Source organism: Mesocricetus auratus, unplaced genomic scaffold, assembly GCF_017639785.1.
Source record: "Mesocricetus auratus isolate SY011 unplaced genomic scaffold, BCM_Maur_2.0 Super-Scaffold_100691, whole genome shotgun sequence".
Taxonomy (NCBI): domain Eukaryota; kingdom Metazoa; phylum Chordata; class Mammalia; order Rodentia; family Cricetidae; genus Mesocricetus; species Mesocricetus auratus.
This window is the reverse complement of record NW_024429267.1, coordinates 57470752-57542491: the sequence shown is the minus strand read 5'-3', so window position 1 is coordinate 57542491 and position 71740 is coordinate 57470752. Positions and strand designations below refer to the sequence as shown.

Below are 71740 nucleotides of genomic sequence, written 5' to 3'. Positions count from 1 at the left end.
CCAGCTCACAATCTCTGCTCCAAGCTTGCTCGCCGTTGAAAAAGTGGTCCATCGGCTTCCTGTTCCAGCCCCCCCATCACTGGGCCTTCCAGCTGTTACAGACCCTTCTCCCTCAGGAACCGCAAGTCTAAATACACCCTTTCTTCTTCAAGTTGCCTTTGGCCACAGTGTCTGTCACAGCAACAGAGAAATTACTAAGACACCCGCCAGGCAAGATGAAAGAAAGGAGGATTTGTTTGTTTGTTTGACCTGAGTTTTGTTGTCTGTTTCGTTTTTGGGTGTTTTTGTTTTTGTTTTATCATCCAAACTCATTAGGAGCACAGAAGAAGGTGAGAACAGAAGAAATCAGCTGAAATCACCCTATGAGGTCTGGCGTAGGAGCCTCCATGCCCTGTGTCTGTCTGTAGTTTCTCCTCTCCTGGTTGAGGAGCAGGAAGTGGTGCCGGCTGGTGTTTTCCTATCTTGAGCAAGAGCGAGGGCCATGAGGTTAAACACTTCGTGCTGCTTGGTCCTCAAACAGGTTTAGATTCCATGGAGTCCAAAGTTCAGAAAGTGGCTGCTTAGCAACAGCACACCTCTCATCCCCCCCCACACACATGCACCACACACACACACACACACACACACACACATGCACCACACACACACACACACACACACACACACACACACACACAAAAAACACACACACACACACAGACACATACACACACAGCAAGACTCTGGCCTCCTGATCAGAAAACATGATCAGCCTTTGAGAAAAATCACCCATGATGTAGAAAGACAGTTTCTCAAGAACCAAAACTGGAAGAAGCTGTAGCGGCATCTTGCCAGTGAACCTGTAACAGTGGCCACGCCCAAAGCAGGGACGCTGTGACAGTCACTTACTGTTACCTGTGTAAGTTCATCCCAATAAAACACCTATTTATCATTTATCTTGGGTCTGATGAACTCATTTAAACCTCGCCTTCAAGGAGCTTCCCCAAGTGGGAACAGGCGTTGGGGAACATCTCTTAATGTTTCAGTACTCACTAAGGCTCGGGGGCCAAACATTAGGGGAAAAAAAAACCTGATTGATCCATGGAGAGACGGAGCAAAGATCACTTCTCCCTCTTCTCTACTGCCCCAGCTGAAAAGACCGCTCATCTTTTAGTCCCTGCTTATTCTCCATGTCCTTCTACCTCCTCTGAGTCCTCCAGAAAACTCTATGGTCCACTCCTTGGGAGGTCTCAGAGTGAAAACACAAACAAATGCCCCGAAACAAACAAGTGTGCCCCACCCCACCAGCGGCACCTCCCTTCCGTTCCCAGGAACTATTCGTAGCCAAATTGTTCCGATAGCTCTTCTCCTCTGGTCCCCCAAAGCCACACTCTGACATACAGCCAGTAAACCCAGGTACTGGTGGCCATCCCTGGATGATTGGATGGCTGAGTCACGGCGACTCATGGGCACAGTGCCCTTTATGGTCTTGAACTGGAAGTGAATTCAGCTGGTGTTTATTTAGCCTGGTTCTCTGAACACCCAGTTATTGAACTCAACTCGGTCTCCACCCTGGCGTCCTGTGCAAGACTTTACAGAAGGGAAGGAGCACGCTCTGTCCCTTCAAAGAGTGTGCTGGGGAAAACAGACCTTAAACAAATAAAGAAATATGTGCGAGCCCATGCCTTCTACAGCTCTCTGCCAAGGTACCGGTGGCAGGGAAACAAACATGGGAAACAGGAAGGAGGCCCAGAAAGCTCCTGGGAGATGGCCCTTGAGCCAGGAGACTGACTGCAAGGACGGGCCATGCCAAGCGGGGGAGAAACCACCACTGGCGAGGCGTGAAAGCTGGTTCCCGGGAGAGGAGAGCCTGTGGGATGTGCTGAGGTTCGCCTGCTGTCTGCTGGCACAGCCGGCTGTCTCCAATGCTTAGCCTGTTCTCAGGCATTTGCAGGGACCCTACAGGCTGAGCTGTACTTTTTGGGGGGTACAGGATAATATATGAGCCCTGCCCTTAGGGAATTCTCAAAGCACACACGAAAAGCACTGTTTTCAGTCTCTGGAATGGGAGCTGCCACCCATCACCGCTGGGCTGATCAGTGGCGGCAGCTGCTGGGCGTCACTCGGTTCTAGGGTTCTAGCCCTGAGCGTCTCCTCTTACCCTCTTGCTCTTCCTTCCCCTACTTTAAAACGGAAGAGAAAGGCACACACACCAAACACCTCTAGAAACAGTCCTGTTTGCTCTCTGAGACTGAGGAGCTTCCCCGGCTACCTTGGAGAGCATAAGCAGATCCTGTAAATGTGTTAGGGGTGGACAGAGCGCCTCTACTTGCTCAACTCTGAGGCAGGGGTCTCTGAGCTTCTGCGCAGGCGTGTGCTGCCCGCGTTTACCTGTTCGTTCTCCTCGGTAGAGGTCAGGAGCTAAAGCAGATTTTACTTCTGAAGCTGTGGATTAACACACATTCCTGATCCATGCCTACCATACAGCGGTCTTAACCCTCCTCCCTGGAGCAGGCTAAGTCCAGGGCCCAACAGCATCTTTGCTGGAGCACGCTGCACAGGGGGCATCTGGCGACAGGGGAACACAAATGGGGGGGGGCAAGCTGGAGCCTCTTCCTTTCATTGATCTTTCTTTTGCATGTGTGTGCATGTGCTTAAGTGCATGTGTATGGGCGTGCACACATGTGTCTGCATGTGCACATGGAAACCAGATGTCAGCATCCCGTGTCATTCTCTGGGGTGATATCCTGCTTGTACCCTAGCAAATAAAGCTTGCCTGAAGACCACAGGGCGGAGCTGGCCACTAGCTAACCACAGAGGTCTGGAGGTCTGTCCAGGCAGACAGGAAGTGAGATGCCTGGGTGGAGACAGGAGTATTAGGCGGGAGGAGGCAGGAGCTCTGTCTCTTTCCAGTCTGAGGATTTTGTAGCAGTAAGAACTCCATGGCTGGCTGCTCTGCTTTTCTGATCTTTAGGCTTTTACTCCCTAAAATCTGACTCCCGGTTTTTTATTATTAAGACCAATTAGAACTCGTGCTACAATTCTCCATTGTGCCCTGTTTTTTAGGGGGGGGTTGGGATGAGGGGTAGACACAGTCTCATCAGTTTTGTCTGTGGACGTGTCTACGAGGAACTGTATTGATAGTTAATGGCTGCGGGAGGGCCCAGCCCACTGTGGGTGGTTCCATCCCCTGAGCAGGTGGTGCTGGACTAGATAAGAAACTGCACAGTCTGAGCCCGAGGCCGAGCCCGAGGCTCCAGTGAGCACAGCTCCTTCATGGTCTCTGCTTCAAGTTCCCACCTTGGGTTCCTGCCCTGACGCTGTGTGGCAGGCTGTGACCTGGAAGTGTAAGCCAAGTCACCCTTTCCCTCCCCTCATTGCTTTCGGTTGGCGGCGCTCATCACGCAATGGAAAGGAAACTGGGGGACCACGTGGTCCAAGAATCGCCAATGAGAAGCCTTTAAAAACAAGACTATGTAGACACAGTTTGCACCCACGTAAAGGTCATGAGACACAAATGCACTCAACAGCAAGTAGTGGGTAAGTGTTAGTACCCGTTATGCTCATCCCAACATGCACCCGGAAAACACGAGCAGTGGAAAACAGAGAAAGATGAAGAATCCCCACAGAACTGAACTCAGGACCGAGCCAGGCACGGCCGAGGCCATTGTCATGACAGGCGATGAGCAACCGTCGTCCTTGGGTGTTAAGATGCGCGCACACCCCAGGGCTGAATGGAGAACGCTCAAATCCCAGCAACGGTGGGTTTCTGTCTCACCCTCTCATCATCGGATGCCACTAAGGAGCTGGAAATATTCCACAGTGAGCCCTCACGGCCCCCACTGTGGGGCCACACTCAGGTGGGCTTCGTTCTTGCCCATCCCCTTTCCGAGAATGAGGGAATGGGGCTTGACGCACTTGGAAGACAAAAGAAGGGGCAAACAGAGGAAGCTGTTGTTACAGGGTGTCCACGTTCCGGAAGCTTTCGTGTGCTAGTTTTCTCAACTGTGATGGGCACAGCCCCGGGCAGAGGTGGTCCTATCCCACTGGGTAAGGACACGGCGTCCTTATTAATCTGTCCCTGGACTTTGAGTTTCCCATCCGCTCCAGCAAACCCCACTCCTGCTACCCCAGGAAGGAACTCTACCTGCTTCCCTCAGGTCCAAGGCCAAACTCCACCTCTGGAAGGCTCTCACCCACAGGGGTGGTGACAGGAGGCCGCCACGCTGACCCACTTCCCAGCAGCGCTGTGAGATGGGGGTGACTAATTACAGAGGCTAATAAAATATTTACAGAGCTTACAGCACACTTTGGAAGTGTGAGGGCTCACTTAATGAAAGTAACGGCCGTGTTAGATCAACACGGCTCGGGAGCCCAGCGCCGCTCCGGAGAAGAGTAAACAGCCGCCAGGGCAATTTCAAGCTCTATTAGACGCCTGCAGCCAATACCGCCGTTCTCCAAGAGGAGACAAAATGTGTCATGTAGGAAACCCTTATGGAGGCCACGGCCCAGCCATGCACGGGACGCCATTTGATTAAGATGACTGGTGACCTTTCGCGCGGGTGTCCCTCTAGGCTGGTCAAATTCAGTAAGCTAGATGTGACTTGGCATCGAGTGACCTTGGGTTCAAAACTTGGAGACACTGCTCCATTTGTCAGAGTCTCCCCTCTCTAGGAGTCTGCAGTTCAATCCCACTTGGGCTGGCCAGACCCAAGGGAGGGAAGCCTTGGAGACAATCGTGCGGTCATTTGAACCCTTTGGCGACCACAGAGTAAGTAGCACAATCGGTCGTGGTAACAAAAGAGGTCCAAAACGTGTGAGAAATTCAGATGGGGGTGGAATCCATGCTGGCTGTTGAGGGCAGAGCTAGGATGCAGTAGAATCCTGAGCTGGCGCGTAGCAGTCAGCAAGGGACCCCACGACTGTCCAGCTACGGCTGGATGAGCAAAGGTGAGGGAGACACACCCCTCTACCAACGGGGTACAGAGAGCAGAGGGTGAAAAAAGCGGGGCTCCCAGCCCTTCCCGGGGTTCCGTCTGCCTTGCCCTCCATTCGCCTAAGCAGAAGTTAGCAGAGCAGGAGCCCTGGAAGCGCAGTGTGTGCAGCGGCCCCCACCTGAGACCCAGGCAGAGCAGGAAGACCGGAGGGCTACAGCCAGAATGCTCCGCCCACAGCACGGGAAGGCGGGGCCACGTAAGCTCAGATGTCGAGGGAGGGGGTGGATAGATTCTTCTCGAGCACGCAATGGGACAGAATGCCAGGGCTTTAAGCTAAGCAGACTTCCCCCTTTCCTACGTTCTGGAGAAACAGCAGAGCACAGCAAGCTGGAGCTCTGCAAGCCTGGATCCCAGTCCGTTTATGACCACTCCTCCTCCAAGGAGCCTGGTCCCTGCTGCATGCCCTCCCCAAGAGAGCAAGCATCAGAGAATACAGTTCTAAGACTAGGAAACCCTAGTGCTGGCCATACCTAGGGGTTGTATTAACTTTTCCTGCCACTTAGAATGCTGGCCTTTTAAATGCCTCAAAAGCTCCGCGAGGTGGGCTACCCAACTTAGGCGTGGGCTACCCAGCTTAGACAGACTCTTTGTAGCACATAGACACGGAACTCTAGTCAGAGAAATTCACCTTCCCATCTACCCCAAATAAGCAACACTAGAGGTACCCAGTGGGTTGAAAACATCAAAGCGTGTCAATCAGTAGGACCACCCTACAGTGCTACTTAGTTTTCTTTCTCCAGAGGAGTGTTCTAAGATGTAAACTCTTAACAATCAAGTGGGAAGCCTGAAGCTCATGGGGTGTCGCCGGTTATGGGGAGCTGAAGACATTGCTTGCCTGAAGATTCCATGATTTGTTAATATCGAAACCAGGGACCAGAATCAAGGACCCCAGGCCCGCGTGACACAGGACGAGCTATGGAGTTAGCAGTGCCTTCTTCCCTCTGTCAGCTGCACAAGGTCCTGTTCTTTGCCGGTAACCAAAAAAAGTGAGACCCTGTCCCAAGGACTGCACCCCAGCGGGGACATAAGTAAGGCCACCCCTGTAGTTGTTTTTGTTTTTTACTTTTTTTGGGGACCCACCACCCACCTCAAATAAATACACAGAGACTTGTTCTTACTTATGAATGCCCGACCTTAGCTTGGCTTGTTTCTAGGCAGCCTTTCTAACTTAGGTTATCCCGTTTCTCTTTACATTTTGCCTCTGGGCTTTTTACCTTTCTTCATGCTATGCGTCTTTCTTTTCTTCTTACTCCGTGGCTGGCTGGGCGGCTGGGTGGCTGGGTGGCTGGGTGGCTGGGTGGGTGGCCCCTGGCGTCCTCCTCTCCTCCTTTTCTCGCTCCCTGCTCCCGTCTCTAGATTTCTCCTCCTATTTATTCTCTCCACCTGGCAGCCCTGCCTATCCCTCTCCTGCCTCGCTATTGGCCGTTCAGCTCTCTCTTAGACCAATCAGGTGTTTTAGGCAGGCAAAGTAACACAGCTTCACAGAGTTAAACAGATGCAACATAAAAGGATGCAGCACATCTTGGCATCATTAAACAAATGTTCCACAGCATGAGCAAAGGTAACACATCCTCAACTAATATTCCACAGCACAGCCCCTCCTTACACGACCCCAACAAATCAAGGTTCCACAAAGTTCACCCTGGGAACCAATGAGTCTACTGGACTTACCTACAGAGCACGGGCGCAGGGCTGCTCACAGGAGTGTGACCTTACAGCAGCCATGCTGGAAAGGCTCCGTCCAGCACGAAAGACGGCTTCCCCATAGCCCTGTAGATGGATGGAGGCCCTTCAGTTCCCAAGCCGATACACTCTTGCGTCTCCTGAGACCACGTGCAATTAGGGCAGAACTACATACAGCTGGGTAGAAGGGATGGCTGGAGCCTCAGGTGGGGGTTCCCTGGCCGCCTCCCCCCCACTCCCCTCTCACTCTGAGGGAATATTCGTAGTTCACAAGCCCAGCGGTGGTGACCTGCTTGTGGGCACAGCTAATCTGGCAAAGGTGGTGGCAGTTTGGCTTGGAGGATAGTCCTATACAACAGGTGTGAATATAAGCCACACATGATCTGTAAAGATGTCCCAAGGAAGCCATGCGTGCCCAGTGTGGGCACTGGGGACTGAACTCAGGCCCTCTGCAAATGTAAGTGCCCTTAACTTCTGAGCTGTGTCTCTAGTCCCCCCTTGTGTTTGCCTCTTCTCCCTTCAAGCAAGTGACTGACACCAGCCGTCAGTTTACCGTGACTGGCAGCGCCCTGGACGTACATGCCCCCTCCTCTGTGTCCTCACGTCCCCACACTCTCCTCTCCTGGGAACGGGTGGCCAAGCCGTCTGAGAGATGAGGCTGAGACCACGGCTGTCCTTTTCTGGCTTTTCAGTACGGGTGGGGTTTTTGTTTTGTTTTTGTTTTGCTTAGTGACTTATTTGTTTTATTTTATGCATTTTGTTTTCTGTTGATTGATGTTTTGCCTGCATGTATGTCTGTGTGAGGGTGTCAGATCCCCTGGAACTGGAGTTATAGACAGTTGTGAGCTGCCATGTGGGTGCTGGGAATTGAACCAGGGTCCTCTGGAAAAACAGCCAGTACTCTTAACCAGTGAGCCGTCTCTCCAACCCCTTGTTTTGGTTTGTTTATTGTTTTTGTTTTTCTGAGACAGGGTCTCTCATGTAGCTCTGACTGTTCTAGAACTCACTATGTAGACCAGGCTGACCTCGAACTCACAGAGATCCACCTGCTTCTGCCTCCCCTTGGTGCTGAGGTTAAAGGTGTGAGCTACCATATCTGGCCATAAAGATGTAGGCTTTTAAATAAAGCCCATCACACAATCCAACCCATAATATTCATATGTGGTAATTCTGATTTCTCACTTGTTTGTTTTTGGAGAGTTTTCCTAAATGGCACAGGTTGGCCTTGAACTGGCAATCATTCTGCTTTAGTCTCCTGAGCGCTGGAGACACAGGCGTAGCCCAGCATGCCTAGCTCTAGGTTTTTCTTTTTCAGTGTTGATTTTATTTTTAAGTTTTAGGATGCTTCAAATCAGTGTCATTTTATCAAATGCAATTCATATTAATTTTTTTTTGGTTTTCCGAGACAGGGTTTCTCTGTATTATTTTGGAGGCTGTCCTGGAACTCCCTTGGTAGTCCAGGCTGGTCTCGAACTTACAGAGATCCGCCTGCCTCTGCCTCCCGAGTGCTGGGATTAAAGGTGTGCGCCACCAACACCCGGCCCATATTAATTTTTACATGTTTGCTTTTCTTAATAAAATGAGGGCTTTGGTTCAATAATGTAAAAACAAAGCAATTAATACAGACACTTATGCAATGACTGATTGAAACAGAGTATTGTAGCTTTTGTTTTGTTAGATACTATTGTGACATGTGACATTAAAATTTAAAGTCTTCAATGACGTTGTTGTAAATGCCATCATTTTTTAATGACAAGCTCTCTCTGTCTTGTTGCATTGTATAATTATCTGTAAACAGGCCGAGTTTAAATTAAATATTTAAGAATGATGTGGGTTGGTAACTATGGAGTCGGTGGTTATTACTCATGAAACCTTAATAACCATCTCCTAACTCAGACGTGTTTGTCTTTAAGTAAAAATCTACACTAAAATGTACATAATACTGAAAAATATACAAATCTTAGTGGTTTATTTCAATAAATTTTGGTGTTTGAAATTTAATTTAAATGATATGTGGTTGTGCATTATCCTAGATACCAGTAAAATCAGACCCCACTCTGCGTATTCAAAAAATAGGCAGCTGTTTCTAGCAAACTGTGTTATTATCTGTTATTTGTGTAGCTTGAGTTTTAGTGGCCATGAGTTAGAAATCACTCATCCCAAAGCTTGAGTACATGGGGGTAAACGACCAGGACTCTGGGAACTGTGAACACAAATACTTCCTTCACTAACTGCTTCTTGTTGCATGTTTGTTGCATGTTTGTTGCATGTTTGTTGTATGCCCTAGCAAAAGGGACTAATGTAGAGAACGCACCTCCCCTCGTTTCTCCTCTTCTGCTCTGATAGACACCAGGAACAAAGGCAACTTGGGAGGAAAGGGTTTATTTCCTCACAGCTCACAGCTCATCATAGAGGGACACCAAAGCAGAGGCCGGACACGAGGGACCGCTGCTTACTGCTTTCCCTCCGCAGCTTGTTTGCTCAAAGACCTTTCCTGTACAGCCCGAGCCCAACTGACTAGGGATTGCTCCACCCACAGTGGGCTGAGCCCACCTACATCAACTGGATGCTCCCACAGGCCAGTCTGATGGAGGCCCTTCCTCAACAGAGATTCCTTCATCCCAGGAGTGTCCAGGTTTGTGTCAAGCTGTCAAAAACAAAACCACTACCTCTTCAAGTTCACACACCTGGGGAGTGACCCAGACGGAATTAGACTGTGAATTACCAGACTGCCAGGACCCTGTCCTTAACTGTGTGTGCCTCCCGCTCCTTCCTTGGGGAGACCCATCTTGCTTTGCCACTGTGTGTGGCTGGCAGGCTAAGCACACTGCAGCACACACACACACACACACACGCACACACACACAAACAACTACCAGGGAGGTAGGAGCTCTTTCTCATTATCCTTCCTCCTTGGCTGCCATCTAAATCCCTTCTAAACAAGCTCCTCTGGCAGACCAGGCCTGGTGTGCCACCGTGAGCAGCTGCCTCTTCCGTGCTGGCCAGCAGGAAGTGTGCCCACAGCGCTGAGCAGCAAACACTGTGGAGCTGAACCATGCGGCCCGGGCTGGGCACCAAAGCCGACTGTGGTCGCCCGTTACCTCCACGGCAGAAATCCCTCCAGTTCCAAGGTGTGTTATCCTGTGAGCTGCCTGCCAGTCTCTCTGTGCCCGCACAAACCTTCCCCCTCATTTCAAGTTGCACAATAGGTGGGATCCAGCTACAAGAATGGCAGATTTAAATGCGCAGATTTGGATGCCGACCCCTTCCTGAATGGGAAAGATATGATGGTACGTGCTACTTGGGGGACTTCCAGCGTATTGCTCTGAGGCCTCATCAAAATGAACAAAACAAAACAAAACAAAACAAAAAACCTAGATCCAACTGCCTTTTCCACAGACGTGGGGGTGGAGAGAATTTGACTGGTAAGTCTTGACAGCCATTTTAAAAAATGGTGGATCTTAACAAAATGGCTGCATGAGGGTGAGCTCCAGTAAGGGCCAGATTTTCACAATGGTTTATGAAGTGACAATTTGGGCATGCATTTGGGGATGAGACAGAGATTCAGAGGTAACATGCTCACCCACGTTCGTGTGCTGGAGGGTCACAACATCCACACGACTCCAAGATGTATGTCGCTTGCCCCACACAGGGAAGATCTTTTACTGGCGGCCAGGGAGATGGCTGGGTAGGGAAAGTGCTTGCTGGGCAAGCGGTGATGACCTGACTCTGAGTCCTTGACTCCCTCATAGTCTGGGAAGCAGGGATCGGGTTTGGGAGTAGAGAGACAGAGGGTCCCTGAGGCTCTCTGGCCAGCCAGTCTAACTGCACAGGCAATCCCCAGGTTCTGGGCTGACCCCATCCCATGTGGTTACCTGTCTAAGGTCTGTGCAAGATCAAGCCAGTTAAAAATCCATCATGGAGTCAGGAGACAAGGCACCCCAGAGGCCTCTCCTCTGGCTGACGGCAACTGGCGGCTGTGACAGCAGGAAGGGTCCCTGTTCTTTAAGTGTTGGCCCCTGGCAAGCCCCACATGACCCAGTGGATACCCCCACAGCCATGCACTGTGGGAAACATCAATTGGATGGGCTCTGTGGGTCATCAAAAGAACAAAAAGAGAGCCTGAAACTGGAACAGAGATATGGCAGGCAGCTGGGTGGAGAGGTGTTGAGGGAGGGAGTGGGAGGCATATACAATTGAGCCGCAATGTACGCATCTATGAAATTGTCAAAGAATAAAAGTAAACAGTAATAATAAGGCGAAGAAAGAATAAAAATAAACCGTAATAAAAAGGTGAAGAAGTGATTGAGAAAGTCAACCTCTGGCCTCTACATGTTTGAACGGGCATGCATGCGCACGCGCCCCCCCCCACACACACACGCATGCACGCACTCATGCATGCACGCACACTCTTGAAAAAGGTCCTTACTAAGTGACCTACAAAGAATGGTTTTCCAAATTATTACAATAGATGTCTCTAGCTTTCAGAAATACCAAGTGAGTGTGTGTGTGTGTTTCCACTCCTATTTTGAACACTCATCATGTGACCAGAGTTGGAGATAGCGAATCGTGTGTTAGTAAGCTTTAAGCTTTGTTTTTAACACATCCTATCTTTAGGGAGCCATGGTCACCTAACTTAATGGAAACAAGCTGCAGCAAATGAAGTTGAACAAGGTAATACTCTGCTGTTCTGTTTAGGGTGAAATGTTTTTCTGACCAAAGCCTACAAGCAATAAGGTCGCGGAGGAGACTAAATTACCCATTAACTCGGCACGAAAGTCAATAAGAACACGCTCTTTGTATCACCCTACCCACACTCTAGCAAATATTAGCAAATACAGGCCTGGACACACACATCCCTGTGGTTTTAACAAGTGTGTTTTCTTTTCTTCTTTCTTGTTTGTCTGGTCCCTCCCCCACCTTGTTTGTTTAAGGAGGTGTTTCTCTATGTATCCCTGGCTGTCCTGGAACTCACTATATAGGCCAGGCTGGCCCCAAACTCACAGAGATCTACCTGCCTCTGCCTCTGCCTCTGCCTCTGCCTCTGCCTCTGCCTCTGCCTCTGCCTCTGCCTCCCCAGTCCTGGGACTAAAGGCATGTGCCGCCATGGCTGGCCTACAAATGTGTTATTAGAACAGGGGCTCCCATGGGGAATGGTCCCCGGAACCTTCATCCTTTCATCCTGGGTGAACGTTGGTCTTGGTTGGGTAGACCAGTAGTATGCACAATGTGGCTGCTTCTACTGATAAGAGTGATGAACACATGACCTTGGTTTGGGTTTGTGATCATCGTGATGTGGTTGAGAGATAATGGAACAGATAATGGAGCTAGATAAGTGAGCTCTTCCAGGGGACAGTCCCCTCCTGAGCCTCACTGATGATGTAGAAATAACTGATATCCAGCAACCCCTGTGTGTGACTCACCACTCAGATTCTGGGTGACTGACTAGTCCCACCCCCCTCCTTCCCCCTGCCCCTCTGTCCCTCTCTCTCTCTCTCTCTCTCTCTCTCCCTCCCTCCCTCCTCCCCCCACTTTAGGATTTCACATGCAGCTCTGGCTGGTTTGGAACTCTCTCTATAGACCAGGCTGACCTTGAACGCAGAGACCCACCCGAGTGCCAGGATTAACCCTGAGGAGACGGTTGTCCATGTCACTGGATTTAGAATCACCTGGGAGACACACTTGTGGGCATTACTAGAGTTGCTCCGCCGAGGGGGAAGACCCGTCCTGAGTGTGGGCAGCACTGACCCTGGGGCTGGGGTCCTGGACAGGGTAAAGTGGACTGAGCTCCAGCGTCCACTGCTCTCTGCTTCCCAACGGCAGGATACGGCCTGCAGAGAAGGCCGATGTGTGACTGCGCAAATCTGCAAAGATGCCCACGAGAGTAGGTGTTCTGTTGTCACAAACGGACAACGAGGTCATCCGGGGTACGAAAGGAGACGGGGCAGAATGACAGACCTCACTCGTCTGGTGCTGTCCCGGTGAGCGGGAGCGAGTGACGGATAGATACGGGTGGGCGGGACCAAGCAAGGCTGTGTGTGGCTTTGAGTGGCTGTGGCTGACTGCTACCTCAGATAGGAAGCGGTGTGGACTTCTGCATGATGTGTGTGGATGGTAACCCAAAAGGGTCAAACAACTGAACTCCCTGGGGTTGGGATGACCTTCCACACAGGAAAGGCTGCATGCTAGCTGTGGTGGTTCCAATGTAATGGCCCCCATAAACTCACTGGGAGGGACACTACTGGGAGCTGTGGCCTTGTTGGAGGAAGTGTGTCACTGTAAGGTTGGGCTTTGAGGTCTCCTGTGCTCAAGCCACGCCCAGTATCTCAGTTCACTTCCTGGTGCCCACCAGATCAAAGATGTAGAACTCTGAGCTACTTCTTCACACCACATCTGCCAGCCTGTTGCCGTGCTCCCTGCCACGGTGACATGGACTGAACCTCTCGACGGTAAGACACCCCAATTAAATGTTCTCCTTTGTAAGAGTTGCTGTGGTCATGGTGTCTCTTCACAGTGGTGGAAACCCTAAGACATCAGTCTGGTAGCAGCTCCTGATGCTTTCTATAAGGGCAGGTCTTGGGGGGCCGGGGCGTCATGTGCTGCTGGGCAGCAGTCTCCTGGGGAGCGAATCTCCCTTTTGCTGTCTAAGTGCTGGGCAGAAAGCGATAGAGTCCAGTTGGGGAGTTTGTGGGGAGGGGGAGGGAAGGGTGTGAGAATTGTGAATTAATCTATAGCTCTTAGTTGCTGGGACCTTCATTCCAGCTGGTGTTACCTATTAAAAACTCTCTCTCTCTCTCTCTCTCTCTCTCTCTCTCTCTCTCTCTCTCTCTCTCTCTCTCTCTGTGTGTGTGTGTGTGTGTGTGTGTGTGTGTGTGTGTATATAAAGAGACTTTAAAGACAAGCTCCAGCAACTCATTTCATCATGTTCCATTCCTGTCCAACACTGTCCTGGCTGTGTGTCATCAAGGGGCATTCTGGGCGTGGTCCCATTCCTGTTAGCAGATACTTGATGAGCTTCCCCAAGCCGGTCCCCGGGTGAGGTGGCCTCTGCATGTTCACTGAATTCTTTGAAGCTCCCAAGGGTCATTTGCCTGAACCTAGGAGGGGACCCCTGTCACACCTGCTGTGCAGCCGAGAATGTAGCGAGGTGATCGGGATAGATGACACAGAGACCGGTCGGTTGCTTTAAGAAAACTTTATGCTCCCCAAGTCGGCTTAGGAGAGCTCCCCAAGAAAAAACGCTTCCCTTTTTTAAAGACTTCTGCCATCCATCCACACACAATTCTCCAACCGAGCTCTGACACACTTCTCACAGCTCTCCCAGACTTCTCACCCTCTTGGCTGGTGGTTTAATCTCCAGCCCCAGAATCGGGGAGAAACTGCAGGGAGCAGGAAGAAGCATCTAGCCTTAGGGGGATCAAAGTCATGGTGTTTCAGTGAGCCCTTATCGGAGCCCTACCAAGAGCTTTATAGCACTGAATTGTTTTCAGTAAACATTATCTCACAGCTGCCTGCTCCCAGGCTGATGGAGGGGTGGGTTTCCGGCCAGGGTCTGTGATCCCCACAGACCCCATCCCATCCAAACCCACCCCACCCCACTCCACCCCATCCTACCCAACTCCACTCCACCCCACCCCACCCCATCTTACCTGACTCCACCCCACCCCACTTCACCCTACCCCACCCCACCCCACCCCACCCCACCCCACCCCATTCCACCTCACCCCACCCCACTCCACCCCACCCCACTCCACCCCACCCCACTCCACCCCATCCTACCCGACTCCACCCCACCCCACCCCATCCCACCCCACCCCACCCCACCCCATTCCACCTCACCCCACCCCACTCCACCCCACCCCACCCCACTCCACCCCATCCCACCCCACCCCACCTCATTCCACCTCACCCCACCCCACTCTACCCCACCCCACCCCACTCCACCCCATCCTACCCGACTCCACCCCACCACACCCCACCCCATTCCACCTCACCCCACCCCACCCCACCCCATCCCACCCCACCCCACCCCATCCTACCCGACTCCACCCCACCCCACCCCACCCCACTCCACTCCACCCCACCCCATCCCACCCCACCCCACTCCACCCCATCCTACCCGACTCCACCCCACCCCACCCCATCTCATCCGACCTCACCCCACCCCAACCCATCCCACTCCACCCCATCCTACCCGACTCCACCCCACCCCATCCCATCCCACCCCACCCCATCCCACCCCACCCCACCCCACCCCATCTCATCTGACCTCACCCCACCCCACCCCATCCCACTCCACCCCATCCTACCCGACTCCACCCCACCCCACCCCATCTCATCCGACCCCACTCCATCCAACCCCAACCCACGCAACATCATCCTGCCCCCTGTAATCTGATCTCATCGCATCCAACTCTGTCCTCCCTCACCCCATCTCTTCCCACCCGTGCAGTCCCTTCCTCTCCCTCCCATCCCTGAGGGCATCACGGTAGTGGCTCTCCACAGAGGAGCTTCAGTTGGAGCCAATCATCAGCGAGGTGTGAGCATCTCACAACACACAGCAGCCCCCAGAGGCTCTGGGCTGCTTGACCAGTTGTCCCTCTGTCTGTCTGTACTGGCTGCCTTCTCTCCTCGTTCTACACCCAGACTTCCTTGGATGACCCCACAGAAGGCAACTGGTCCTGAGATCTTTGTTTCTGATCTCACCTGGGGGACCAGAACCCTCCGCACTTTTCCTTCTTTCTCTCACTTCCAAAAACGTTCATTCACACCACCACCACCTCCGGGTGCCTAGAATTCTCAATCTGCTTTGAATTGGCAGATGTGGGCTATTTGCTTAGAGATGAATGAGAGATCGGGTGGGGGGGGGTATCAAGATGATCTGCCCTAAGTTTGGAAGCCCACGGTGATAGCAGATCCTTGAACAGTGGTGGCCCATCTTCAGCAAGTCCAGGGCTAGGCGTTGGCTTGGCGTTCAGCTACGGGAGCAAAGCTGTTGTGCACTTGAGCACTGGAAGCTTTAGATCATCCCAGCTCAGCACAGAACAGAGCCCCACTCTGAGCAAGGGTTTATTACAGAACCTGGGTTCTGTTCCTGAAGCTGCTGGGAACTGTGGGCCCACAGCCATTTCCAGTGCAGTCCAGACAGGTTACACTCCAAAATTAAACACACCCAACCCTTCACCTGAAGCCTGGAATTATTCATAGCCTTACTTCTGTGTAGCAGAAGTGGGACTTTCATTTAAATGTAAATGGGTTTTGGGAGTAGAGTTTTGTTGGTGCTTTGTTTTGAGATGGGATCTCGTAGCACAGGCAGTCTCCAAACGTACTATGTGCTAGGAACAATGTGGCAAGGGCTGGGATGGCAGGTGGAGGGTCCCCCAACCTGCACTGGGACCCCCAGGATTGAAGTTCTGTGGTGGGTGATGGGTAGCCGGCAGATGGGGAGACAGAGACCTGTAGACGTGACTCATGTTGAAAGTTGTATTGAGGGGGAGGTAAGAAAATAAGGGAAAGAGACACAGAGACAGAGAGAGGACAGAAGAGAAGAGGGAGACAGGAAATGTCCAGTCTGCCCCAGGGGAACAACAGGAAAGAGTTGGCAGGGGTCTTTTTTTAAAAAGGGTCCTTTGCACCTGCGTGCAGACTATGCAACCATGGAACCCCAGGCTGACCACGGTACTGCCTGAGTGCATTCTGCCAGGCGACAGGGACAGGCCAGCATAATGCCTGACTCCTTACAATATGTAGCTTTGCCGCGCTAGTGATGGAAGCCATCACTGCTTCTAGGCAGGAGCTCTAGCAGCCAAACTGCTTCCCCGGCCCTTGGTGTGCCTGGCTGGCATGTTTGCATGAGAGAGAAGGGAAGCAGGAAGGAAAGGGTAACAGGAAGCTGGGGGTCAGAAAAGAGGACGGGACTGAAGTGTAGGGAAGAGGTTTATGGATGGACCAGCATATCATCACCCAGCGGAACTCCCTGAGATGAAAATGTTCTCTGTTCTGTTCAAGGGACACTGCTGAACAGTTAGAATACACTCGCCAGAAACTGGGTTTTCCTGTTATTAGACTGTAATTAGTTTTCGTTTAAATGACTATCTAAGCCTAGAGGCGGTATTGGGCGGTGTGGGCTGAGAAGCAGGCTGTTTGGGGAGTTCGGAAACACATCTTAGGACTGAGCCATGGGCGGGGGACCCACACACTGTCTAAAAATTGCCTCCTTCTACTGTGGGAGAAGGCGGTGTGGTTTCTACGAGAATTTTTTAATGCGTTGGGTCTTTTGCCTGTGTGTGTACACCATGTTCAAGCCTGGTACCCACGGAGGCCAGAAGAGGGCATCGGATCCCCTGAAACTGGGGTGAAAGATAGTTGTGAGCCACCTTGTGGCTGTAAGAACTGCGCCAGGTCGTCTGGAAGAGCAGTCTTAACCCCAAGCCGTCTCTCCAGCCCCTGATGGTTCATTTTCGTAGGCGCCTTGAGCCAGCCTTTGGTCCAGATGCGGGTGAACAAGGAACTGTGCACGCCCGCTAACAGCCTTTGGTCCAGATGCGGGTGAACAAGGAACCGTGCACACCCGATAACAGCGTGCTTGCTGAGCCGCTTACCGCAACCCAAACCAAAAGCTTAGAGAGGGAAATTGCTCACAGTCAAGCTTGCCACAAGGTCATGCTCCTTATAACAGGGTGCAAAATGCAGATGAACCCATGCGCAGCCTTGATGAGAAAAAGACCAATCTAAGCTGGAGGGGGAAGCTAAGGCCTAGAAACCAGGTCAATGAGGGATCCTGGGAGGGCACTCTGGGCTAGCAACCAGCTTTGCAAAGGTCATAAAATAAATGGCCTCCCTTTGCTACTCTGAGTTCCTCGCGCTCCTATTATGAAGTGAGGATCGGCGCTCCTCACCGGACCGTCCAACTCAGCTGTGAGCCACCATCCCTGAAGACAGGGTGCATGTGCCCCGAGAATGGTAAAAGAGACTGATGAGCCCCGGCTTTGTGGACAGGGAAAGGGGCACTTTCTGCTCCTCACGTCTCACCCCAGGTCTGGGACGAACAGCTTTATTTAGAGTTGATTTCAGTGTGGGCTAAAGACCGTAAGAGTCCGAGAATCACTGAAGAAAGACCCCAGACTCAAATAGTGTGCAAACACTCAGAGCATTTATTTATTCCGCACAAACAGCCAGCGTGCAGGGGTCGATCATTCGCACAAAATGGCGATGACAACCCAGGGCAAAAGCATGCAGGCGCTTTAACAAGGAACTTGGGCGGTCCTAAGTGCGGGGAGCTAACTCTCTTCTAATTGGTCGGTCAACGAGCAGTTTCCATGGGGCGCGTGTTGATTGGATAGGACTAGTAACCGGTCCACCTATCGCAGGTCCCCCTGGCCTTATAAGGCCAGATTTGAAACTGGCTGATTGGCTAAGCTTAGCTGGGGGCCTTCCTGGACTCAGGCTTAGGTCATTTTCTACAATGGAGATTCTCTGTATCTAAGAAGGAGTCACATTCCAGCCCTTTCAACACCGTTTCATTCTCTGAAGACAGATGGGGACGGCCTTCTATCCATCCTCCCTCAATGAGAAGCTCCTCTCTGTGCTAGGCACGGGATCAATCATGGAAAATAGGGGGAAGACAGGGATCCCTCTGCCCTGGCCTCTCACGCATGACCAGATGTACAGATGGTCCCAACTTATAAGGGCTCAGCTCAGGGATGGGGTGGCAGTCGTATGCTTCTGTGTCCAGAGTCAACCCTGTGGCATTTCCCAGGCTAACAGAGTGTGACGCTGATTCGTAGTGAAGGAACAGCCCCCTGCTTTAGTAGCCATGACAGGCTGCAGGAAAGACATGTAGGCCTCTGAACCAGCACATGTCTGACCTTGCCGGGCCGGCTTCAGTCACTAGGAAGCTAGATGCCCTCCTGGTGGCAAGGAACCAATCAGAAGTTAGCTGGCGGGACTCTGGATGTGCACAACAGTGGCATGCAGAGCATAGCAACCACCATGGGAGGGTCTACAGGCCATAACAACCAGTTGACCAATCAACACAAGACAGGTTGTCCAAGCCCTGCAGCTCATAGATCCTGAGACTGTTGCATACCCCTAGACACTCCCCTTTCCAAAAATTTCCCAGCCTCACTGTTTCTCTGGGTCCTTCTCCAACCATCCACCATGATGAACAGATGAAGGGCCTGAGTTAATGCAGTTAGCTCATTAAACAACAATAAAAGACTCTGCTTTTGCATTGGAATGGGTCTCTTTGGTGATTTGGGGCACAACAGTTGGGAGTTACAACTCCCAATCAGTCATGTGACCATGGGAGGACTATATCAGTGCTCTACAGTGCTCTCTCTGTGTGTGTGTGTGTGTGTGTGTGTGTGTGTACGTGCCTGTGGAGGCCAGCACTCAACATTAAGTGTCTTCATCAATCACTTTCCACGTGACTTTTTGTGACAGGCTCTCACCAAGTAGCCTAGGCTGACTAGGCATGAGTGCCCGAAACCCTCCCCTCTCCAGCTCCCTGTGGTTGGGATTCCTGGCATCACCACATCCAACACAGCAAGCAGCTTTACCAGCTAAGTCATCTACCTTGTCTCAATGAGTAGCTTTTGACTTATGAGCTCTACAAATTAAAGTGAGTTAATTAGAAAATAACTCATCAAAAGCCAAGGAATATCTGCCACATGTATGTTGTACACACGCATACATATGCATGCCTACGCGTGTAACACTGGGTAAGTCCTCTTATGTGTTAATGTGAGTTCTGCTGGGGATGGCGCATTTCCATCGCTGTTATTTTTAGACTAGCATACCCTGGAATTAAGTGTTGGGGAGCCTCAATTGGACCTTTCTTTGGTCCTGGCCTGATTCAGCTCATCTCGGCTTTCATGAGTTTGTGGTCAGCTAGAAGTCTGATTACAGCTGGCTTTGCCCATCTTAGCTGGGGCCCCCGCTGGGGTAACTGTACCGACTCTGCCCCATCTTTGGCTCGGTGTCGGTCACATTTTTCTGGACTTGTTGACACAGCGGAGACACGAGTATCAATGATCAAAGCACACAGGGCTTGGGGAGGGTGCACACTGACGTAGCAGCCTGTTCTTACTGCTATTGTTATTGCGACGCATCTGAAGCTGGTTACGCAGAGAGAACCAAGATTTATTTAGCCAGCAGATCTGGAGGCTGAAAGTCCAAGAGGGGAGGAGGCTCTACCGACCCTGACGCTAGTGAGGGTCTCATGGCTGATGACACTGTGGCAGGAATGTGGGCAGGGCCAAGGGATCAGAAGTCAAGACACAAGCTAAGTTATACTTACTCTAGTATAACAGTCCTGGCGCCCAGAAGCCTCTCGCCAGGCCGTAAGTCTTTCTTTTAAAAATTTTAGCATGCTCCCAAGCTACAGAGAAACCCCATCTGGAAAACCAAAAGAGAAAATCATGAACACATACTAATCACGCAAAACAAGAGGCACCTACATATGACACACATTGATCATGTTTACGCCCCACCATGCCCCTCGTCTTCCTCTCCTCCTCCCCGCTTCTGTTTTTGTGTCTGGTTTCTAAAATCTAGGTTCTGTGTATGAAAGAAGCGTGTGCGGTGTTAATCTTTCTGAGAACGGCTTGTCTCGCTCAGTGTTTTCGTCACCAGTTCATCCATTCTCCAGCCCAGCTTCTGTAGGACTGAGTTATGCTTCCACCGTGGAGACACACCGTACTTAGGAATCCAGCCGCCGCTGGGCACCCAGCCGACTCCACGAGTGGGCTACTGTGACGGGCAGGTTGCTTTTGTCTGAGCGTTTCGTAACAGTGGACAAAGTCACTAAGTCACCCGGGCGTTGGTGGCGCACGCCTTTAATCCCAGCACTCGGGAGGTAGAGGCAGGTGGATCTCTGTGAGTTTGAGGCCAGGCTGGACCAACAGCCTCCAAAACAATACAGAGAAACCCTGTCTCGTAAAACCAAAAAAAAAAAAAAAGAGCACTGGCTGCTCTCCCAGGGTCCTGAGTTCAATTCCCAGCAGCCACATGGTGGTCCACAGCCACCTATAGTGGGATCTCATGCTGTCTTCTGGCCGGCAGGCATACACACAGATAGAGTACTCATATACATAAATAACGTCGAGATGGCATTGCGTAGAATTTCACAAGAGATGGCCGGCTCTCTATGATCAGCACAGGAAATGCTTGTCCAGGGCTGTCCTGCCCTCTGGTTGCCTTCCTAGCATGGGGTGGTGGTCATTCACTGGATTGGCTCATGATCACTGTCGCTTTAAACTCTTCCTCAGAAACACCTGCAAGGCACAGATTCTTTGACTGAGGTGCCTTAACAGAAGCAGAAGGAGGTGGCCCCAAGTGACCTCTGGGTTTTGAATGATGTCAGTCTCTACCAAAATTACCCAGGACTAAGCCAAAGCATTTCCTCGGAGGACTTAATAGGAACTTATCTAGACAGATCCAGGAAACACAATTTGAAAACTCAGGATTTATCTCATCTGCTACTGTCAAAACGGAGTCTTTCGTAGCGTGAGAAACGAAGTCAAGAATCGGGGTTGCGAACTCACGCATAAACTGTTCTGGGAGCAGGTTCTCCGAGGCTGGGGAAGAAAAGAGGCAACTCTGGGGACAAGGGCTCAGTCTGCAAAGTGCTAACCACGGGAGACCTTGGGAAAGCGGGTCACTGTGGCAGGTGACTGTAATTCCAGTGCGGCAGAGGTGGGGACAGGCAGGTCCCTGGGCCTCGCCGGCCAGCCTAGCCTACTTGGTGTCGGAAGAAGAATACTCCAGATTGAACTCTGACCTCCTCGCTCAAGCACACGCATATACACGTGCACCCACACCCACCCAAACAGAAACAGGATGATGGCGGGGTCAGAGGAACAGCTCTCTGCAGACCTTCTCATGTTATCTTTGGACCTGAGCTTACACGGGGCCACGGGGAAGCTTTCTTGCCCCACCACAATGTCTGAGACTGTTTTGTTATATGGGTTAGACGTCTGCTTTTTTACTGTGGGCCGTGGAGTGAAGACATTGGTATCCCCCGGGCGAAGACCCTGCTAGAAAAGAGGATCTCACTTCTACTCAGACTCTGTCTTTCACTGAGGCCTCGGCCATGAACAGACACACTGAAGACCACAAGCTACAACTGCCAGTTGACCAAATCGTAGAGCGGTGGTTCTCAGCCTGTGGGTCGCCACCCCTACACACTCCAGTATCGAGTACTCTGCAAATCAGAGACTTACATTACAATTCGTAACAGTAGCAAAAGTACAGTTATGTGTAACAACGGAATAATTTTATGGTTGGCAGCTAGCAAACACGAGGAACTGTATCAAAGGGTCGCAGCATTAGGAAGGGTGAGAGCCGCTGTCTAGAGTCGCCTGAGATGGCGTCTCCATTGACAGGGGCCCGTCGGCATGTCTGTGAGGGATTGTCTTGATATAGGAGGTTCAGCCCACTGTAGGCAGCACCAAATCCGCCCCCCCCGCCCCCGCAGGTGGTCCTGTGCTGAATAAGGAAGCTAGCTGAGCATAAGCCTGAGAGGAAGCCAATTGGACACCTTAGGGTACAGAGAGTAGCCCTTCTCTTTAAAGAACTTATATTTCATGTGTATACGTGTTTTGCCCGCATGTGTATCTATACCACATAAATACCTGGTTCCGACGGAGGCTGGAAGATGACATTGGACCCCCTGGAACTGGAGTTAAAGATGGTTGTGAGCCACCACATCGGTGCTGGGAACAGAACCTGAGCCCTCTACAAGAGCAACCATGCTCTTAACTTCTGAGTCGTGTGTCCAGAAGCGCAAGGAAACAGGTCATTGAAAATCAACTCAGTACACTCTACGAGGGTGAATCGGCTCAGGGTTAGAGCACTTTCTGTTCCTCCAGCGTCCAGGTAGCTCACAACTGCCTGTAACTTTAATTATGAGCACACTCACGTGCACAGAAATTCTTTTAGGCATACACACAAATAAAATAAATAGCCAATCTTTAAAAGCTGTGGGCAACAGGAACGCAGATTTGGCACACTACCCAACCTTTGCCAGCAGGAAACAGTTTAGGTTCCTGACCAGAGACTATTTCCCGAGTGGTCTCACCCTTACTCCTCCTAAGCTGTTTCCATGGCCTCCTAATAACCCACCTGGTGTTCGGGTAGACACTGTGAGCCATTCGGACGCCATGCCGGGAGGATGATTCTGGGTGGCACTGAACTTCTACTTGGAGAAAAAAATAAAGTTGACAACCAGAAATAGCACTCACCCATGAATTCACTGTGAATTTGTGTCAGGCCGCCGGAACTGGGGTTGTTCACCTTTGTGATGGCTATAAGGGGAAAACTCGTCAGCTAAATGAGGAGATTGAACATAAAAGCAGAGGGAACGTGTAGCCATTCCGGGGTGTCAGGTTTTAATCCCTTTAATGAAGGCTACGTGAATATACAGTGAGTTGAAATGGTAACCAAAGCAGGTGGGCTCTCTCTCTCTCTCTCTCTCTCTCTCTCTCTCTCTCTCTCTCTCTCTCTCTCCCTCCCTCCCTCCCTCTCTCTCTCTCTCTCTTTCTCTGTGTGTGTGTGTGTGTGTGTGTGTGTGTGCTTGGTTGCTTGTATGTATGTATCTGTATGCGTGTGCGTGTGTGTGTGTGTGTGTGTGTGTGTGCGCGTGCGCATGAATGCCAGAGGTCAACACCAGATGTCTTCCTCAACTGCCATCTATCCTTATTTTTTGAGACAAGGTCTTTCACTGAACTCGGAGCTTACCAATTCAGCAAGGCTAGCCAGGAGGGCCCCAGGATCCTCCTGCGTCTGCCTCTCCGGCGCTAGAATTACATGTGTTCATACCATGCCTGGCTTTTGGAGGTTGAACTCAGGGTCTCGGGCTCACCCAGCAAACACTTTACTAGGTGAACCATCTCTCCCACCCCAGCCCTAACTGTGGGCTGAGGGTCTGGAGTCAGCAGGGGCCACTGGGTAATGGGAGGGAATGCGGTGCTGTTTACTGCAGACAGCACCCCCCCCCCCTGACTCCAACCCTAATCTTTGCTCAGATTGGAAGTCCTCTGTGACTGCGAGGAAAGGCCGAACAAACTTGTGAGAGAGGGTGGTGTTGTCACATGACCTGCTGACGCGTTCCCATGTGGGGTTTCCGAGCTCTGATCCAGGTACGGGCCCAGGTTATCTTCGAACTGGGTTTGCCTGCTCCTGTCAGAGGGTTACAGCAGTCAACTTGGAGGTGTGGGGGGGGGTGGCTGCAGAAGCAAAAAGTAGGAGTGATTTCCAACCGACACATTCTCCCGATTCCCTGAGCCCTGGGGCTCTGGTCCTCCACCAAGGAAAGCTGTATTTCCCTTTCACTTGACCGTGGAGAAAACACGCCCAGTGCCAGCTCGCCCCGCCCAATGCCAGCTCGCCCCGCCCAATGCCAGCTCGCCCGCTCAGCCTTACAGACCCAGTCAAACTGCCGTGGTGGGAAGTCTCTGGGGCCCGCTGGTCTTGGATGGTGAACGGATGCCTTTATGAGATCCTGCCCTGTGCACAGGGCAAAGGGGGCTGCCGAGTGGGGTTTTCCCCTTTGCCCCTCCTCTCTGGCAGGCGGACAGACCGGGTCTTGGGAGTTCACAGGAAAGGTGTGTTTTGACAAGCACACACATGCTCCTTTAGAAAAGTCACAGAGACAAACTCCTTTGTTGCCCCTGGTCCCACTCCCTTCCACCCAGGAGGTGAAGCCCTTTCAGAAGCCACACAAAGGGACCGGGGCCAGTGCTTGCTTGTACAGTTCCCCGAAAGAACACGACTTCCATTCTGTGGTTCCACACACCAGACTCACTTCCCCTCACAAATGCAAACGTTGGCAGGGCTGTTTGTCCGGCCGGCCGGCCTGGGACTGGCAGGGAACAAGAAGTTTGGCAGGACTGGGTAGGCCTCTCTCTGTAGGGCTTTGGTTTCCTGGCCAGTTGAACCCAGTCCAGTTATTGTCCCAGTGTTCTGCCAGATAAAACAAGGAGGGAGCTTTTCTAGAAGCCTGGCCTTGTTGACTGCGAGATGTGGGGAGGGGCTGCAACCTGAACAGGGAGGTGGGGAATCCAGCCCAGGCCAAGGCCAGGAGCTCCATTCTCCAGCAACGGGTCTGACTGGGTGTGGACCTGGTCTCTGGCTCATGGCTGGCATCGATCTCACAAGAGCCTGGCCTCGGAGCCCTGTGACTGCTTGGAGGTCTCTGGGATACAGAGGAGCGTTCTCAGCAAATGAATCTTACCTGTAGTATAAAGCAGTCCAGCAGGCTTGAAGCCCTGGTTTGGTTCCCAGCCCTGCATAAACTGTAGCGGCTTTGTAATCCTAGCACTTGGGGGACAGAGGCAAGATCAGGAATTCAAGGTCATCCTCCACCATGCCGTAGGTTCAAGGGCAGCCTGGGGTGCATGAGCCACTGACCAAAAGCAAGCATTCTAAGCAGAATCCTACCTAGAAGCAAATGATGTCTAGATGAAGAAAAACCCTGTCTACTCCCAGAAATACCTCCTGAGTTGGCTTTTCACAGCCCTCTTTAACTTAAGGCCAGTAATTAAGAATCACTAAAGCACTGTTTCCAGGAAGTTCTCATTAAACACACATTCTAAATTCTCAGCTAAATACTAGTTAAAACGTACTGTACACAAGCAAATTGAAATTCTATGGAGACTTCACTGATGGGGGTCTAGAGGCCACCCCTCCCTTTCCTGTCCATGACTACATCTCTCACAAGGGAAGCCAGGTCTCTGCTCTGGGGCCTCCCCTGAAATGAAGGACTTTACCCCATCTTAGACTAACCACGCACGTTCTCATGGCTGAACCAGTGTGTTTAACACCAAAGCTATTGGAGTCTGGTGTTTAAAATACAGAGGTTCTGTCTCCCCGGTGATGCAGCAATTATTGGATGTGGGACCCAAGCTCCCAAATGTGATTTTGTAGATAGAGAAATATTGGAAACTGGGAGTGGGGGCGGGGTCATCTTTTCAAATATCAGTGCACAGTATTGTTGGGTTTTTGTTCTGTTTTGTTTTAAACAAATGTCTTTGTAAGCCTCTTACAAAATACCTGTGTCCTTCCCTGCAGAGGTTGTGGGGGGCTGACATGGCTTCCTTGAAAATGGACAGAGCAAGGGACAATGCCCAGGCTGGCGGTCACCACAGGCGCTGACTTCTGTGGTCTTCAGGGCCTCGCTCTCCGACGGTCCTCTTGTTCTAACAGTTATTTTTCTGACCACAAACTTTGACGTCTAATGCTTGAGGGCTGAGAACTTCAATTCTATGAACTCTGGTTCACCCATATTCCTGTTTCCCTGTTTTCTCAAGCCTGGCCTGAGGAAGCATGGAGACACACAGCCTGGAATCTATACAGGACAGAAAGACCCTAAAACTTTAGGGAGAAAAAACAAAAACAAAAAAAGCAAGCAAACAAACCCCACCGGATTTTCTTCTATGGGGTGCCGTTTAGTCCCTAAGAAGGCGCATCTAAATTTTTAACGTTGTTCCGCAGCCAGGTGTGGACACTGAGGGAGGAAGGCTGGTGTGAGTTTCAGGCCACTCAGGGCTGCAGCGTTTGACCTTGTCTCAAGAAAACAAAGCCAGCAGAAGCTGTTCTAAGGACAGAGTCTACTATGGGGAACAGGGACAAAATTTCACCCTCTGTTCTCATGGCTCTCAAGCCCAGGTGTGACTTCAGACATTTCAGGAGACAAATCAGCAAAAACTAGGTACAAACTACGTTGTGTGCCAAGACGTTTCCATGGGAGATGCAACACACGCATCCTCTAACCCCAGTAAGGGGCCCACGGTCAAGCACACGGTCAGCTCCCCGCCACCTTGAAGATGTTTTCTCGGTCTTTGTCTTCACATAGAACTCCTTTTGTCTCCATATGATCTCAGAAATGCAGTAGCTTTGGCAAGAAGCATGTCTTTTTAGGTTGTGTCTGAATCTCGGCAGGGTAGGATAGTAAACCTGACAGTCATTGAATGGCAGTGAGCAGGGGTGGGGCCTCCTCACCACCCTCCTGCTCTTCTCTTTCATTTAGAGCTTGGCCTCACTAATATCAGAGAATTAATTTTTTGTTGATGAATTTTTTAATGAATAAAGGGTGAAATCTTCTCCTTTGTCTACTGTTCTGAGTTTTACTCCACGTTATTTATATACCACAAGCAAGGCAGAGCGAATCCATTCTCCCTGCGCTCAAACTCTTGTTCGTCTCTGACATTTTGAAAGCTCATGCAAAATACTATTTCCAGACTTTATCATTGTTATTATTTATTATTAATGAAGGAACTAAAGCTTCAGCAACGCCCCCTGGAACACGCTATAGCCAAAACTTTGAGTAAAGCGGCATGGTCAAAGACTCTAGCACTAGATGGAGTGTTTCATGGGAACTTCAGTGATGGATCTAAAAGATACCCACACAGGGTGTTCTCAATTTGAAGAAACCTTCACTTTATCACCTTGCAAAAAAACAGAAGCTCTGGGGCTGGGGAGATGGCTCAGTGGTTAAGAGCGCTGGCTGCCCTTGCAGAGGACCTGAGTTCAATTCCCAGCACCCACATGGCGGCTCACAGCTGTCTGTAACTCCAGTTCTAGGAAATCTGACACCGACTCTGGCCTCCAAGGACACTCACTGAAAGCATAGGGTGACCATACAATACATACAAGCAGGCTCACAAATGTGCACATAAAAGTTTTTAATTAATTAGTTAGATAGGTAGTTATTTAGTTCATTGCATTGTGTCCTCCTGGTTTGTGGAAACTTCTCCTGCATGGACCCCTCCCCTCTACAACACCTGCCTTCCGGCTGTCTGTCTGCTAAGATCTTTCCCCAGGTAAAGCAACCAGTATCAGCAATCATACAGCAGCCCATTTCCCGAGAAACTGAGGTCCTTGTTGGTGAAATAAAAGACTTCCCCGTCCTCCCAAGTGAGAAGGGGCTGGCCTCCCAGTGTGTGGTCATGTGACCTTTACCACCCAGCAGAAACTGAAGACAGCCTTACTCCAAGGATCCCTGTTTGCTGTTGGCTGGCCTGCAGTGTGGCCTCCGTTCCTGGAAATTCTAATATGCAATATGATCGTCGCTTCTGCAGGAGTGCTCCTGAACTCCCTGCCTTATCGCCCTGTGTCGGCAGGTGCTGGGTAATTAGATCTGGGTTTGCCTTATCAATCCTGGGCCGGCAGAGGGGTGGGGGTGGGCAGCTGTCTCTTCTGTGACACTGCTGGCATTTGGGGAAGAGTCAGCAGTTAAACAGGTGCTAGACATGGAGCAAACTGTCCCCACACTCCTCCACCTAAATCCACAGTGACATTCTGTCTCTGCTTCCTTCAGCTCAGAGGTAAATCTCATGGGGTTCTTGGCCTCCATGGAAACTCGCAGGGTCTTGGGCATCGTGGCTTCACCAGCAGAGGACATAATGACTCTGATTGATTCCCAAACAATTACTTACACTTATAAAATGTGCTGACTGTCTCTAGCTGAGCTAGAGTGTCAAGTGGTGAAGGAAAACCCTTATTCCATTAGGAAAGAGGACCCAGTGGTGTTGGTGGTATCGGTACTCTCCTGGTGGTGTTGTCTGTAGTATCCTGGTGGTGGTGTCCATAGCATCCTAGTGGTGGTGTCCGTATCCTGGCTGTGTCATCTGTAGTGTCATCCACAGTATCCTGGTGGTATGAGTGTTGCCATGGTGGTGTTGTTTGTAGTATCCTGGTGGTATAGGTGTTGCCTTGGTGGTGATGCCCCAGGTACTGTAACCTGGTTTTGAGCTATGGAGTTAGTGGATCAAGGCAAAGCTATTGAGCCTGAGCATCTGACCCACTTAAACATGATACTCTCTTTACAAATCGGCCCCTCTGGGTTTCTTCTACCTGATTACAATGAAAGTCTCTCTCTCTCTCTCTCTCTCTCTCTCTCTCTCTCTCTCTCTCTCTCTCTCTCTCTCTCTCTCTCTCTCTCTCTCTCTCTCTCTCTCTCCTCTCTCCCGGGATGAAAACAGGAGCAGGGAAAGGAGACTTCAACCAATGGACAGCAGCCCCCAGACAAGCTCCTCTGCTCTCAAAGCCCCAGCTGACTCTGTGGGACCACCACATCCCCCTGGAAATGTACTCAGCTCACCTATGACGTCCTGACATTCCCATGAGGGCAGGGAAGCTGTGCCTGGGTGGCATCATGTCACAACCAAGTCAGCCATCATCTGTAGGAGCCTTCTCAAGGTTCCCCTCCCTCCACTCACCCACCCTGTCCCTGCTGCTGTCACCAGGATGTCAGCGTCCAAATTAGCACAGGGCCCCAACCCAAGCAACAGCTGCATTGACAGCCCAGTGAGTGGCCCACCCCGGGGACCCACTATGGGAGCCTCAGCTGTCAGCTTCCACTTTCCCCAGACGCAGAAGGAGGAAACAGCAGTCGGTTCCTCCCTGTTTACAAGGTCAGATAGGCAGGGGAGACAGACAGCTCCCGTGGACATCCTCGGCTTTAACTTAGCCCCAAGCCAACGACCTCTAAATCCAACCGCAACTGCAGTTCCACAATTGGGGGGTGGGGGTGGTGAGACCAGCACCATCCCCTGCAGGGTGACAGCGGGCGGGCGCCAGAGAAGGGAAGGAATTTGAATGACAGGGTGACATGATGTCCATCTCCCTAATGATGGGAGAAGTCACTGGCGAGGCGAAAACTGCCAGGCCCAGATCTGTGTTTAAAAGCTTTCTCGTGGTTAAGCTCAATACCTAAGACAAAGAGAATGAATTATGGAAGAGAACGAGAGACACTTGTTAATTTTCCTACTCATCCCTCTGTAGTGAAAGCTTCACACTAGGGATGGCATCTCCTCCCTGCTCTCTCTGGAGAGGCGCTGACAGACCCAACCTACGTCATCCTTACTGTTTCTTCCATTGCAGACTTGATGGCGTTTTCCACATATATTAACACAACGTGTATATTTCACGGTGCGTCTGATTCATCGGTAGGAATTCAAGGCCATGATTCTCCGTCGGGTCTCCTTGATCATAAAGGTCACTCGGGTGATGAGACAGACCGATCCCCACAGGAGTGTTAGAGTGTGTGACTAGCCTGCCTGTGTGCATCCTAGTCATCCACGAGGGGCATCCAGCTAGCTCCTGGCCCAACTGGAACCCAGTAAAATCATCGCGATAATTTCACATTTCTGCATCACCTTTCATCAGGGAAGATAAAAGGACATCACAAACCCAGCGCCCTCTTTGATCTAGGGCCCTGTCTAGTGCACGCATGTCCATGGTACATGCTGCACCCACCCGGCAGATGGCCCTCCCTTATGCAGGACAGTGGAGAGCCTGCTGCCGGCTTCCAGGAGGACCGGAGAGCTCCAGGAAGACCCTGGGTGGCAGAACTGTCATTAGAGCAAGAGGGATAGGATTTCGAAGCTGCTGAGGGTGGGTATGGATGGGTGTAAGTATTGCCTGGGGCTCTGACTTTGCTCCCTTCTGGGCACACCCAGTGCTTTGGTTCCTAGCTGCATGAGAAAGACTCTGACACGCATATCCCAGGCTCAAATTCTCCCTTGAGTCCAGCCAGGCATCCCAGCTGTCTCCAGGCATTTCCAGCCTCATATTTCACTGAATGCAGGCTCAGCTTCCAGCTCGAGTGACGTGTGCCCCGGGTCTGTCCCCCGATCCCTCCCAAATAGCTTCTTTTCCAGACACCCCGATTCTAGTTGCTAGCGTGGCAACTGCAAGGAAGGTGACCAGGGGCTGGGTGCTCTCAGGAAACCTGCATTTCGGAGAGGGTGTAGGAGGGTGCCCTCCACACCAGGACTGTGGAGGGCTGAGGGTTAGGGGGTGATGGAGCAGGGCTGTGGGTCTCCTCGGACAGTGGGATCAACACTGGCTTCCTCAAGAAAATGGGGGGGAGGGTGGGAATGGCAAACTCTGAGGCAGCAATGAGCTTACTTGTGAAGCAGAAAAGACCCAGGCTGCCCTGACAAGACCCCAACAAGCTAGCCACTGTCCCCAACAGGTCAATTTACACAGTTTACAAAACCAGTAGCATAAAATGAGGAAGGGATATTTAGTCAATGGGGAGAGGAACAGAGAAGTCCAGGGATCCCCCCAAAGTCTTTTTGTGGAGTCTTGATCTGAGGAGTTGGTTTAAATAGAGCTAAAGAGGCAGCATAACAAAGCAGAACAGGTCAAGTCTGACCTGTTATCACTGGACTTGGGTCCTCCCCCTGATTCTCCCTCCCCCACAGACTCAGGTCCTATCCCTCCACTCAGGTCCCCCCACCAGGACTCAGGTGTCTCTGTCCCCCACCCCCACCCCCAGTGCAGCAAGGCAGCCTGACAACTAGTCAGGGAGTGTGGAATCTGCCTGGAGGACAAGCTCCCCTCTGGCAGGAAACAGTCCAGCCTTTTCCTTCATCCAGCGTCCAGCGTGGGGTTCCTGGCAGAAAACCCACTCCCTTGGGGTCCATTGTCTCAAAAAGAGGGGGGGCCAAGGGTTTCTTGAGACTATCTCCACTGCTGGAGAGTCACCCCGGGTGGGGTGGGAGGGCAGGGCAGTGGGGACAGGGGTAAGGTGACCGAGTATTTGCTCTGTAATGCAGCACCACCCAACCCAAAGGAGGCCCTTCAGTCGGGTGCCTGTGGGAGGGGGCTGACATCCACCGCCGCGTCCTTGGCTGAGACTTTAAGGGTGTGGCCCCTCTGTCTGCCCTCTCCCCCTCCACACAGGCAGTGCCCAGCAGGAGATGCGGGCAAGGTTTCCTGCTCTCCATCTAGGATCCTCAACGGGGTCCTCTGTGTTCAAAGGACCAGCAGCCAAACCGAAAACAAAGAGTCCTTCTGCGATCCCTGGGAAAGTACCACATAGCCTGGGGCCTGGCAGCCCGGCTAGGCTAGCACACCAAATCTTGTCTTCATTCTTTGAGAACTTAAGTCTTGAGGCCCACCAGCCCGGGCATGCCCGCTGCGGGGAGGGCGAGGGGAGTGGGTGGTCTAGGGGAGACTGCGGCCCACCTGCTGAGTGCTGGAAATCACACCTGGCCCCTTTCCCAGCCTGTGGAGGCCACACACCGCCCCCATCGGGTTCAGGTAGCTGGAGCAGAAGAGAGAGTGCCTCTTGTGAGCCCAGGCTGGCCCTGCTCTGCGTCGCTCCAGACTGGACAAAGCAGTGGTTTTTCAGCCTGCGCTTGTCTCTTTGCCCCAGGAGACTCCATCTTACAAGCAGCTTTTGACTCTGTTTTGAGAGAGGGGAATCCAGCCCTGGGTGAACGCAGAACCTCCATGATCTGCAGGGCACACACCCAACCGTCACATGACTTATTCCTGGGAACAGAGAGGACCGCCCCGTAAGTTCATTGGGGGTGAATTGAGACTGTAGGGGGCACATGGATGTATTCGGATCATATCATCAAAGCCAGACCCAAGAATGTGCCAGGCATGGTAGAACAAGAAACGGGTGTCACCCCCTCACTGAACCACTGTGGCGGGAGGGGGAGGGTGTAGGTTGCAGACAAAAGGAGGGACTCTGTGGGAATCCTTGAAGGCACCCACTCCTTTTCTAATAATTCTGTATTTTAAAAATCTTGTTCTTCCCAGTACCCCTTAAGATCTCCTGCCACAGGGGCATGGCTGCCTCCCAGGAGGCTCCCCCAGGATGGAACCACCCAGCCAGGCTGCTAAAGGCAAACTCTGTGGGCTCTTACGGGGAGGCATCCCGCCAAGGTGTTCTCGCCCCCGGCACACAGAACCGAGACCTTCCTGGGTCCATGCCCACAGGGGTGTCTGGATCCCTCAGACACCGGCCGCTGCCAGCCTGGGGGTGGGGGCGTGGAAGAGCAGGGAGAGGCTGGGGAGGAACAAGTCTGCTTGGTGTGAGCACAGCACCTCTTGATCTTGATCTGGCAAGTGTTTGGAGTGGCCTGTGTTCTCAGGGTGCACCTCAGGGGGGGTGGAGGGGTTGGGGGTGGGGAGGGAGGGCCCATTCCTACCCGATGCTTCTCTCTGTGTTGACACTCTTGCCACAGCTCAGGGAGTTCCAGCTCTCTCACTCCTGTCCCACAATGCTCACTACCACCCAACCCATCCCTCCACTTTGCAGCAAGCGCCAAGATCTCAGCTCTCGACTATGGGGCCTGATTTCTCCCTCCCACATTTCCCAGAGCGGCGGCAGCGTTCCATGTTGTTCCCGGGTGTCCCAGAGAAACAGAAGTAAATTTGAGGCCGGTTACCCTCTCCCCACCCCCCTCCAGGCGGAGAAGGAAGCCCCTGGTGTGGAAACAGCATTTTCTCAAACAGGAAAACTAAATGAAATACACAAACATAAGCATACCTCCTCCCCAACTACATGTTTGTGTTCTCAGAGCAAGTGAGACAGGAATCTTGGAGCCAGCTCCTGACAATCCCTAAGACTTCCTTGCTCAAGGTGTGTGGGAGGGTTGGGAGTCAAAGGCCGTGGGGTGTGTAGGAAGGCTGGGAGTCAGAGCATGGTGGCTCTGAGTGGAGAGCTGGTCTGCTACTTCTCTTGCTTGTTTGCTATGGGTTTGAGTTTTTATTTTTTGTTTTTGGTGTTTTCGTTGGTTAGTTGGTTTTTTGTTCGCTTTTTGCTTGGCTTGGTTTGGTTGATTTTCCGAGGTGAAGCCCAGGCTAACTTAAAATATTATCCTACCTCAACCTCCCAAGAGCTAGGATGAACTACCGTGCACGGCCATTGTGCAGGGTTCGATCTGGCCCTCCAAGAACACCATGTCTCAGTGACCTATTTTAAGGAGAGAATTAAACACATTTGGTGAAGCTTCACTGTGACTTTGCCATAAAATTGCGTGTGCCGAGGGTTAGTGAGATGGCACAGTGAGTCGAGGCACCTGCCGACCTGCCTTCCTGGGTTCCATCCCTGGGGAACCGCAGAGTGGAAGAAGAGAAACAACTCCACAAGCTACTGTTGCACGTGGACACACACACACATGCATACACACACATATGCACGCACATGCATACACACAAGCATGTGCGTACACACATATGCACACACGCGCACGCACGCACACGAAATAAATAGTAAAACATGAGCAAATGTTAAAGATGTGTGTGCCTCCGACTCCCAGGATTACTCCTCCCCAGTTAACCCAGCACTCTAGCCCGAGTCACAAAACAAACCCAACTCGCTCTTTGCAGAGCTAAAAACACCTTTAGAAGAACTCCGGATGTGTTACAGAAAGTGACTTTCCTAAAAATACCCATTCCTTTACATTTCCATTCTGAGGGGCCGGCAGGCGCCCTCTGCTCCCACAGCCAGGTCCAGGACATCAAAGCAGGCGAGAACACAGTCAGATGATTGATAGGCGTCAGTCTCCCTACATTTCCATTCTCACAGCTCGGCCCTGTTGCTACTGGCTCGTATAAATCCCCTCCAGGCTGAACCACCAGGAGACCGGCTTTGATGGGATGGAACAGTCCATCATTCCAGGCCCCGTTTCAAGTCCTCCTCGTGTGGAGCTGAAACAAGAGAAGATGTTCAAATTGAATGCATCCGATGACCGGAGACGTCTCTGAAACAGTATTTTCAGAACAGCGTGTGTGGGATACTCAAAGCCATGAATCCCTCTGAATCAAGGAACATCTCTATTAGAAAACCACGGCCTTCAGGAGAGAAAGCATTTTGTAAGGACCAGAGTTCAGTCTCCAGAACCCACGCAAAGATACCAGGTTCGATGGCACGTGCTTGTAATCCCAGTGCTGGGGAGGCAGAGACAGGAGAGCCCCAAGGCTCGCAGGGGTGAGCTCCAGGCCATTCAAAGACGGTGGCTGGTGTTCCTGAATGACCCGCAAGACTGTCCTCTGACCTCCACATCTCCACACACATGTGCACACCTGAGAGACCCAGCCCACAGAGAATCCCTGGTCTGCAGCCCCTACACAGACCCCGCAGGCTCAGCTTCAAGCTCCACCCCAGTGAAAGAAACACACCCTGGATTTGGGACCGGAGCGGGTGAAAGAGACACTTTATCCCTAATCCTGGAGCCAGGACAAAAGACCCGAACTCTGAAATTAGACCTAAAAGAACACACTTGAACCCTAGATTTGAGACATGTAAAAGAAACCCAACCAGGTCCTAGAATTGGAGCCAGAAAGCCAAAAAGAACCATAGAAAGAGACACAGTTAGGCCCTAGAGTGGGAGCCATCTCTGCCTGACTCAAAACTAGCCAATCCCTGAGCTAGAAAAACTGACCAATCCCAAGTCAGCAGGCTCAGGCTAGGGATTCTCCTAGACTGGGAATTCCCACCACTTCATGGGGGCAGCCAATCACCATCCAGAAGGCTTGGAATCCTAGTCCCAGGACAGCCAATCAGCTCAGTCCAGGCTTGAGCCAACCCCAAAGCTGTAACTATGCAGTTTTGGAGGGAAGAGCCAATCACAAGCCTGTAGCTAGGCAGGTTTGGAGTTCCCCAAGCCTCTGCCTAGCTACTATATAGGCCCCCTTCCCTTGCTGCTCTGGGTCCCTCTCCTGCTCCGATCCAGCTGCTGCTGCTGCTGTCCTTGCTGCTGCTGCTGCTGTCGTCCTTGCTACTTGCTGCCACCACTTCAGACGGGCAGGGGGACCTGAAATAACTCACAAATGAGACTCTGTTTTTGCATTGGAGTCAGTCTCATGGTGGTGATTCTGGTGATTCGGTTCTGGGTTCTGGGCTTAGCAACACATACAAAAAGAAAGCCTGGCCTTTTCTCCTGGTGCAGCCTGGAGACACCAGGCCTGGATTAGAAGGCTGGTTACTGTAGGCTTTCTTTCCATCTTCAATACAAGTGAGCAAGTTAGCGTCAGTGTGGGCTGTCCTAGCAAGAGGCCCTCTTCTGGCCTTTGCAGGTACTGCGCTCATATAAGCAAGTAATAAAATAACTTTTTTTCTTTAAATGTATGAGTTTTGGTCATTAAAAAAGAGAAGGAAAACAAAATACCGGGTGGAAGGAAGATATTTGGGAATTCTGATAGAGGCCTTGTATGGAGGATGTAAAGAAGTATAAATTATTTTCTAAAATGTGCAGAGAGAAATGAAGAGCAAGCCTGAATAATAGGTGTGCTAACGGAAGAGGGTAAAACCACCCAGCAGCATGAAAGTGCGATTGTTCCAGTCCAGTGAGGGAAGGGAAAGCTGCCACGGGGGACAGCAAAGATGAGGAGGAGGACCAGAGCCTCTGAGGTAAGGAAGAAACTCACGTAACACTTTTAATCACATCATTACCATGCAAATGGGTGCACATATGCGCGTGAGAGCATGCATGATGCAGGGTATGTGTGGAAACCAGAGGACAAACTACGGGAGTTGGTCCTCTCCTTCCGCCATGTGAGTCCCAGGTGTCGAGCTCAGGTACCAGGCTCCGGGACGGGCGCCTTCGACCCTGAGATGCCTCACCAGCCAAGCCTCACTTTTTCTGTACATTCTTTACGTGGAGTTTATTTCACATTATTCTCCTCTAAACCGAAGCAGAGGAGAACCAAATCCTCCTTAAATTAAAGAGGAAAACAATGACGCCAAGAGCAAAGGCAGCAGGGCCAACCCCGGCTTCTCGCTTGAGCGGCAGTGACAGTCTGAGAGCGATTGATGCTCTGGGGCTCTGACGACTACACAGAGACTAATTCATGGCTAAGAAGTCAATTGGTGGAACAGTCCAGCACGTGAGCCAGGCTCCAGAACACTGTTTTCTTTTTTAGTAACACGATGCTTCAGTAGGACACCCGGCTCTCAGAGGCGCTAAGCGCTGTCTGGGGTGATGCTTTGGCTGCTTGAAGTAAAACCTTTTCCAGATATCTCTGGTGAGGTAACTTTTTTTTTTTTGGTTAGCCTACGCTTGAACCACTCCCCTGAGTGTCTGAATGCAACAGGAAGGGGTAAGATACTATCTGCCGTATCCTAGGGCAGTGGTTCTCAAACTGTGGGTCTTGACCCCTCTGGGGGTAGAATGACCCTTTCACAGGGGTGGGCAAGACCACCGGAAACATCAGATGCTTATGTTACAATGTGTAACAGCAGCAAAATTACAGTTATGAAGTAGCAAGGAAATAATGTTTTGATTGGGGGTCACCACAACATGAGGGACTGTATTATAGGGCCACGGCATTAGGACAGCTGAGAACCGCCGGAAAGGGAGAGAGAAAAAAAACCACACAAACATGAAGAACAAAGCTATGAGTGAGGTGTAACGGATAACCCTGATTGTCAACTTCGCAGAATCTAGACTCAGAAAAGAGACAAATCTTTGTCTGTGTGGGCATGTCTAGGTTAGGCTAACTGAGGAGCAACGGTGCACCCTACCTGTGGATGGCACCACACCATGGCATGGGGTCCGAGTCACAGGGAAAGGGGAGCGGTCGAGCTAAGCACCAACACTCATCTATCATTGCATTCTGATTGGGCATCTCCTGATAGCGCATCCTCCTGATAGTGCATCCTCCTGATAGTGCATCCTCCTGATAGCACATCCTCCTGATAGCGCATCCTGATCATGCATCCTGATAGTGAATCCTCCTGATAGCGCATCCTCCTAATAGCGCATCCTGATCGTGCATCCTGATAGTGCATCCTCCTGATAGCGCATCCTGATAGTGCATCCTGATCATGCATCCTGATAGTGAATCCTCCTGATCGTGCATCCTCCTGATAGCGCATCCTGATCGTGCATCCTGATAGTGCATCCTCCTGATGGTGCATCCTCCTGGTAGTGCATCCTCCTGATAGTGCAGCATCCTGATAGTGCAGCATCTGATAATGCAGCATCCTGATAGTGAATCATCCTGATAGTGCATCCTCCTGATAGTGCATTCTGATAGTGCATCCTCCTGATAGTGCGTTCTGATAGTGCATCCTCCTGATAGTGCATCATCCTGATAGTGCATCATCCTGATAGTGCATCCTCCTGATAGTGCATTCTGATAGTGCAGCATCTGATAATGCAGCATCCTGATAGTGAATCATCCTGATAGTGCATCCTCCTGATAGTGCATTCTGATAGTGCATCCTCCTGATAGTGCATCATCCTGGTTAGGCATGTGGGCCATGTGCTCAATAGAGTTTTGCCAACTTGACATAAGCTGGGGTCATCTGGGAAGAGAGAGCCTCAACTGAGGAAAAAAAAACCTCCATGCGACTCATCTGTAGGCAAGTCTCCCTGGCATCTGCCTTTCTGTTGCTGATGGATGTGACTGTGGGTGGTGCCACCCCTCAGGTGGTGCTGGGTTGTATAAGAATCAGGCTGAGCAAGCCTGGGGAGTGTGCGAGTGAGCAGCGTTTCTCCTTGGCCTTTGCTTCGGTTCCTGCTCTGACCTCCTTCAGTGACGGACAGTGACCCAGGACATGCAAGTCAATAAAACCTTTACTCCCCAAGTTGCCCAGACTCATAATGTTTATCACAAAAATCTAGCTAGGATACCAAGTGACCAGCTGCCTCACATCCTGCTTCTGTGACTTCTTCATCCTGTGAGCCCCAAACACCTTCCCTCCTCCCTCCTCCCTCCTCCCTCCTCCCTCTCTCCTTTCTTCCCTCCTTGAAGTGTCTTTGTCAGCTGTCTGTAACAGCACTGACAAAAGAAACCAGTACATAGTTAGAGCCTGCAGCGGCATTAGTCAGGCATGGCAGCCAAGTAAAGCCTGCACAGGGAGGGGCATTTTCTTGAAGAACCTTGAAATGAGTCTCCAGGAGCAGCTCCAGGCAGATGGGCCTAAACTGGCCCCGAAGACAATGTGCTAAGAGCTCAGTGCTGGCTGATGACTGTTGGGAAATGATTGTCATGAGGGCTTTGGCCTCATCAGTGCCCGACTCCATCAATGTGCACAGTTTAGAGGTGATGTGGGAAAATCTTTTTGTACACCGTGAAGATGTGCTGCTCTCATTGGTCTAATAAAGAGCTAAATGGCCAATAACTAGGCAGGAAGAGGTTAGGTGGAACTTTCAGACAGGGAGAAAGCTCTGGGATGAAGAAGGGCAGAGTTGCCAGGAGACACCGGGAGAACCAAGATGATCATGCCCTAATGAGGAAATATACCAAGCCACGTGGTAGAACATAGATTTTAAAAAGGGGGTTAATTTAAAATGTAAGAACTAGCTAGTAACAAGTCTAAATGATCGGCCAAACATTTATAATTAATAGTAAGCCTCCATGTGGTTGTTTGGGAGCTGGCTGGTGGAACAGAAAATTCCACCTACACAGAGGACTCTCTTGCTCTCACTTACTCTCTATGCTTCCCATTTGCTGTGGGGAGCAGCTTCAACCCCCCATATTGTCTCCATCATGATACCCTGCTTACCCTCAGGCTCAAAGTAATGGAACCAAGTGACCATTATCTGAGTCCCCCAAAACTGTGAGCTAAACAGACATCCTGCCACAGTGACAGGACTGTATCACAGGACTCTTCCTGGGTTGTCTTGAATGTGACTCAGTGGAGAAGATGTCACCATGAGTTAATGATGGTTGCCCACCTGGCTGCACCCATCAGCCGAGCCTGTGCATGCCGAGTCAGGAGCAGGCACTGTTCCTGCCTACATGGAAAGAGTGGGTTGCCACCCTGCTACCATGGCCATTCTATTCAGATACCGGAATGCCTGTCTAGACGTCTTCTGGTCCGGTGTGAATGGTAATCTGGGAGACTCTTGGACTAAGTCTGTACTATCTCAAGTGAAGAAGACATCACCAGCCACCACCACAAAGGGAAGGTCTTGTTCCCCCACAGGTACCCAGACAGTACCCTCTCTGTCCCACCCACACCCCATGCCATAGTCTGCCTTCAGGTCTACATTGATCTCTCTCTCTCTCTCTCTCTCTCTCTCTCTCTCTCTCTCTCTCTCTCTCTCTCTCTCTCTCCTGTTTTCTGCTCCTTCACAGTTAGCTTTGGCTCACTTTTGTATTGTTGTGAAGCGACAACATGACCAGGGCAACTCATATAAGAGAAAATATTTAATTGGGGCTGGCTTACAGTTTCAGAGGTTTAGCCCATTGTCAGGATGGTGGGAAGTATGGCAGCACACATGGTGCTGGCTCCCCTTTCCTTGACAGCAGGAAGCGTTTTGCTGCCTTCAAGCCTTGCCAGACGGTGAGGAAACACACAGTCATCCCATCCAGGTGGGTGGAAGGTGCCTGCCACGTCCAAAGTGGATCGTGACCCCCAGATGAGACAAAGACAAGGAGGAGAGCCAGCTATTAGTGTGGGAAGCCAGGCAGAGGGAGCAGATGGTTTATGCCCCCAGGTAGGCACCCCCCATCCCTCAGAAGCGGGGCAGGTGTGTAACCCTGTGTGGATTGCTCACTCTCTAGAGGACTTGCCTGATGATTCCTTTGTCTGTCTTAGGGCTGTGTGTGTGTGTGTGTGTGTGTGTATCTGTGTTTTGTGTGTCTATAGGTGTGTATGTATATATATGTATGTGTGTATGTGCATATGTGTGTATGTGTGTTTATGTGTATGTACATGTATGTGTGTATATGTATATGCATATATGTGTGTATATGTATGTGTGTTGTGTGTATATGTGTTTGTGTGTATATGTACATATGTGTGTATGTGCATGCATATGCATATATGTGTGTATATGTATGTGTGTGTCGTGTGTATATGTGTGTGTACATATGTGTATGTGTGTGTGTGTGCCTGGAGGGAGGGAGGGTAAGAAGCAGCAGGAAGATAGAAGGAGGAAGAGGAGAGAATTTGAGAAGTTAGCATATGTGATCTTGGAGGCGTGGCAAACCAGTGCCAACTAGGCATCCCCGCAGGGCAGAAGGACAAAGAGGAGTTACAGTTCAAGCACAAAGGCAGCTTTCTGGTAGGATCCCATCCTCTTTCTGACTGCTCAGGGGCCCTTGGCTGGTTAGTGGCCCATACACATTATGAACAGTAGGTAACCTGCTGTACTCAAAGTCCATAGGGTTAAATATTAACTGTCCCCAAGCATCCTCCACGGAACTATCCAGCACAACGTCTGACCAAATATCCAGGTGCCATCGCCCCGCTGAGGTGACACACGGGGCTCACCATCAGGATGCAAGTGACTGTGGGACATCTGAGGGGCTGACTGGCTGCCCCAGCTTTTCACCTCAAACACGTCGTCTCTTTACCCTTTCTAAAACTGTCTATTTTTAGAGTGGGAGTTTTTTGAGTTCCATTTTGGATGACCTAATTCTCAGAACGTGGCTTTTCATTTGGAAGCCTGGTACAGCTCTCACCTGACATTCTTGAGGAAAAACAACTCTAACGGTAGTCTGAGATGATGGTGACGATGGTGCTGTGTCCCTGACCGCACAGATCTCAGACACAGTGATGCAGTAATTAGTCTCAGCCCCTGCAATTCACACATCTTTCACCTGACGTGTGAACAGGAGAGCTCAGACAGCAGTTGTGTTCTGAGGCCAGCTGACATAGATGCCACATCAATGCTGGCTTCATGACATAGATGCTGTGGGGATGCTGGCTTCAAGCAACCATGACTGTAGACAAATCTGGAACCCACTCCAGACTCACACCCCACAGTCACAGAAAGGGGCCCAGTGGATAAACGTTGGCATTGTATTAGTGCCGATGATGACCAGAGTCCACAGATGGTAGGCTGTCTGTCTGTACTGTTCTCAGAACATCCATACTGGTTCCTTTGAAGCTTATGAAACCAGGAACGTTACATCTACAGTTGGAAGAAGCCACTTGTGTGTCCTGGCTTTATTTCTGTCACTGTGATTTAAAAAACAAACAAACAAAAACAATAGAAAGCCACTAACGGAAGGAAGGTTTATCTTGCCACGTATCTGAAGATATAACCCACCATTGTGGGGAAGTCCAGGCTGCAGGGGTAGCAGCTGGCCACAGACAGTCAAGAAGAGAGAGAGAGTGAACTATGCATGCATACTGTCAGTGCTGGCCTTGCTCTACAGTTACGTAATTGTATAACCCAGAACAGTGGCACCCACTTTTATGCGGGGTCTCCCTTCATCAACTAATGATCAGAATAGCCATCCCCCCCAGGTCTTCCCACATATCAGCTAACGATCAGGATAACCGATCAGGGCAATCCCTAAATCTCTCAGGTGATAGTAGACTGTGCCAAGTTGACAACAAAAATGATCACATTGCAGAACAAACAATCCCTGGATCCTGGTGTTTTCTGACAGCACCCATTGTCTTTTGTGAGTTTGTGGGTTGGTGGCAAATGAAGGGATCAGCTCCAGGCTCTGAGCCTCAGGTTACCCACTCTGCTTCCCCAAACCCCATGCGAAAGCCCTGCAGCTTCCTGAAGAATCTCTTCCCATGGTGAAGAATCAATGACCAGGACATGAGAAAAAAAAACTATGGGATGATCTTAAATATGCTAAATCAACTTTCCTATGAGAAACCTATTACTCTCAAAGCAGAGCTCAGTGGACTATTTCTGAGAGTTTTGTGCATGTACACACACACACACACACACACACACACCATTATATATTCATAGTTTGCTACACTGGCTTCCTCTTGTTTTGTTTTCCTTCTGTTTTTTTTTGTTTGTTTTTGGGGGGGCGTTCAGGGTTTTCTGAGATCAAGTCTCACTGTATAGACTTGGCTGGCCTGGAACTCACTGTATATATCAAGTTGTCCTCAGATCCACAGATCAACCTACCCCTGCCTCCCTGTCATCTGCCTTGAGCTGGTGCAATGGTTAAACCCTGGTTATTCTCTCAGTGAGAAGAAAGGGTTTGAGCTCTCTAAATCTGTGCAAATTTGGAATTTAAGATTATGCTGGAACAAAACAAACAGGTTCCAAAACCGCTTTCTTAACCTTGTTTGTCTGGTGTTTTTCACAAGGAAAATGGTACCTTGGGAGGGGTTGCCTATTGGAAAAATGATCCCAAAAGTCCAAGTACCCTAAGCTGCTGGTGTGGCCATGGCTCCTCAATTGCCAAGCTGGGCAAGCTCCCTCTGCCCTTGGATGGTTAATAGCATGGCAGGAGGGGAGAATGCACTCACCCTTTTAAGGGAGCCTGCTTTGGCTGTGAGAACTGAAAGCTATGAAGATCAGAGCAAGGCCATACCCCAAGCCTTCAATGGACGCGTCCTTTGAACATAAAAGCCCTAACCCAGGATCCGAAGGCATGAGATCCTGAGTGATGGTCACCCCAGGCTAAGACCCAGCTGAGAAGAAAAACGGAGCTTCAAGGCGCCAGCCTTTGTAAGAATGGGACATTTAACCACACCACCAACATCCAAAAATATTCTGCACGCCGGAAGCGGGAAGAACAGGACATTTGACGACACCACACGTATTCAAAAATACACTGCAGGCCAAAAGCGGGAGGGGAACCCCGTGGCTTCGGTTTCCCTGCAGATGTCACCTCCTGGCTTGCACAGAGCCCTGCCTCCCTCTGCTTGTTTCTACTTCAGGACTGAGCGAGTGACACCATTCCAAGGCCGTGGGCTTCAGCCCTTAGATCTTCCTAGCCATTATTTCTCAAGTTCCAAAATAATATGTTTTGGAAGGTAGTGTGCTCATGCATCTACTCAGCTGCCTTTATCTTTCTCTCTCCCCTCCCCTCCCCTCCTCTCTCTTCCCCTTTCCTACCCATGAATGGGGTCTGGGTGCAACGCATGGAAGAAGGAACCCATCAGCCTCCCATCGCCTATAGTCAGACACTATTGATGCCACTCGCAGCCCTGTCCAGACTGTGAAAATTATTGTCTCTGAATCTTAATGTGGGGTTCTAGGAGAGGAATTCTCTTTTCCCCACCCAAGATGTGTGCTGGTTTTGTAGCTCCTGCTTTGCACCGGAGTATCGCTTTAGGTGTTGTTTTACAGCTCTTTCTGATGCTCCATATCTTCCTGTGTGCACACACACACACACACACACGAACGCACGCACGCACGCACGCATGCACACATGCACGTACTCTCTCTCTCTCTCTCTCTCTCTCTCTCTCTCTCTCCCCCTGGATACTCTTCTATTAGGTACTGTCGAGACTACGCATTGTCAGGCTGGAGAGACAACTCAGCAGCAGGACAGACGGACTTCCATGTCCTTGTATATATAGACAGCCAGAAGGTGTGGCCCGGACTTAGGGTGGGTCTGCTGACCTCAGGTGTGTGCCCAGGTGCTTGGGTTTCAGTTGGTTCCTGATGTGGCCAAGTTGACAACCAAGATCAGCTGTCACAACCTCTTTGTGACAACCACTCTGTGCTTCTTGACGGTGGAAGCTGTGTGACGGTGTGTCTCACCCTCCTGCCACCATGCCCTCCCTCCTGTGATAGACTAGACCCTCAAACTGAACTAAAATAACCCTGCCTTCCTTAGGCTGCAACGTGGGTGCTTTATCTCAGTCATGAGAATGGTAGCTAGCATAGCCCATTTTTCATTGAAGATGTCACAAGTTATGAGGCACAGACTTGAGTTCAAGTTATAAGACTTAGACTGTCATACTCTGGGTCATGCTGTTCCAGTCCTCTCAATCCAAGGAACTTCGTTATTTATGATTGCTGTGAGATAATCTTTTTATACACTGAAGATGTGTCTCTGCCAAGGCACCTTCTGATTGGTTTAATAAAGAGCAGAATGGCCAGTAGCTAGGCAGGAGAGGATAGGCAGGACTTCCGGGGAGAGAGGGGAACTCTGGGAAGAATCTGAGGCCCAGGGTATTTGCTAGTGAGACTTGGAGGGACTTGGACATACAGAGTGGAGGAGAGATAAACAGTCACATGGCAGAATGTAGATTAATATAAATGGGTTACTGTAAGTTATAAGAACTAGTTATGAAGAAGTCTAAGCTAAGGCCATGCATTCGTAATTAATAAGAAGTCTTTGTGCCATTATTTGGGAACTGGCAGTTCAAAGAACGTCCAACTACAATTGGCATCCACCGTTGGACATGTATATTCAAGCATAGAGCAGCTGGTGTGCTATCAGGCTGGAGACTAGATACTAGATTAGCGTAGGCCCACCAGCTTCCCACAGCTGGGGTGGGTAAAAGCAGATCCTAGTTGATGCCTGTGGGTATGAAACTCAGCTCTCAGGGAAAGACAAACAGCAGCTGCAGCCTGGAACCAGTGGGGTAGCCTGCTGGACCAACCAAGGGGGACAGAGCCATGTCATACGCCAAGTGGAGCCATGCAGTGGGTAGCCTGTCCCTTTAAGACTTGACTCACACGGTTAGAAAAGGCCACAGGTGAGATGAAAAATTGCTTAGATGCTAAAAAAGAAAAAAAAGAAGAGAAAATGGGTATAGACAGTCATAGAAAGAAAACAGTTTTAGAATAATAAAATAAAAATCTTTAAAGAAAGAGTAAAGAAATAGAGAAGGAATAAGCCATGTCAAGATGGGAAATGCACAGGGCATCTGGATCCCATAAAGTGAATGTTTATTAACTTCACATTTTTAAATTCTAATGAGTAAAAACACCAACTGCTAAGAGACATTGGACTATGGAAACCATTGCATTAAACCAGCCTACATATTTTAAGGATGTCTTAACGTCAGAATGGAAGTCAGGATATGTGTTGTGTTGGGGGAGAGGTTATGCCTTTGTTTCCACAGAAAGCAAAAAGGTATGAATTTCTTCAAAATTAATAAAGATCAGGTTTGACTGGGGGAGACCTCCTGAAAATCGCCATGCAAACATGAAGGAAGAAACCAAGAAAGACTACAGGGCAGGTGACATATATACTGATCCCTCTGCTATGGGAACAACACTGAGACTGGATGAGACATGATAAATCCTGTTGGCTACAGAGTCGTCATGACTTATTATTACATGCCATCCTTTCATATGGCATGGGTGGAGATTTACATTGTAGTCTGGCTATGCATCCAAAGTGGCTTACAAAGTTGACCGATGCCTTTTACCTGCTCAAACAGAGCAGGACGTCTTCATCTGATTTCTACACACCATGCATTCCATGGTTGTGCTAAAGCAGTTGCGTGTGTTACCTTTAAGTCTGTGTGTTTGCAGAAAAAAGGGACCAGACACTTATTGGTGAAAGCATGCGAATCCATGAGAGCCCAAATAAAAGAATACCAAAGATTTATGAGGAAGCACTCACAAATAACAACACAAGGGAGAGCTGCCACAGTCTTCCTTTCTGCCCTGGGATGGGAGGGTCGATGGAAGCAGCAATCCGATCTCTGACCAGCACACAAGAGAGTGAGCGACCCCTCCTCTTTCCTTATGAGAGGTCACATTCACAGACAGGAAGCCATGCTCTAAGGCCAGTACCCCAAATCTACTGGCAGAATGAATTCCTACAGACTCCAATGAAGAAGACAAGTAGCCCAGGTGATACAGACTCTCAGAGCGCCTCTGTTGCCGTTTCCTCAAAATTCTGCGTCCAGAACAAATTCAAAGCTGCTGACTGAGATGGCCCAGCCTCACAGACTACTCCAGCCAGAACGTCAGACAAACTGTGCACTTTCCCCTCACACAGAGACCAATCAAAAAGTCATGCAGCTAGCTCTCCCAGGACTTGGCCATTGCCCCAATTTTCTCAGGATCCCCTAAAGATGCTATCACCCAGAGGCAACAGGACGTGATTTTGAGAACATGACTCCCACATTCCTGAGAGTTGGGATGGGTGGATTTTGATCATCCAGTGGGTTGGGGATGTCTGTCATTGTTTAGAGGGTTCGTTGCAAGTTGTTGTTGGTCAGGGTCAGGGAGGAAACGAAGCAAAGGAGGCTAGATCCAGGGATAGCTTTCTGAAAAGAAAAAAGTGGGGGATATAGGAATGATAGGATAAATGGTAGGTAGAATATTGAATCTGCTAAAAATCAGCTACTAGTCTCAAAGTAAATTTATATTGGCATGAATTTTTTTACATTGGCATGGATTTTTGTATATTGATACAGATTTAAGGTTATTTTTGTTTGTAATATACTGTATATACGTTTCTACTCTTTTTAAGGTATTGTACCCATGCAGTTCATTCAAAAACGTAATGTAAAGTTTTAATCCTTGAAAGCTATTATTACAAACTATTTAGGATAATTAAGAAATGTTAAGTTAGGCCAGGTGTTAGTGCCACACGCCTTTAATCCCAGCACTTGGGAGACAGAGGCAGGTGGATCTCTGTAAGTTTGAAGCCAGGCTAGTCTACAGAGTGAACTCCAGGACAGTCTCCAAAGCTACAGAGAAACCCTGTCTGGAAAACTGGGAAAAAATGTAGATTAGTAGTTAACAGAGCTTTTAGATATGCTTTCAAAGTCAAACATACATATATTTTAGATAGATGGGTAGTCTACAAACACTTCAGAGTCCTACAGAATATGGCATTTAAGATGTTTAATAACACACTGCTTTTCATGACAGTGAGACATGTCTGCTCCTGGCAGCACCAGTCTACTTCAGAGAAGATGATGGGCATCAAAGAACCTCCATATGGAGTTTGCTTTCAATGTGGCAAAGCTAGCCACTGGTCAAGAAACTGCCCTTGCCTCAACTGCTGACAGTATGCTGGACAAGAAACACACAAAAGAGGCAAATGCCAAATTTTGCCAAGACAAGGTGAGACATTCCTTCAAAATTCCTGCTTCACAGAAAAGCCTGTCAGATATTCTAGGCCTGTAGGCCAAAGGTGGATATCCCAATGTTGCAGGGGAACCTTGGGTGACTGTTCAGGCTGTGTCTGTCATTTCTACAGTTTTGGAAGTTGTTTTTTCTACACTCCTGTTCACTCAGGGAATAGTTTATCCTTCTTGGGTCTCTGATGGGGTTGAAGACCACATGGTTATACCATTTTCTTTGTCACCAAATTCAGAAAAGAAACTTACAAAAGAGATATAATGTCTAAAAGGTTGAGAGATACAAAAGCTTAAAAAGCTTACCTAATAAAATGTTTTAAGGTCTAAAAAGATATTTTTTATGTTAGTTATACAAGTTACGATAGAAAGTGATTTAGATATAAAACTTTGGACTAGACCAGGTGGTGGTGGTGTATGTCTTTAATCCCAACACTTGGAAGGCAGAAGCAGGTGAATCTCAGTGAGGTCAAGGCCAGCATGGTCTGCAAAGCGAGTCTAAGACAGCCAAGACTGTTAACACAGAAAAACCATGTCTTGAAAAACAAAAACAAAAACTTTGGACTCACTAAGATAGGATGGATAATACAGTACTTTCTTTGAATTTCCCAAATACAAATGAACTGGATATTGTGATTGTAATTCTTCCCTGGTAATTGTTCTTATTGTGTATAGTTTTACTGTGCTAGTGCCAAAACCTTTCCTCTTTATTTAAACAAAAAGAGGGAAATGCTGTGGGAGAATCTTTTTGTTCACTGTAAAGATGTGTCTCTGCAAAGGCACCTTCTGATTGATTCAATTAGGAGCTGAACAGTCAATCACTAGGCAGGAAAGAATAGCAGAACTTCTGGGGAGAGAGGAACTCTGGGAATAATCTGAGGTATGGGGGATTTACCAGAAAGACACAGAGCAAGTCAGACGTGCAGTATGGAGGAGACGTAACAAGCCAGGTGGCAGAATGTAGAATAGGAATGGGTTAAGTTATAAGAGCTGGCTGGGGCTACACGTGACAAAGAAAGACCTGCTACATGTAACAAAGACCTGCTATGTAAAGAGAAGCCTTTTTCTTTGTGAGAAGCCTTCCCGCCAGCCTGGTTCCAGAGCCGCATCAGTCCCAAATAAACACACAGGAGGCTATATTAATTATGAAGCTGTTGGACTTGCTTGTTTCTTACTGGCTAGCTCTGACTTAAGTAATTACCCCATAATTGTTAATCTAAGTATTTCTCTTACCGGAGAAGTTTCCGGGCTTCCTACCCCATGGCGTTACATCTCAACTCTCTGTGTTTCTCCTACCCAGAGTCCTCCTGGACTCCTAGTCCCACCTATCTAGATTACTATTGGCCAGCAGTGCTTTACTGACAAATGCACAGGACGTCCCCCCAACACTGCTACATGTGACAAAGACCTGCTACATGTGACAAAGACCTGCTACACATGATGTTAGAGTTGTCAGAGGGGAATCCCTAAAGACCCTCAAGTTGGAAGTGTCCTGTCCTCTGCAAATGTTGTCTGAGGAAGTTTTACTTACAAGCATGAGTAAATGGTCAGTGATGTGTGTGTGGGAGTGTGTGGGAGAGTGTGTGAGTGTGTGAGAGTATGAGTGTGTGTGAGTGTGTGTGGATATGTTGTGTGTGAGTGGTTTTGTGTGAGTGTGTGAACCAGTGTAAGTGTGTGTGTATGTGAGCGAGTGTAAGAGTGTGAGTGTGTGAACGAGTGTAAGAGTGGGGGGTGAGTGTGTGTGAGTGAGTGTGTGTGTGTGTGATGCACACACATACGTGTGGGTGCCCGTGTGCCTGTGTGTGGCGGCTAGAGAAGGATGTTGCATGCCCAGCTCTGTCACTCTCTGCCTTGATTCCCCTGTCCCTGCCCTCCACAGTGTGGGATCATAGGATACAGCATATAGCATATAGCTTATAGCATACAGCATATGGTATTTACCATATAGCATATAGCTTATCGCATTATAACACATAGCATATAGCTTATAGCATATAGCGTATAGCCATGCCATGCTTCTCTTGTTTTTAACCTGTGTGCTAGGATCTGAACGCCTATGTAGCAAGTATCACACACTGAGCAGTCTCTCCAGCCCTCAAGACTCATCTTTGTGCAGCCTTGGAGAAGACAGTAAGTGTACCATAGCTCGGTGTGCAGATGAACATGTGATCTGGGTGTCATGTATGGTCACAGAGCTGAGAATCCTGGCTCCAACTGTCCTGGTGATATGACAGGTGACTTTGTAGCTCCAGCAATATTGCTAGTTTCTCATCGACTCCAGCTGTCCAAAGTTTCCAGAAGCACCTGTAAGGTGGACAGAGATTGACAAGGATGCTACCTGCATATTGATACTTTGCTTTAAACAAATTTCCAAAGTGAGATTTTTATTCTCCCACGGCTCTAGCTGCTCAAACAGTACATGTCTGTAACAACTTATTTCTTCCTCTCCTGTACTTGTAATAAGTGACCCATTCTTCCAGAGAGTCAGATACTGCAACTACTCAGCAAAAAAGAGAGGACCAGCCACTGTCTGATGACTAAACCTGTGTGTCTGTTTTCCTGATCTGGGAGAGCCAGAGTGTGCTACGTGTGGGAAGTGGACTCTGCACGTGCTCACAGACACATGTGTGCGTGGCTCATCCCAGGACTACACAGAAGGATAAGTCTTAAGAGTTGGGAGGAGGGATGGAGCTATGGGACCCTCACTGTGGAAAGCTTAGGTCTCTATGCCAGGTGTTTGGCACAGAGACATGAGCCAGCTGGCCCTGTGCATCAACTTGTTGAGATCCCAACCTCGGCCCTCAGCAAGAGGCTGCCCCAGCCTCAACTTTTGGGTTTAATTCCCCCAAAGAGGTTTGTATTTTTGTTTTGTTGAATTTATTTGTACAGCTTTTCCTATTTTTAATCCCCAAGTTGGCTTTTAGTTCATTGAGAAGTAAAACTTAAAAGCCAGAGCTGGAGAGACTGCTCAGAGGTTAAGAGCACTGCCTGTTCTTCCAGAGGTTCTGAGTTCAATTCCCAGCAACCACATGGTGGCTCACAACCATCTATAATGAGATCTGGTGCCCTCTTCTGGTGTACAAGCACACATGCAGATGGAACTCTATAGATACATAGATAGATAGATACATAGATAGATAGATAGATAGATAGATAGAAATAGAGATAGAGATAGAGATAGAGATATAATAAATAGATCTTTAAAAAAACTTAAAAGCCAGAAACTCCTTTCCTTCCCTGTGGGAAAACCGCAAAGTTGAACACTTGGCCTCTCAACCCAAGTCTTTGGTTTTAATCAGATCAGAAAGACTACTGGGGTGCAGTTCCATTGTTAGAGGGCTTGCCTAGCATGCAGGAAGCCCTGGGTTTGATCCCCAGCACTGGATGAACCAAGTGTGGTGGTGCATGTCTATAACAGCACCTAGGAGCTGGAAGCAGGAGTTCAAGGTCATCCATGGCAACATAGCGAATTTGAGGCCCGTTTGGACTACACAGGACCCTATCAAGAAGGGAGGGAGGGGGCTAGAGAGATGGCTCAGTGGTTAAGAGCACTGGCTGCTCTTCCAGAGGTTCTGAGTTCAATTCCCAGCAACCACATGGTGGCTCACAACCATCTGTAATGAGATCTGGTGCCCTCTTCTGGCCTGCAAGCGAGAAAAGCAGGCAGAACGCTGTATACATAATAAATAAATCTTAAAAAAAAAAAAAAAGAAGGGAGGGAAGGAGGGAGCAAAAGGGGACACCTTTAATCCCTGCCCTGGGGGGCAATGACAATGGGATTTCTGTGACTTCCAGGCCAGCCAAGGTAGCACATGGACTCTTGTATCGAGCATTCTTCCCGCCAGCCTGGTCCCAGAGCCACATCAGTCCCAAATGGACACGCAGGACGCTATATTAATTAGTTGGTCGTTTGCTGTGGTTTCTTATTGACTAGTTCTAACTTAATTATTAACCAATAACTGCTAATCTGAGTATTTCCACGTGGCCTTCTCTTACTGGAGAAAGGGTCCAGACCTCTTACTCCTCTCACATCCTACATGGTGACTGACTGTGCCTCTGTTTCCCAGAATCCTCCACCTCTCCTAGTCCCACCTCTCTTGCTTCCCTATTGGCTAACAGTGCTTTATGGATCAACCAATAAGACAAACATACACACAGAAGGACGTCCTCCGTCAGAATCTGTCTTAAACAAACAAGCCCAGGAGTGGTGGCACACACTTTTAATTACTCCAGATGCTGGGGAGACAGAGGCAGATGGCTTCTTGAGGTCAGCCTAACTTATTTGGGCAGTTCCAGTGAGAGATCCAGTCTCTAAAACAAGGTGGACAGACACCTGAGGTTGTCTTCCGGAATCCATGCAGACATATGTACTCGTGTACTCAGGAACGCGCCCTTTTACACAAATTGTTTTCACAGAAGAAAAAAATTCACCTTTCTGTGAAAGGCTGCCCTGGGTATCCACTGTCTTGAGAAAGGGGGAGGGGAACACACACCAGCTATGTTCAGCAACCCTGAGCCACATCTGGGCCACGGTCAGGGCCAGGAAGGAGCCGGTGACTGTTTCAGGCTTGCAAACCGAGCCACTCTGTTCCCAGATCAACCCTACTGCTGCATGGAGTCAGCTGCCGATGGAGGCCAAAAGCAGCCCTTGCAGGCTTCTGAGAAGACTTGATTTGGAACAGGTCCTATTACTGGGTCAGTGACCACAGGACTCTGCAGGTGACCTGCCAACCGCAATCTACAAATCCCCGGCCCAGGAACTGACAGTGTATGATAGAATTAAGTGATACAGTCCAGTAGCCTCTGTAATGAGAAACACAGCTGCAATGGGTTTTCCAAACTAAGGCCAAGGGCAGTTCCCACACAAACGCTGATTTGCTCTGAATTTAAACATCACGTTTAAGTTTGGGGCTCCTCAGGCCCACCCTGTCCTCAGGCCTCCTTCTGGTTTGACAAATAAGCACAATGGCCCAGAAGACTTTTAAAACCAAGCTGCATTTGCTGTTACAGAGACTGGAGAGACGGCTCGGTGGGCCGGAGTGCTTTCTGTACAAGCATAAGGTCCTGAGTTCAGAACCCAACACCCACAAAAAAAAACAAGGGCTGGCCATGCACTTGCCTGTAACTCAAGCACTGAGAGAGGGCTGTGGAGACAGCGACATCACTGGGACTGGCCGGCTTCCAGACTCTCTAGCTTCCAGGTTCCATGTGAGTGATAGGGCAGGACAATGACGTTTTCCTCTGGAATCTGCCTGTGTGCACAGGCTCACACGTACACCACACATGCATGCACACACTCACATACACACTCACACATAATCACATACACACACATAAACTCACACACATAATCACATACACACACATAAACTCACACACATATACACATACTCACACACTCACATAACATACTTACACATACATACTCACACACACATATACACCCTCACACATACACACACACACACACACACACACACACAAACCACAGGGTGTTTTGGTTTTTTTTTTTAGTAGCAAAGGATCAAGTTGGGGAGAGTGAAAGTAAGATGAAGGGGGGGGTCAGCTTCTATCCCTCTTTTCCCACAGAGTCCTTGACGGTGTTGTCTTACCCTAGAGATGATTTGTGACAATGTTTGAGAGGGCTGCGGTTACAGTGAGGCTCACGGGTGCCCCGTGTTCCAGGATTTGATCACTCACTGCCCATGGGAGTTGACCTTCAGTTCCCAGCTCTTCTTGGAGGTCAGGGCTTCAGTTCGTAACTTTACTTTCTAAACTGGAACCAGCAAATACTCACTATGGTGTCCCGTGGCCAAACCTCAGGCCAACAAACACATTTCCAACAGACAAGCATTCCAGGGACCTGAAAGTCAGCTTCCAGGGCACAGATTTCTGTCTTGTTTGTCCCCCAGGGCGTCCTGTGCTGAACAGAGCCTGGCGTGAGGCATACTCTCTCTAACTAGTGCTGCAAAATGCCTCACTATCAGTATATATCAACTGCCTTGTAAAGGCTCCAGCAGACAGGGCTCTGAGGATCACATTAATTAAAGTAGGTGTCTTACTAGGTTCCCACTGCTGGGATAAAATACCGTGACCAAAAGTAACCCGGGAGGAAAGGGCTTTATTTCAGAATACAGCCCCACACCATACTCTGTCACCGTGGGAAGTCAAAGCAGAAACCCAAGGCAGGGACCTGGAGGCAGAAGCTGGTGTGGAGGCCGTGGGGAAATGCCGGCTCGCTCCTCATGGCTTGCTCAGCCTGCTTCCTTATAGCGCCCAGGACCACCCAAGGGTGGTGGAGCCCACAGTGGGCTTGGAACCTCCCACATCAGTCATCAGTCAAGACGATGCCCCCACAGACTTACTTACAAGCCAGTCTCACGGAGGAGCTTTCTCAATTAAAAGTCTGTCTTCCCAGCTATGTCTAGGTTTGCGTCCAGTTTGCAAAAGCCAACCAGCACAGCAGGCTTCCCTTCATGAACACTTCCTCAGTTTACCTACTTTGCATTATGTGGCTCCCCTGTCTGACTCTCTGTGCTCACGCATGACTTCACAGTAGCAGGAGCTGTTTCAATGCTCCCCTCTTTAAATTCTACTCTACGTGACAGGACTTGAATAATTTAAATTTGTGACTAATGATTCTACTTTTACATTATCTCTCCTGGAACACTTTTGCCCACTAATCTAGCTTAATCAGCAGATGATACACCCACTCTTCATTTAAGATTAACTTGTACGTGTAGAAAAAAAACTTTAAGTGGCTTTTCCATCACCCTTTGGTAAAATTACTTATCTTTTTAAAAGGTTTATTTTATTTTTGTTTGTGTTGTATATGTATGCATCTGTGTGTGTGCGAGTGTGTGCGTGCGTGCGTGCGTGCGTGTGTGTGTGTGTGTGTGTGTGTGTGTGTGTGTGTTTAATGCATGCAGTGCCCACAGAGGCCAGAGGAGGGCAGTGGAGTCCCTGGAGCTGAGCTGTGGTCATCAGGAACCAAACTTATGTCCTATGCAAGAGCAGCAGACACTCTTAACCTCAGAGCCGTCTCTCCAGCCCACTTAGAATAAATACCGTTACAAGGCAACTATCTGATTTCTAAAACCTGTGGACCGGGCTGGCCTGGACCTCCCTCTGTAGACCGGGCTGGCCTCAAACTCACAGAGATCTGCCGGCCTCTGCCTCCCGAGCGCTGAGACTAAAGGCCTGCGCCGCCCCCACCTGGCTGGAGCTGTTTTCTTAAATCACCATTTTCAGTTGGACAAAATTCAATCCTTTTCCCTAAAATAGGTTCTCACTCTTGAGCTTGCTCTCGTGGCATGCTGAAACTCCACGGTGAATAAATCACAGACTTTGTTTCCCTCTCAGAAAGTCTATGGTCAGTAGCAGGAGGTGGGAGGAGTCAGGGAGCAATGGAAGGCAGATGAATAAGGACCGAGAGCAATGACGCATGTGTCGGGCAATGCCGCAGTGAGATGCACGGTGCTATGTGCTACCACCGAGATTTCCATGTGGAAAACTGAACACTAACTCTTACCTGAAGCTAGCTGGGTATAGGAAGCACACTCTCATCCCGGCACTCAGAAGCAAAGGCAGGCATGTCTCCCTCCGTGAGTTCCAGGCCAGCAAGAGGATACATAGGGAGACCTGTCTCAAAAACAAAGGTAGCAAATGAATAACTAAACGATAATACCTGCTGGTCTAAAAATACCAATATTGATGCTGACAAACTTAGTCAATAAATATACAGGGCTAACAAGACGGCTCGTCAGGTAAGGACGCTTGCAGCCAAGGCTGATGGTCTGAGTTCAGTTCCCAGAGCCCACATGATAATAGAAGGAGAGAGCTGACTCCCCCAGGGTCTTTTGGTCCTGTGTTGTGTGTGGACACTCACAATGAATGAATTAATGAATGAATGAATGAATGGAAACATATTAAACATACTGGAATGCTTCCTGGTGTTTATTTTTTCCCCTCTTCCTGCCTAAGGTATCCCATAATCCTTTCTCACAGTGCTTTACATCAGCACGGTCCGTATTGCACCTAGCTACAATTGGTAGGCAGCCACAGTCTGAAATTGCCCCTGAACACTTGAGATGAGACTATATGCCAAGCCAAGCTGTGGTTGTGCATATACACGGTTTTGAATGCTTGAGATTTTATATATATAGCTACAGAAAGAATCCAAGACCTTTAAAATTAATTAACTGTGTGTGTGTGTGTGTGTGTGTGAGCGTGCGCGCATACCCACATATTAAATGACATATGTATGTACAGGTACGTTCAATGCTCACCCGCACAGGTGTGTAGGGAGCCAGAAGTTAACATCAAGTTGTCATCCATCACCTTCCACCTCATTTCTTTTCTTTTAAAAACTTATTATTATTATTATTATTATTTGTTTTGTGTGTATGGATGTTTTGTCTGCAGTAAGTGTGTCCCCATATGCATGCATGGTGCCCACAGAGGCTAGAAGAGGGCATCTGATGCCCTGGAACTGTAGTTACGGACAGTTTCGAACCACCGCATGAGTGCTGGGACTCGAACTCGGCTTCTCTGAAAGAGCGACCAGTGCTACAGAAACATCTTTCCAGCCCTCTGCCTTGTTTTCAAGGACAGATCTCTCACTGAACCTGGGGCTCACCACGGCAGCCAGACTGACTGGCCAAGTAACTCCAAAGATCCCGGTCTCTGCCTCCCCGGCGCCGGGCTTGCAGTCGTGTGCCCCACCCACGCTCGGCTCTCACTCGGGAGCTGGAGACCCTAACTCAGGTCCTCCTGCCCAAGCACTTCACCCACCGAACCCCGGTCACTACATCCGCCACACCCAGAGTAGAGGAAGGGGCGGGGCGGTGAAACCACAGAAGCTCCTGATTAGGAAACTCGTGATTGGAGCCTCTGCACAGCTCATCTAACTAAGCTCCACCCTCTGCCGCCTCCTCCGGTAAGCAGGTGGAAGCATTCTTCTGGTCCTTTAGGTACCTACAAGTGATTTACTCGGGCCAAAATCACAAAATTCCTTTTGTTAAATGAACATGAAGGAAACTTTCTCTAACTGCTTTTAAAACCTGTGGGTGTCTGACTCCAGATCTGCCTGGTCCAAATTCGTGAGCAGCCACCCAGCCCGGTTGCCCCTGAGCACTTGAAATGTGTGGCTAGTCAGTGCAGTAGTTCCAGTGACCCCTGAAGAGTAGAACAGATTTTCGCAGAGGAAAAATGTAAAGAAATCCCGTATCTCCCTAGAGAAAACTGACTGCCTAGTGAGTCCATTAAATAAGAATCAGGACCGTACAGAGGAGCAGGGAGAGGGTAGGAGTGAGCTCAAGGAAGTTAATTAAGTGGATATTAAAAGGGTCCCTGCCACCGACTTCCAACACAAAAGCTGGGGTTTGCGTGTAAAGGGAGAGAATGCGAGGGTGGGAGGAGAAGGGGTCCCTTGTCGGGTGGGTCAAACAGAGGAACGTAGCTACTGGTTGGGGTGGGGTTCAGGTCTAACCCCTGCCCCCTCCCCCGTGAGTGCAGGGCAGGGTGGGACTTTGGACAGGCTTCAGGGTGTGGCTGCTGTGCTGGTCTCCTGTGCTCTGTGGTTAAAGGAAGGGACAGGTGGGGAGGAAGAGAGGAGGGGAGGGCAGGAGAGGGGAGATGAGGAGGGACTGAGGGATATAAAAAAGGAAGGGGTGGGTTGGGCTGGTGAGAATCAACCCTCACTTTTATTTCCCTCATTTTTCAGTGAGACTTTAATAAAAATGTTACAGTGTGAAATGAGAGGCTTCCGGGGAAGAGTGGAATGGGTCACCAGGGGAAACAGTGTTGCTGATAGACTCGTGATTTTGAGCAAACTGAAGAAACTTTAATTACAGAACCAGAAGCTTCCAAGGAAGGAACAGGCACCCTGAGGCTTGCCACGCCCTCTGGCTGTAAAGTTACCTGCAGTCTGTTTGGAGTGGGGGCCTGCTAGGTGGCTTCTGGGAGGTCATGTCACATCTGGGCCCCAGATCCGTAAGACAGCAGGCCGTGCTAAACGGTCCCTGTGGGCCCTTTAACCAACATGTTTCTCCTCTCTGTCGGACCGTAGCACACTTAACACTCAGCCCTGGAGGGAATCTGGACAAACATTTAATAACGGTGTCTCTTAGTGTTGGTTTGAAATTTGGTTTTGTTTTCATCCAAAGGGAAAGATGAACAGTTTTGTGCCCCATCATTGAGAGGGGGTGGGGACTCTGTGATCAAGTCAGGTTTGTTAACAGGTGCCTCAATAAGGTACAGCCGAAATACAGAAGGAAGCTGCTGCCACTGCGGATCCAGCCAGTTCCGGTGCTGTCCCCCCCCCAGCCCCTCCTTCCAAAAGGGGATGAGCGCCAAGCCGCCAGCCAGAACATTCCCTGGCTGGCTCCCAGCTCGCCTACACCCAAGAGAGCATCCTTAGCCCACCCTCACCTTTTATTCCGGTATTCAGTCAAGTACCCCCAGAGAAGGCCATGCCCATTGGGCCAGGCCACCCCAATACGATGTTTTGAGTTACCTTTATTCTCCTCTTTGTAATACCGCACTGTTATAGAAGCGCTAAACTTGCCTCAGTTTCCCTCTGGTGATCAGTGTCCATGAGAACAAAAACAAAACGGTTTGCTGATATCTGAAAGGAAAACCATAAAACAAACAAACAGAAGAAGTCTGGGACGATTAGTCCGTGACGGTCTTGTCTGGCAAATACAGGGACTTGAGTTCCTTATCCCAACCCTGCATTAAAACAACTTAAAAACAAAACAAACATGGGCACACAGTTGTAAAGCCAGCACTGGGGAGACGTACAAACAGGAAGGTCCTTAGGGCTTGACAGTCAGTCAGCCTAGCTGAAGCGACAAACTCCAGGCCAGTGAGACTCTGTCTCCAAAAACAAAAACAAGGTTGATGACGTCTGAGGGACATCACCCAAAGTTGACCTCTAGTCTCCCTCCCCCCCCCACACACACACGGAAATTCACACAAAAATAATAATAATAACGTAATTGGAGTGCTCCCACACTGGCCAGAAAGTAGACACACACTTAACACTTGCAATTTTATTATCCTATGAAACCTCATTTATGACAGAAAGGAACATCACCGAGTCCCTCATGACCAGAGTCCCTCACGACCAGAGTCCCGGACTTTCACCCAGAGCTCTATTACCCCAGCCTGTCTGTCTCTGACACAGGCACACCCGGCCCCTGACGGAGGAGCGTTATGGTAGAGCAGCAAGAGAATCCATTCTGACAGGCCCCATCTGCCCTGGACTCAGAGAGCTATCTATTCATCTGGCCTAAGCCATGTATTCCAACTGCACAGGAAATGCAAAACTATACAAAGTAACCCTAAAATCCACCCGAGTGTCGGCATTTGCTGGTGCCAAAGCCAACACTTTTCACACTGAGATCTGATGCCCCGTCCTGTTGTGATCCCAAGTTGGCAAACAAGCAAAATGAGCTTTCAGCAGACATGTGACCCAGGCCACCCTAGCTCAGTCACAGTAGACCGGGGGTGCAGGCTCCCTGAGTTCACCGGTTGGCAGGTCTCCACTCTCAGAATGACCTGTCCATCGTTTGCCGGCTCAGCAGTCGCCCAGTAGGGCAGGGGTGGGGGATGGGCCCTGCCCCTCCATTGTCACAGGCTCCCCAGGATTTAAGTAATGAACACATTAAAGTACATTCCCACGGTCTGACGGGACTACAGAGACGGCCACAAACTCCTCCCACTTGTATCTGCGTGTCTCTTTTGCTTCTCCCCAGTGGGTCCTCTGCATCATGATTTAAGACAGGTCACTGAAGTGACCGCATTGGGGCGCCGAGTCTCAGCCTCGGGAAGAAACCCACCAGACAGCTGAGCACAGCCCAAGTGGCTGGACTGGAGAGTTAGAAGGAAAAAAATGTTTATTGTGCTAAGCCACTAAGTTTGGTAGGTTAGAGCATCGATGGATAAATTACATTCAACCGGGGACAGAATACTTTTGGGAACAAGCAAGGCCATTTTTTGACGGAAGGAACTGCCTTCACGACGTGAAGCCTGGGCAAGTGTGTTCCTGAAAGAAGCCTTTTGACAGACCTATTACACGATGCTGAAGGAATGGAGATACGGGCCATGCTGAGGGATCACCCAGCTCCACCGCCAGGGAGTTCTCTGCAGAGATTCCTGCGTGGACCCTGGGGAGAAATAAGAGCCTCCATCAAAGCACCGGCTTCCAGGATTGTGCAGGTTCTTCTGCGTCGGCTCTGGGGCTCCATGCCCGGGGCCTTACCCAGACTCCTGATTAATTCTGCTCACAGCCCCGTAACACCCATGCTGATGACTCCTGCGTCTGAGGAGCTGAGTGGAATGTGGGGTGGGGTTCATCCTGAGTACGGATCAGCTCATACCGCTGAGACCCAGTCGCTTTCCTCCCCGCTGTGACAAAGCACAGGACATAAGCAACCTAAGGAAGGGAGGGGTTGTTTTGGCTCTGATGGTAGAGTCCGGCGTGGTGAGTGTGCTGGATGGTTTTATGTAAGCTTGACAGAAGCTAGTGTCCTCTGAAAGGAGGGAGCCTCGATTAAGAAAATGCCTCCATAAGATTGGGCTGGAGACCATTTTCTTAGTTAGTGAGGACTCCCTGGGCTGGCGGTCTTATGTTCTATAAAAAAAGCCGGCTGAGCAAGCCATGAAGAACAAGCCAGTAAGCAGCTCCCTTCTAAGGCCTCTGCATCAGCTCCTGCCTCCAGGTTCCTGCCCTGCTTGAGTCCCTGCCCTGACTCCCTTCAGTGATGGACTATGATCTGGAAATATAAGCCAAATAAACCCTTTCCTCCTTAACTTGCTTTTTGGTCATGGTGTTTCATCATAGCCATGGAAATCCTAACGAAGACAAGTTGGTACCAGGTCTGTGGGGTATTGCTGTGATGACCTGACCATGTTATTTGGGGGGGAAGGTTATGGAAGGACTCTGGGACTTTGGGATACGCTTGGTGAGCTGTTCTATAGGAGCTTGGGAGGTAAGAGTGCTTTGGGGTAGGGTGGGGTGGGGTTATGGAAGGACTCTGGGACTTTGGGATACGCTTGGTGAGCTGTTCTGTAGGAGGTAAGAGTGCTGAGGGCAGTGCAGAAGACGAAGGCCTGACTTGGAGTCAGCACAGGACACACCCAGACACCAAATGCCCAGCGCAAAGGAGATGTATTACCCCGAGGGGCGAGCAGGGATGGAGTGGGTGGGTGGGCGCTGCTCTGGACCAGACGAAGGCAAACAGCAAGTAGCAGGTGCTTTTGTAGGCGTGGTTTGTTTGTTTTGTTTGTTTCAACACAGGGTTTCTCTGTGTAGCCCTGGCTGTCCTGGAACTTGCTCTGTAGACCAGGCTGGCCTCGAACTCACAGAGATCCGCCTGCCTCTGCCTCCTGAGTGCTGGGATTGAAGGCGTGTGCCACCACCGTGCAATTTAGGAGTAGGTTTTTGAAGAGAAAAGGGGAAGTCTGTGCTAGGGTGAGCTGGGAAGCCCTGATTGGACAGGTTAGCTAGTGTAGCCAAATAATGACTGGACCCTGGGGGCTATCATTAGGAATGTAATCTAGCGGTTAGCAGGAGAGAGGGAATGGGAAAGGGCAAAGTCTGCCTGCAATGCTTGGTCCTGCTCAAGAGCCCTTCAGAGATTGACGCTGGTGATCGGCTCACTTTCTCCTTTTACTTCAGTCCGGGACCCCAGCCCATGGGATGGTGAAGCTCACAGCCATAGTGAGTCTTCCCTCCTCGGTTAAACGTCTCTGGAAACACCCCAGTGCGTCTCCCAGGTGACTCCGAATCAAGCTGGCAGTGAAGATGAACCGCCACGATGTGTCCTAACAGTCAGCTGGGGTTGAGGGTCCTCATCTGGGATTTGCAGGTTCTGTGGAGCTGACTGTGGACAGCTTTTGTGTACCGGAACCACCAAGCCATTCCTCCTGCTGTCAAGAGAACACCTCTCACCCCGAAGACCCACAGTACCCCATAATCTTTGTGTTCCTGGCGCCTAAGGAATCTTCGTGGTTCTTTGGGGGCTCCGTGCCTTCCTTATGCCCTCCAAGTCTAGCTGGAATGCAAAATTAAGTTTGTTATGAATAAAAAAAAAAACTAAGCAAGAGCTGCTACCAAAAAAAAAAAAAACTTATCTGCCTAATGCCCATAGATAAATGTAAAGTTTCTCTTCACCACAAATGGAGACCATTGCCCAAAATCACAGCTGGTCAAAATGTACAGAAAAGCTTGTTGTGGGGTGCTCAGCCCCAACAGATACATCTACAACCCAATTCCTACACCCAGAGTACAGGGAGCACCATGGAAAAGGAGCGAAAAGATTGTAAAAGCCAGAGAACCTGGAGATTAGGAGTGAGATTGGGTCTCCTAGAAATGACAGGGACGCTGTATCCATAATACCTTAACAATATGGCAGCCCAGACAGAATCCAAATAGTCACAACACTAACAGACGTGCTAATGTGTGTGTGTGGGGGGGGGGGAATCATGGCCCCATCCCTAGACAAAGAACTGCAGGTAAGTAAGGAATCTGAGAGTTAGTCTCCCCCAGGGATAAGCCCCCTTATTTTTTATCCAACACCAAGAGGTCAGTCCTAAAATAATGTACATACAAGCAACACTACATAGACTCATCCTGCTTGTAGTCCCACATGCGTGTGTGTGTGTGTGTGTGTGTGTGTGTGTGTGTGTGTGTGTGTGTGTGTGTGTAGCAATAATGATCAAAGGGGGAAAAAAGGCCACAAATCTGAAAGGGTAAAAGGAAGGGGGCATTGATGTCATTATATCAGAGTTACAATGTTTTAAAAGAATTCTTATCTGTTGAAGTTGTGGAGGCTAAGGAGGCTAGTGGCATTTACTAAATAAATAAAACAATCTGCATAAATAAGTTTGGAGTGTAAACTCTACAAAGTTCCCCATGAAAAGACAGGACACCCATGTCATTCTCCTCACCCTTGCCCTGGAGCTCAGGCCCTCCAATGGCAGGACTTTGGACTCTGCCGCAGCCCGGGCTGCTTGCTGCTGCTGGCAGCCTTCAGCAGACAGGAAGGCAATGAGAGCAGGTTTCATCTGTGGATCACCAGGTCAAACGAACACTAATCAGGAAAAAATGCTTATCTATTAAATGCTCCACCGAACCCTTTAAACATCACCTGTGAGCCATACGTTTGGGTTAGGGAGAGAACGGATCTTTACCGTATGCAAATCGAGGGTGGAATGGGAGTGTCCTCCTGAGCCCCAGCTGTCCCTCCACTCACCAGTCACTAGAGCCTCTTTTAACTACCAGACTCTCTCTTCCACTTGGCTGTGGCTTGAAGCTCATTATCCCTCAGAGTTTACCTTCAGACAACTGAAGCCCTGCCCACGCCTGGCCTTTAGGGATCAGCTGGCTTGGTTTTCCCCCTGTAACAGATCCAGGCAGTGGCCGGATGTTGATTGTGCTGGTGATACCCATTGTGGCTGTGTGCCCACACCTAGGAATACAAATGTAGGAATGTTCTGGGAACATGTTCAGGAACCCAAATTCTTAGTCCCTCTCTAGAATTCCTTGGAGTGACCATCGGACTTCTTGGAGCTGTGTTCGACTGTTGTGGAATATTGATTAAGATGTGTTACATTTGTTTATGCTGTGGAGCACTTGTTTAGTGGTGCAAAGATGTGCTGCGTTCTCTTATGCTGCATTTGTTTAACTCTGAAGCTGCGTTACTTTGCCTGCCTAAAACACACCTGGTTGGTCTAATAAAGAGCTGAACAGCCAATAGGTAAGCAAGGGAGAGAAACAGGTGGGGCTGCCAGGCAGAGAGGATAAATGGGAGGGAAAACCCGGGAAGAAAAACATCTAGGAGTAAGGGAACAAGGAGAAGAGGACGCTAGGGGCCACCCACACAGCCAGTCACAGAGTGAGCGTAAGATACACGGAAGCATAGGAAAGGTAAAAGCCCAGATGCAAAACACTCATAAGCATAAAACACATCAATTTAAAATATATTTTAAACAAACAAGAGGGCGAGAGCTGTGGAGACAGCTCAAAGGACAGAGGCGCTCGCTGCCACTCCTGGCAACCCGAGTTTGAATTCCGGCCCCCACGAGGTGGAAGAGGAGAACGGATTCTCGAAAGTTCGTCTTCTGACCTCCACGTGTGCACTTCGGCAGGTGTGCCCAGACACACGCGCGAAGATGCAATTAAAAATCGATGGGTGACCAACTGATAAGGTTTCAACTGCTCATAAAGAATTAATGGCAAAGCGAGTACTGGAATACAGGCCACACCTGGAGTGCTTCCGGCGGCAATGGTAACTCACCAAACACAATTATTTTCACAAAACTGTTTTGCCCATTTCCACCTAATTTACCTTTAGCAAGATCACAAAGGTCTGGCGGTGATCCATCTGGGACGTCCCTGCGCGTCTGGGGCTTCTCTGCAGTTTCCTAGGCTTACCTTGTTCCTTCTTCACAAAGCTCCGTCGGTGTTTGGAGAAATGATTTTGTAAAAGTTGGTAAAGTGTTAGTAGGTAAGACCGCTTTCCCGGATAATGGTGTGCCTGACACTTTAAACATCTGAAATCCCCCGAGTGCTCAGATCTCGGGTGGAGGAGGTCAGACAATGTCCCTGGAGGTGGCTCCTATTAGCTGGCCTTTGGGGTATGTAAAGTAGGAGGCAAGGGTGGGGAGATGGGGGCAGAAGCTGCAGAATCATAAGCATCCCTGCAGACAGACTGCTGAGCACCTGCATCCCCGCCGCCCCTCTGTGCAGGGGGAGGAAGCTGATTCTCCCAGGGAAACATCCAGTGCGGTGAGGGGAGCCTGATGAGGCTCGATTCCACTGCTCAAACAATTCGAGGCTCAGAAAACATCTGAAGCTCTGATTTTAGCATTTTTGATTTGGGCACATTTAAATGTTAATGGACGTCTTTTGTAAGTCACTAAACTCATTTGGAAACAGTCGTAGGCTGTTTTGAAGATGGTTTTTGTTAATTCATCTGGAATGTGCCTCCTCTTTTATGTGTTTTTAAAAAATTCATCTAGAGTAAATATTAATGATTGTATTAATAATCATGCTGCCGGTTTCTGTGTGTGAGGGGCTGTGCTGAGTCACTGGCATATATTAGCCAGCTCTTGCTGCCACTGGAGCTGAGCCTCAGAGATTCTGAACACAGAGGCCAGCCACACAGGTCCACGCTAGGTAGCCCATCCCCTAAGCCTTCTGGTGGATGTCACCTGCATCACAGATCACACCGCTACACTGGGTAACGCTTTTTGTGTGTGCACATATCTGTCTGTCTTTCTGTGCATGTTTTCGTGTGTGGCTTTGTATGTATGTCTGTGTCTGTACATATCTGTCTGTACATGTCTGATTCTGTATGTCTGTCTTTGTGTCTATGTGCATGTCTGTGTGTGTGTGTGGTGTGTGTGTGTGTGTGTGTGTGTGTGTTGTATGTAACAGCCACATTTAATACATTCAGCATAGATGTGCGGCACTTACTACAGCGCCGGGAGACTTCTCGATACTGACATTTGAATGGGCAAGCTCCCTGACGCTCCTGCGTCCACATGTAAACCAACGACTCATACTCATCCTTCTTCTTGGCTTCAGGGTCATTTTTAGCATGTTTCTCTGCATCCTGGGAGTGCCTCCAGGTGGTTGCCCACATTACTCCTCACAATGGCCTGGACCTGTTTTTGTATGCACCTGGGTCTATTCTATTTCAGCAGAAGGCGATTTTGCTCTAGGGCTTGTGGCTTTCCTGCAACGTGTCCTTGTCCATCTCTCTTTTCTTCTCTCCCTGTGCCTTTCTTTACCCTGGTCCTACTTTACGGCTCTACACTTTGGGTCCCTGGAGACTCACACAGTCCCGTAATGTCAAACGAAGCTGGGTAATGGCGCATGCCTTTAATCCCAGCACTTTGGAGGCAGAGGCAGGTGGATCTCTGTGAGTCCAAGGCCAGCCTAGTCTACAGGGTGAATTCCAGGACAGCCAGGGCTACACAGAGAAGCCCTGTCTCAAACAAACAAACAAAAAAACCAAACAAATAAAACAAAACAAAAAGCCAAATTATGGGCCTTTCACAATGAAGAGTATTTGGGCATTGAAAATTAGACTTGATGGTTTATTTTGTTGTCTTTTTAATGCATGTGTTTTGCCTGCATGTATGTCTGTACCACTTGAGTGGGGGGGCGGCTGCAGAAGTCAGAAGAGGGCATCAGATCCCTTGGAACTAGAGTACAGATACCTGTGAGGCACCATGTGGGTGCTGGGAACTGAACCCGGGTCCTCTGCAAGAGCAGCCAGTGCTCCTAACCACTGAGCCATCTCTCCAGCCCTGACAGACCAGAGCTCTGCTGAATAAATCAGTGAACTAGATCTACATGCAAAGCAAGAGCCCAGACTTAGACTCCTCCTGCTAAACACGCTTGGCTGCCTCATTTGCTCATTAATGACTTTGCGGTTTCTGCTTTCTCTCATTCTGTGTGTCTGTCTTTGTATGTGTCTATGTGCATGTCTGTGTGTATGTGTATCCCACACGACTGTTTATTATCTCTCCTTTTTTTCCCCAAAGGACTCCCATTTAAAGGTGCCTATCAGTTCTACCGAGGGTCTGCAGTCTAATTAATTAACTTCCGCTTTTTGTCACTGTTGGTTTCTTCTCTCCATTTGATGTTGTTTATTGAACTTACTGAATGGAACTGGGAACTCATTCACTTTTGTTTTGTTTATTAATAACATAATGTAGGGATACTGATTTCCCATTTGGTTTTTTAAAAAGCTTCGGGGCTCACTCTACAAATACTATGTTATGCAATCATTTCATTGTTCTAACTGAAATTTGAATTTTTCTTTTTGACCCAAGAGTTAGTTATATAGTACTTATTTATTTATTTGGTTATTTTTTTAGACAGGGTCTTGCTATGTAGCCCTGGCTGTCCAGGAACTTATTATGTAGACCCACCTGACCTCTAACTCACAGAAATCCACCCACCTCTGCTTCCTGAGTGCTGGGATTAATGGGGTGTGCACACCCTGATAGTCATGTAGTATTTTTAAATTTTCTCTGTGTTGTAACGAGTTATAAGGTAGTCAGGATTACATAGTGAGATTGTCTAAAAAATAATTCCTGTGTGTTTAGGGTGTTTTATCATTATTTTTGCATTGTATGTGATTGTACACAGTGTGAAACATTGTATACATGTTTGTTCTATATGGAACAAAAGATAATATATACTCCCTATACAGAAAACATAAAGGTCTTGGATACTGATTTTATTTCATCTTAGAAATGTGTTTTATTATTTAAGTGCACATATGAGTGTAGTACCCTCAGAGGCTAGAAGAGGGCATTGGATCCCTTGGAGCTGGAGTTAGAGTCAATTGTGAACTGTCAGACATGGATGCTGGGCACAGAACTTGTGTCCTCTGCAAGAGATCCTAATTGCCCAGTCCTCTCTCCAGCCCTTTGGACACTGATTTTAAACATACTGCTTTCATTATTCATTTTTGTTCCATCACAATTAATAGATCATCTAAACTTTCAGAGATGGGGAGGTGGTTATTAAACTTTTCTGGTTTCCACACACAATTTCAGTTTTAGGTCAAGGCTATGAGACGGCCCCCTTTTTCAGCTGCACTTGGGTGATGTGTAATGCCCTTGTCCTGTCAAATGCAACCTTTTTTTTTTTTAGTTATTTCAGGCTAGTTCTCACTGACCACGTGCATCTGCCTGTGACTCTGCATAATTAAGCAACAGTGTGGGGCCATGGACACTTCTTGCAACAATGCTTTCCCTTTCAACCCTATTTCTGTTTCTGCTTTGTGCTCCACTTACCTGTGGGTACCAGTGCTATGTGGCCCTGGCTAGCCTGATACTTGACTCTATAGCCCAGGCTGTCCTTGAACTCTTGGCAAGGGTTCTGGTTCAGCGTCCTGACTGATGGGATTATAGCATGTACCATTACATGCAGAAAAAATGCAGTTATCTTTAATGACATTTTGCTGTGCTACTTGAAGACACAATGTCATTTGATTGACTTCTCGGCACTGACATGTGTTATCTTAGACATGGGAATCCAACACAGCCTGTGCTTTTCATGTCTCCTTTGAAACCTTGAACTTCTGGTTCTGCTGCCTCCAGCTCTTGGACAAAAGAACAAAGTTGCAGAACTGTCACCTGCAGTAACCACAGCACACGTGTCCTGTGATAGGAATGGACCCAGAAACCAGAGGGACAGAGGCGAGAAGCCATAACTAAACCCTCGCAGCTCCCACCGATTCTAGGGAGACATGCCAAGATGACTCTGAGGAGAAAGATTATTGTCCTCGAGTGACTCTGGGGTGAATGGGATGAACGGCTACAACCGGGTACCTCCTCGCAAGAGATGAAGCTGAGACTCTGCAGACACAAACGCAGCTAAAGTTGACTGTAGACCCAAATGAAAAGCTTCAAGTATGAAGCTAGTGTAAGAAAAGTAAAATGAATCTTCATGAGTTGAGCTAGCCTGCAGCTTCTTAGCTACAGCATTAAAGAAAGAAAAAAAAAAAACCCAACCAACTAAAGCATAGTTAGAAGTCATCAAACTTACAAACTGCTTTCAAAGAATACCAGTAAAAAAGTAAAGCAAGAGACAGACTTGGTGGCCCATGCCTTTAATCCCAGCACTAGGGGGTTTGGGGCCAGCCTGGTCTATGTAGTTAGTTCCAGGACTGCATGAGCTACCTTGACTCATCCATAAAAATAAATAGTAAACAGACAAAATAAATAAATATGTAAAGACCACAAAGTGAGATGAAATGTTTAAATATAACTCATTGCATGTAAAATATCATGTAAAAAGAATACTTACAATTTAATAACCAAAGGCAAACCTAGCTAAAATTGGTCAAGGGAGCCAGGTGCGGTGACCCACAGCAGTAATTTCGGCACTCGGGAGACTAAGGAAAGAGAAACGGTGAGAATTTGAGGCTGACCTAGGCCATGGCAGCATAATGGCATCACGTCTCCAAACAAATGAAAACAAAAATCACAAACACGGTAACAGCAAAAAGGGACAGATAATCTCCATAGACATTGCTCCAATAGCAAGCACATACCCAGGAAACAAACGAGAGCAGATACAAAGCAAAACACACCAGAAGTAGCAACAGTGCATAGGCCTTGGCCAAAGCAGAGTGCTTGTCCAGTTTTAAACTGCTGGGTAAAGCAGCCCTCTTTACCTTAAAAGGTTAAAAATGATGTTACCCTCTGACAGGGTAACACACAAGACAAAGGAAAAAAATGAGTCCACGTGAAAAAACAAAAACAAAAAAAACCCCAAAACATCATAGCAGAATTCATAGCGTTATCCATGGTAGACATCCCAGATATCCATTCAGCAGCTGGTGAATGACATGTAGTATGTCTATAACGCGGAATACTGCGCAGCGTGAGGGGAATGGTGTACTGAGAAAACCTCTAACGGGCATGATGGACTGTCTCAGTCGCGTGTCTACTGCTGTGACAAAGCACCATGACCAAGGCAGCTTGCAACAGAAAGTTTGGGGCTCGTGGTTCCTGAGGGTTAGAGTCCATGACCCTCATAGCAGAAGCAAGGGTGGTGGAGGGCGGGCAGGCATCCTGCTGGACCAGAAAAGAGAGAGAGCCAGCAGGGAATAATGTGAGAGGCCCGGGGACACCGCCAACAAGACCACACCTCCTAATCCTTCCCAGACAGCCCCAAACCAGGGCCAGGTATCAAGCATAAAGCCTTGTGCGGCATTTTCATTCAAGCCGCCACGTGGGCCCTGAAGCCATACTGATAAATTAATTAATTAAAGGGTCGCAAAAGCCGTACTGCACATGATTGTATCCGCAAAAAGTAGGCAAAACATATAAATGGAGAGTGACAGAAAGAGACCCGTGGTTGTCTTGGGTGCATCTGGGGGTAGGGAGAGGTGACCTCTACTCAAAGTGGGATTTCCTTTCTTTTCTTCTTCACAGACTTGCTCTATTTTTATTTATGCGTATACGCACATATAAACAGGTGCTGTGAGCTGCCTGGCCTAGGAGCTCAGGTCTGCGCCCAGGCCCCCTCTGCCAGGGTGGTTAGTAAGCGCTCTGGCCCTGCTGAGCCATCCCTCAGCCCCCGGATTTTCTTTTGAGATGATAAAAGTGTCCCAAAATTAGATTATGGTGATGGACACAACTCTGTGGCTGGTAAAGCTGAAGTGTGCCCTTTAAATAGACGGATTTTATGGTATGTAAATTATACATCTATGAAACCGTTTAAGTAAAACCCAGCTCCACACGAGGAAGGCCCCAGGGCTAACCCGGGAAATGAAGACAGACTAGACTGCAAATGCTCATTGTGATAATGGACTTAAATTGCTCTCTCCGGCCTCCTCTCTTGCAGGGGTGTGGCAGCGGCAGCGAGGGGCTTCTCGAACAGTGAATCATGGCAGATGCCAGGTGAGGGGTAATCCAGCGGCACGCGCACACAGGGTCAGTTTGACGCTGGCTGTAGCGTCTCCCCAGCCCCTGTTTCAGAGAACACCACACAGGTTTTGTATTTTGATGCCAAACTTATTCCAGCCATCAAAATCAAGGCTCTTCCTCTCTTGAAGGAGGGAGCCCGTGCCGACCCTGCCAGGAAACCAGGGCAGGGGAGGGAGGTGACTGGAGTCACACTGTGTGTAAGGACATCAGGCTGAACAGCTGGACCCTGTCTCACACACACACACACACACACACACACACACACACACCTTGGGGAGGCTTCTGAGAGAAACCTTTCTTCTGTGTTGTCTATAATTCTAACTGCCCATTTGTGCCTAATTTGCGCACACTCTCCCTAAATGAGTTTGCTTAGCATCCTGCCCCTCTGATGTAAATGTTGAACGCCTTTCCTGTGTCCTGTGGGAAACACTTATCTCACCATGCTCAGAGACAGTCCGTTCTGGAATCCTCCCATCCTCGATTGTCTGAAAGAATTCATCTACCTGAGAAGCCAAGTTTGGGTCATGGCTGGCTGAGTCTGGTTTGACTATCGGTCTGCTTAGAATTCCTCTCTGTTAGAGGGTGAATGTTGGTAATCCCTCTGTTTTCCTGAAATGGTGGTTATATCCAGGTTCCAATTTAGCGTGTGTCTAAGTGCATCGCGGAGTCCAGGATGCATCTCTTAATGTCCCATGGTTTCTCTTGTGTAATCGCTTACTTTTGATCCCTTGTCTCTTTCTCTTCTTCCTCTTTATCCTCCTCCTCTTTCTTCTTGGTTTGGTGTTTGGTTTTGTGTGTGTGTGTGTGTGTGTGTGTGTGTGTGTTTCCTAAGAATCCAATTTTCTGGTTGGAAACTCCCTATGCAGACCCAGCTGGCCTTAATCTTGTAGCAAGTCCCCTACCTCTGCCTCCTCAATGCTGAGATTACAAGCCTGGACCACTACACCTGGCTTTATTTTTTATGTTTAATGTAAGTGACTTTATGTGCCATTTTTAAATCCATTTCCTCCTTTTCCTGTAATTCATTAATTTCTGCTTTAATTTTTATTATTTTCACGTTACTGTTGATGTTTTCTCTTAACTTCCATAACACACTTAAAATTATGTTCATGTTAATGTCTAACACACGTTCACTTTTTTTCCCCAGGAAATCAGTTTTGACTATCAGTTAGCCTCCAAATATTGTAATTTATTATTGCTAATTTCTAGAGTGATTCCAGCTTCAGTTTTTCTTATTGACCCAAAAATGGTCTCAGAGAAAAATTCAGAGGTTCTTTTTCCTCTTATCATGACTTTATGAGGTATTTTAATTACACTATTAAACTTGATGATGCTTGCTGGTTTGTAATAAATATTATTTATCATGCTAAAAAAAGAGCCAATCGCAGATCCAGCAGGAAAACAGAACCCTGAAAGGATGGGATAAAGTAGAATTGAATGAGAAAAGCCAGGGAGGAGATCAAGGATGGGCTATGAAGTTGAGTAAAGATGGGAGGCATCCAGGAGCAACAGTGGTCTACTGCTCCCCATGGGCCTGCGGGGCCTTGGAGGGACAAGGATCGCTGGGGCATGAGAGTCAGTCTTGCTGGGACTGCTGGGAGGAGCTGAGCCTGGAGACATAGCCCAGAGAGGTCTGGAGAGGGAAAGAGGGAGGGAGGGAGGGAGGGAGGGAGGGAGGGAGGAGGGCAAAATATTTACTCCAAGCCTTTTCCAAAGCTCTGTGTGTGTGTGTGTGTGTGTGTGTGTGTGTGTGTGTGTGTGTGTGTGTGTGTGTTTATCTACCATTCAGTATTGGGGCAGAGACAGGCAGGTCCCGGGAACTCCCCAACTAGCCAACCTGGCCAAAATAGCAAGTTTCAAGTTTAGTTAGAGATCTTGTCTCAGAAAAAGAGGGTGGCGAGCAGTAGAGACAATGCCCTACATCTTCCTCTGGCTTCCACATGTGTGCGTAACACATGCGTGTAAACACATGTGCACACACATGCAAGCATGCATGCACACTGCCAACCCCTTTCCACAGTCCTGTCTTCTGCCCACAGCCAACGGCACAGTCTGAGGATTTAAGAGCCCAGCAGAGGCCATGCTGCAGAGCTCAGAAATCTGAGAGCCAAACATGAAACCAGCAGAGCCTCAAGCACACATCTTT

At 49.2% G+C, this 71740-nt stretch overlaps 3 long non-coding RNA genes across 3 annotated transcripts; all 3 read right to left on the bottom strand.

The window, feature by feature from the left end:
* Positions 1–19781: 19781 nt before the first annotated feature.
* Positions 19782–23132, bottom strand: LOC121137621. Its single transcript, XR_005874910.1, has 2 exons — positions 22785–23132; positions 19782–22338 (listed from the first exon to the last, which is right to left on the bottom strand). It is a non-coding gene; the product is annotated as an uncharacterized LOC121137621 (long non-coding RNA).
* A 10655-nt stretch (positions 23133–33787) lies between these two features.
* Positions 33788–55939, bottom strand: LOC110343156. The gene is made up of 3 exons (XR_002385353.2): positions 55766–55939; positions 54659–54768; positions 33788–34115 (listed from the first exon to the last, which is right to left on the bottom strand). It is a non-coding gene; the product is annotated as an uncharacterized LOC110343156 (long non-coding RNA).
* A 2227-nt stretch (positions 55940–58166) lies between these two features.
* Positions 58167–62214, bottom strand: LOC110343159. Its single transcript, XR_002385355.2, has 2 exons — positions 62083–62214; positions 58167–61187 (listed from the first exon to the last, which is right to left on the bottom strand). It is a non-coding gene; the product is annotated as an uncharacterized LOC110343159 (long non-coding RNA).
* Between the last annotated feature and the right edge of the window lie 9526 nt (positions 62215–71740).